Source organism: Arachis hypogaea, chromosome 13 (genome assembly GCF_003086295.3).
Source record: "Arachis hypogaea cultivar Tifrunner chromosome 13, arahy.Tifrunner.gnm2.J5K5, whole genome shotgun sequence".
NCBI classification, from domain to species: Eukaryota; Viridiplantae; Streptophyta; class Magnoliopsida; order Fabales; family Fabaceae; genus Arachis; species Arachis hypogaea.
In genome coordinates, this window is record NC_092048.1 from 119,684,053 (window position 1) to 119,756,141 (window position 72,089).

The 72,089-nt window shown below is 36.3% G+C and overlaps 4 protein-coding genes and 1 non-coding gene across 9 annotated transcripts; 1 reads left to right on the forward strand and 4 right to left on the reverse strand.

Moving 5' to 3' along the window:
• Positions 1-21,133: 21,133 nt before the first annotated feature.
• LOC112736002 (uncharacterized) lies at positions 21,134-22,088 on the forward strand. Its single transcript, XM_072210843.1, has 2 exons — positions 21,134-21,389; positions 21,934-22,088. The coding sequence occupies exons 1-2, from the start codon at positions 21,134-21,136 to the stop codon at positions 22,086-22,088; spliced, it is 411 nt and encodes a 136-aa protein (XP_072066944.1).
• A 12,804-nt stretch (positions 22,089-34,892) lies between these two features.
• Positions 34,893-36,139, reverse strand: LOC112732956 (uncharacterized). The gene is made up of 2 exons (XM_025781789.3): positions 35,812-36,139; positions 34,893-35,722 (listed from the first exon to the last, which is right to left on the reverse strand). The coding sequence occupies exons 1-2, from the start codon at positions 35,827-35,829 to the stop codon at positions 35,246-35,248; spliced, it is 495 nt and encodes a 164-aa protein (XP_025637574.1). The 5' UTR covers positions 35,830-36,139; the 3' UTR covers positions 34,893-35,245.
• On the reverse strand, positions 36,133-38,608 carry LOC112732955 (pentatricopeptide repeat-containing protein At5g61800-like). Its single transcript, XM_025781788.3, has one exon. It carries the CDS (start codon positions 38,454-38,456, stop codon positions 36,945-36,947), a length of 1,512 nt encoding a protein of 503 aa, XP_025637573.1. The 5' UTR covers positions 38,457-38,608; the 3' UTR covers positions 36,133-36,944.
• On the reverse strand, positions 38,535-38,616 carry TRNAS-AGA (transfer RNA serine (anticodon AGA)). Its single transcript has one exon. It is a non-coding gene; the product is annotated as a tRNA-Ser (tRNA).
• A 17,659-nt stretch (positions 38,617-56,275) lies between these two features.
• Positions 56,276-59,807, reverse strand: LOC112732958 (calcium-dependent mitochondrial ATP-magnesium/phosphate carrier protein 2). 5 transcript variants are annotated; one of them, XR_011869925.1, is made up of 6 exons: positions 59,485-59,807; positions 58,717-59,315; positions 57,229-58,011; positions 57,018-57,108; positions 56,454-56,871; positions 56,276-56,368 (listed from the first exon to the last, which is right to left on the reverse strand). XR_011869925.1 is itself a non-coding variant. In XM_025781793.3 (5 exons), the coding sequence occupies exons 2-5, from the start codon at positions 59,165-59,167 to the stop codon at positions 56,679-56,681; spliced, it is 1,518 nt and encodes a 505-aa protein (XP_025637578.1). In that variant the 5' UTR covers positions 59,168-59,315; positions 59,485-59,807; the 3' UTR covers positions 56,276-56,678. The 5 variants fall into 5 exon arrangements, 4 of the variants coding, with proteins under 4 accessions (XP_025637578.1, XP_072068491.1, XP_025637580.1 ...); XM_025781793.3 differs by having other exon boundaries at positions 56,276-56,871; XM_072212390.1 differs by having other exon boundaries at positions 56,276-56,871; positions 58,717-58,942; positions 59,485-59,747.
• Positions 59,808-72,089: the final 12,282 nt, after the last annotated feature.

Here is a 72,089-nt window from a genome sequence, read left to right on the forward strand (position 1 = left end):
CCCCCTTCTCTAAGCCTACCACAACCTTCAATTGGTATCAGAGCTAAGGTCTCAAGAATCAAGCTTAACCGCTTGGAGCAAAGATCCAATGGCAAACAATCTGGGCACAACCACAATTGCCTACACCCTCACTGAAGGCCAGTCAAACAACCGGCCACCTTTCTTTAACGGAAAGAACTATTCCTAGTGGAAAGAAAGGATAAGGATCTTATCCAATCCATTGACTACAACTTATGGAAGATCGTTGTGAGTGGTCCCAAGATCCCAACAAAAACAAGTGCTGATGGAGTGGTGACTCCGAAAGAAGAAGCTGAATGGAATGAAGATGATAAGAAGAAGATAGAGCTGAACGCTAAAGCAATCAACCTTCTTCACTGTGCTATCAGCTTTGAAGAGTACCGGAAGGTGTCTAGATGCAAGACAGCCAAAGAAATCTGGGAAAAACTCCAGGTTACACACGAAGGCACTAAACAAGTCAAAGAAACGAGGATTGATATGCTGCGAAAAGAGTATGAGATGTTTAGCATGAAGGATGGAGAAAGCATTGATGAAGCATTTGAGAGATTCTCAATCATAATCAACAACCTTGATGCTATGGGTACAAACTATGCAGAACAAACCTTGGTGAGAAAACTCCTTAGAAGCCTCACAAAAGAGTGGAAAAACACTGCCACTGTCCTAACCGAGAGTAACAACATAAGTCCCATAACCTATGATGAGCTGAGAGGAAAACTCCTTGCCTATGAAGCCACACACACAAACACAGACTCAAAGAAAAAGGGAATAGCCCTCAAGTCACAAATAGAACCGAAAGAGAGTGAGTCTAGTGATGGTATTTCAGATGACGAACTTTTGTTTTTTGCTAGGAGATTTAGAAGGATGATGAAGAACAAAGGCAAATACAAGGGATCAAGTTCAAAGGAGCACAAGATAGACTTGAGCAAAGTGACGTGCCATCATTGCAAGGAGGCTGGACACTTCAAGTCAAACTGTCCAAAGCTCAAAAAGGAGGACAAAGGCAAGAAGGAAAGGAAGAGAGTACTCATGGCAGCTTGGGAGGATCTTGAGAATGACTCAAATGAAGAAGAAGAATCTGAAGGAGATGACAAAGACTGTTTCATGGCTGGAAACAACAATCTTGATGAGGTAAATTATTATGATTTGACCATTGAGGACTTGCATGTTATTATTGATGATCTCACCTTAAACACCTCAAAACTGCTTGATAAATACAATGGATGCAGATCTGAAAGAGATGTGTTAAGAGCTGAAAATGAATTTTTAAAAGAAAAAGTGAAGGAAACTGAATGTGCTTTGGACATCATTGAAGAAAACAGATTTCTAAAATCTGAACTTGAAAAATTAAAAGGAAAGCACATTGTGGATCCTTCACATGAGTTAATTGCTGAAAACAAAAGATTAAATGATATGATTAAAATGTTGAATGGTGACTTAGCAAAATTTGCTCAAGGTTCTAGCAACTTGGACAAATTACTTGCAAGTCAAAGACCATTGTTTGAAAAATCTGGTTTAGGCTACATAGCCAAGGAAGATGTTGTTTCTAACACATCCTCTATAAAATTTGTGGCTTCTTCATCAAATACCAAATCCATACCAAACAAATCAGGTATCGGATATGTTTCAAAATGTGAAGAAAAATCTGATGAAGAATACACAAATGTAGCTGAGCCTTCACCAAGAACTGGTCCAAGTTCAAACCGGCCAGGTTTGGGTTATATTTCGAAAAATGAGGCTGCTTTCAAGAAACCAACTTTTCACAACAAAACCTCATTCTCGAAAGGCAAAAATATTCAAAAAAATTCTGGTGAAAATATTTTTGCAAAGAGGAATAACTTTACCAAAAATCAGTTTGTCAAAAGAAATGCATCTCCTCCAAGAACCAGAAAATTTCAAAAATTTAATCATTTCAAGCAATATAACTCACATCAGTTTCAGCAACACACACCAGAAAATCATTGTGCTAATTGCAAGAAATTTGGTCACTCATATGCACAATGCTTCATTGAAAAGAGAGTTGTAGGAAACAAAGTCTACAATGTTATTTGTGATTTCAATGCACTTGGGCAACCAAGATGGATTAACTTCAAAGGATCCAAATTAATTTGGATACCTAAGGCTACTTGAAACTCATCATGCAGATTTGCCTAGCATCCAAGAACAAAAAGGACATGTGGTACATGGATAGTGGATGTTCAAGGCACATGACTGGAAGGTCAACCTACTTCATCAAACTAAATAAGTATGATGGAGGTTTTGTGACCTTTGGAGATGATGGTAAAGGTAAAATCATTGCTGTTGGAAAAGTAGGTAATGAGCAATCTACTTTCATTGATGATGTACTTTTGGTTTGTGGTTTAAAGCACAATCTTTTAAGTATAAGTCAGCTGTGTGATTTGGGATATTTAGTTGTTTTCAAAAGGCTTGAATGCTGTGTTGTCAATGAAAAGACAAATGAAGTGATGTTTGTTGCCAAGCGTTTCAATAATATGTATGGACTTACTCTTGATGAACTAAAGAATCAAAATGTAGCTTGTCTTCACTCTAAAGAATCTGAAAAGTGGTTATGGCACAAGAGATTGGGCCATGCAAGTATGTTTCAAATAAACAAACTTGTAAAGAAAGAATTAGTAAGAGGTCTTCCTTTGATAAAGTTTGACAAAGACATCACTTGTGATGCTTGCCAAATGGGAAAACAAACAAAAAGTTCTTTTAAACCAAAGGAAGACATCTCTACTAAAAGACCACTTGAGTTGCTACACATTGATTTATTTGGTCCAACAAGAACTCAAAGCCTAGGTGGTAAACATTATGGTTTAGTAATTGTGGATGACTACACTAGGTTTGGTTGGGTTTTATTTCTTGCACACAAAAATGAAGCCTTTTCGGCCTTTGAACCTTTTTGCAAGAAAATTCAAAATGAAAAGGATTTGAAAATCTCTTCTATAAGGAGTGATCATGGAACTGAATTTGAAAATAATTTGTTTGAATCCTTTTGTGAGGAATTTGGAATATCTCACAACTTCTCTTGTTCAAGAACACCACAACAAAATGGTGTTGTGGAAAGAAGAAATAGAAGCATACAAGAGATGACAAGAGCTATGCTTTGTGAGAGCAATGTTCCAAAATTCCTTTGGGCTGAAGCGGTTAACACAGCTTGCCACATTTTAAATAGAACAATCATAAGGAAATTTTTGAAGAAAACCCCTTATGAACTTTGGAAAGGCTACCCACCTAACTTAGATTACTTGTCACATCTTTGGATGCAAATGTTTTGTTTTAAATAACAAAGAAAATTTGGGAAAATTTGATCCAAAGGCTTATGAGTGTTTGTTTGTAGGATATTCCACGACTAGTAAAGCATATAGGGTTTATCATCAAGATGCTAGAATTATTGAAGAATCCATACATGTTACATTCTGTGACACTAACTTGGTGCAAAGCATTTTGGAAGATGGTGATGCAGGAAATCAAGCTCAAAATGAGGATGAAACTGCTCAAAATCATGGAAAAGAAAATTCTGGACAATCTGAACCAGAAACAGCAAATGCTGAAAATTCAAGAGACAATTCCATTTTGTCTCATGAATCTGAAGGAAATTCTGCAGACAGCAGCACACAGAATCCCTTGGTAATTGAATCTGCCTCCAAGTCCACCAGACCTCGTGAATGGAGATTCTTGAAGAATTATCCTGAGGAATTTGTCATTGGAGACGTCTCTCATGGAGTGCAAACAAGGTCTTCCACTAGAAAGGCAAATGAAGGTTCAAACATTGCTCTTCTTTCACAAATAGAGCCTCAAAACGTCAAGGAAGCACTTAGTGACCCTTCTTGGGTTAAAGCTATGGAGGATGAGCTTCTTGAGTTTGAAAAGAACCAAGTGTGGACGTTGGTTCCAAGGCCAAGTGGAAAGAAAGTGACCGGCACCAAGTGGATATTCCGGAACAAGTTGGGAGAAGATGGTAGCATTGCAAGGAACAAGGCAAGGCTGGTGGCACAAGGATATGACCAAGAAGAAGGAATCGACTTTGATGAATCCTTTGCCCCGGTTGCCCGAATGGAAGCCATAAGACTTCTCTTAGCTTATGCTGCATTTTGTGATTTTAAATTATACCAAATGGATGTGAAATGTGCATTTTTGAATGGAGTGATAGATAGAGAAGTGTATGTGGAGCAGCCTCCTGGTTTTGAAAATAAAGAGCATTTTAATCATGTTTTCAAACTATCTAAAGCTTTCTATGGTTTAAGACAAGCTCCTAGAGCTTGGTATGAGAGACTTAGCTCTTTTCTTTTGAAAAATAATTTTCAAAGAGGCACCACTGACACAACTTTATTCATCAAGAACTCTAATGATTCTTTTATTCTAGTCCAAATATATGTTGATGACATTATTTTTGGATCAGCAAATGAATCCCTTTGTTCTGAATTTGGAAAACTCATGACAAGTGAATTTGACATGAGTATGATGGGTGAACTTAATTTCTTCCTTGGGCTGCAAATTAAACAAACTGAAAAAGGTATTTTCATTCATCAAGAGAAGTATGTCAAGGAATTAGTTAAGAAATTTGGTATGGAAAATGCCAAACCCATGGGAACTCCCATGCATCCTAATTCTAAATTAGATAAGGGAGAAACTGAGAAAGATGTTGATGAGACTAGGTATAGAGAAATGATTGGCTCTCTTATGTACTTAACTTCCTCTAGACCCGATATTGTGCAAAGCGTTGGATTGTGTTCTAGGTTCCAATCCAAACCAAAAGAGTCACATCTTTCTGCAGTTAAAAGGATCATTAGATATGTTCATGGGACATCCAATTTTGGTCTTTGGTATCCTAAGATTGATGATTTTTCTGCAGTTGGTTATTGTGATGCAGATTTTGCTGGTGATAGAGTTGATAGAAGGAGCACTTCTGGTTTATGTTGCTTCCTTGGGAAGTCCTTAAATGTATGGTCAAGTAAGAAGCAACCAACAGTGGCCCTTTCCACAGCAGAGGCTGAGTATATAGCTGCTTCTTCTTGTTGTTCTCAGCTTTTATGGTTAAAAACACAGCTTGCTGATTACAAATTAAAGGCTGAAAATATTCCCCTGCTGTGTGATAATATGAGTGCCATTAATATTTCTAAAAATCCAGTTTTGCACTCTAGGACTAAACATATTGAAGTGAAATTTCACTCAATAAGAGAACATGTCCAAAAGGGGGATATTAGCATTCAATTTGTTAAATCAGAGGAGCAATTGGCAGATATTTTTACAAAACCATTAGCTGAGGATAGATTCTGCATGCTTAGGACTTGTCTAGGAATTTTGAGTTATGATTCCTTGTTTGAAAAATACTGATGTATTTGCTGGAGCTTTTTGTCTCATAAACAGGTATGAGACAATTCTGGGCAGGTGATGAACGTTTCCCTCAAGTCAACGTGTTCTGGGCTTGTTTCAAATGAATCTCAATTTGGGCCAACCTCAATATTCAGATCAAGAGTGGTCCAAATGTGTTTCATTAATTTCTTATCACCTCAAGGCCCGAATATGAATGTTACAATCTTGTGTGTTAGTTTTTGATGACTTATGTGTTTCATGAAAGGTTTTCAATAAATGTTTTGTGGCCCAAAAGATTTTCAAGAGGATTTAATTTTGGCCCAAAAAGGTGTTTCAGGTTAATATTGTTGTTTTTAAAAAATTTTAAAATTAATTTTTAAAATCAAATAAAATCTTTCTTGAATGAGGTCATGTCTTTTCAAGTCTTTTCAAATGGTGATGCAGTTGCATGGTTTTGGAAACTTGCTTTTTGGGTACGGTTACCAACACTCCCTCTCTTCCCTCCATAACTCCTTCTCCATCACTTCGGTTTTCACCACTACCCTTACTACTCTCTCCTCTTCTTAAATTGAAACTAACCAAATGAGGAAGAAAACCATTGCTAAAAGGGCTCCTCGTGAGAAGGTTTTCAAGCTACCCACAAAGCCATCCACTCGCTCTCAAGACCGCACCTTTACCCCTTCTCCTTCTCCTCCTACCTCTCCTCATCGCTGTGACCCCATGGCTCGGACCAAAAACACTCCAAGGTTTCCTGCCTCTGCCAAGCCGACGCCACCACCAAAGGCCACACCTTCCAAGCCTGGCTCCTCAAAACCAAGTTCAGCAAAGCCTGGCTCCTCCAAAGGCAAACGTCAGGCGACTGAGGAACCCATACCCGAACCATCTCAACCAAAATCCAGGTCGGTTCCAATGCGCTCTCAACGAGGTAACACTCGAGTCCCTCTCCAGAATGTTAAAGAACCAGACATTGGACCTTTTGATCACAAAGCTCACTTTTTGACTTCTCATTCGAACTATAACCCTTATAGATTCAAATCTGCCATGAACAATGATTTTTATGAGAAGGTTATCCAGTATCGTACCCTATGTCCCTCTTTTCTCGCTGATTTGCCATCTTTGAAAAGAAAAGGTTTTCCTTTTGTTGATAACTTGATTTTTCTGGACTGGAATCACCTTTTTGATATCAAAAAACCTGTTTATCCATTGTTGGTCAAAGAGTTTTATGCAAACATGACTTATCATGAGGGCACTGCTCATTCGTATGTCAAGGGCCGAGATATCGTTTTAAACAATGAGACCGTCAGTGATGCTTTGAAGTATACTGATGTTGAGCCCTGTGCCTACACGTCAGTTAAGTGGGATGAAGGAGTTGGTGTTTCTTACAATGATGCCCTGGCTAGTATTTGTGAACATATCTCTTTAATAGATGGCATTACACCCACTCACAAAGCCCTAGGATATGAGCGTGCTCAACTGCACCGAATAGTCAATCATATTATTCTGCCTCAAAGCGGCTCATATCAAAGGGTTTCCTACACTGATACTCTTGTTTTATATGCCCTTCTCACCAAAACTGAAATTTCATTTGCATATTTGATGGTTAGATACATGTTTGACTCTGTTAGAAGTGAAAAGGACAAAGCTCTTCCTTATGGCATGTTTCTAACTTGTATTTTTGAGTATTTTGGTGTTGACTTGACCAATGAGAAATATGAAAATAGACATTCATATCTAAAGGGAGGTGGTTCAGTGAAACAGCAAAAAGGACCAACTCGATCTGAAAGAGTGGTTCTAGATGATGATGATGAAGAGTTCATTCCAGATGATTCTACTGCTCCGTCCACTGAGGGTACTTCCATTTCCACTGGGAAGAAATCCACTCTGCTGAATGTGGTCAGGGATGTTGCTCAAGAGTTTGTCTCTCAATCGAACCACTTGATTGAATTGAGCAAAGAGAAAAGGAAGCTGGCTAGCAAGCATGAGAACTTCCTGAAGAAGTCAAGGGATAGGGTGGCTGTACTGATGACCTTCATTGATAACCTTCAAAATGATGAAGATGCTGCCACTGATGTTGAAGAGGATGCTGTTTCGGAAGGGAATGGTTCTGATGCCTAGGATTTGTCTCATAAAAACTGCTGCTGCTCTCTTTTTGTCTCATGATTTCTGCTTCTTTTGCTACTTTTGAACTATCTCTTTTTGGATGACTGTAATAACTCTTACTATTGATACTCTTTAGACAGCTTAATTAGTACTTTGATCTGTGCTCTAACTCTTTTCTGCAGGATACAAGATTTTGTTTTTGTTGCTCTTATCCGCCCTTGATGACAAAAGGGGGAGTAAAATAGCAATAGGATAGGATAGTACTAGTACTTGTTACTTATTTTTGCTGCATTAATACTTGTTTTCACATGCTGAATCTGTTTGCTGATGGTAATAGCTTGATGTTGGGCTGATTATGTGATGTTGCTCATTTGATATCCCTTGTACAAGATATATTGTACATAACTCTTTATTGTGCTTCCTTTAAGTACAATGTGAAACAGGGACAAAGAGGAAAGCATAGATTCAGGGGGAGCAACATAAAATCAAAGGGAGTTTTCTAAACCTAACTCAAACTTACTTTCTTTTGATTATTGCTTAAATCATGTTTGTCATCAAGGGGGAGATTGTTGAGTTAAGAAATTAACTAAATTAATTAATGATGACAAACATTATTTTTGAGCAAAATAAATAATTAGTGTTGATTAATTTATATCTACCTATTAACTAATTGTTTATTGTTGCAGGCCAAATGTTAATAGCCCAAATGGAATAAAAGGCATTCAGCAAAGAATATTGGGCTGAAAGCAAAATAAAGAGCCCAAGCAAAAGCAAAGGAAGAAACCAAAGAAATTAAATCGGGCCATGCATACTAATATCCGATCCAAGCCCGAACTGATTTCAGAATTGAAATTCCCTCTCTCCTGCTTAACCAAAAGCAACGTTTCTCTTCCTTCTAATCAAGTCACATCAAGATTTCAGAAAAAGCAAGAAAGAGAAAGAGAAGAAAAGCTTCTTCCATAAGCCATTAACCAAAGAAGCAAGAGAGAGAGAGTTGAAGCTTGAAGCACAGAAGCTAAAACAGAAATCTCAAGCTAAATCAAGCTTAAGAAAGGTAATCCATCTCATCTTGCATGCATCAAGATCCTCATCCCTTCTTCCCAACTCTCTGCACTACCTGAAAATGGCTTTGAAGGAAAAGTTGTTTTCTGCCCCATTCTGCTGTGTATCTACGGACCTAATCAAAACTTGGGGACCAAGTTGCATCTCTATGGTTCAGATTTGGTTGACCAGTGAAAAACAATTTCGGTTACTTCTTCATGGCTTTCGGTCAAGTTGGAAAAGTCAGAAGCAAAGGTTCTACTTTGATGCTTGAGAAGAAAAAGTAAGCTTGTGGGTTGGTGAAGCTCAAGGCTCAAGGTGTTGACCTTGGAAGAAGAACTCAGCCACATGCAAGGAGATATAAGAAGTTTGCTGTTCATTCAGAAACCAAGGAGAGAAAACCAGTGAGTAGAGGTTTTGTTCTGAGAGATAGCTCTTTGAAGAAGTTCATCTAACTGGACAGTGCTTCCTAATCAAAGGTGCATTCCGCCAGTATGAAGAACTAAATCAGAGGCTTGCTAATCTGGTTTTTCGCATAGCACAGAGGCTGTTGATGAAGTCAATCTCCTTCATGTTTTACTGATTGTAATGTACTTTTCTAAGCTTATCTTTCTGTAATTTCTTGAGAGAAAAGGCATTGTGAGAAAGCTTGAGAAAAAGCCATGAGTGGAAAAAGGCTGAGAGATACACTTGAGAGAAAAGCCTAGAGTTATTTTCTGATTTCTTTAGGTTGATTAAGTGTCTTGTATCTAGTATCTGAATGGTATCCCTTTCTTAGTTGGGTTAGCACTAAGAGGTATAGTTAGGTATTAGCATAGCCAATGTCAAGTTAGGTTAGAACTTGAGTGTGAAAGGATTGGGTCAATCCTGTGTTATTGGTGTATGTAATACTGTTTACTATAGTGAAATTCTTCCACAGTTGTGGAGGAGACTGGATGTAGGTTGCATAGCACAAGGCAATCGAACCAGGATACATGCTGGTGTTAGCTTTTCTCTTCTCTGCTGTGTTCTGTTTTCTGATATTCATGAGACAAAAATAAATTGTCTCATAAATTTCCGCTGCTAAGTTAAAACAGAATCAGAATTGCAAATCTGTTTTAAAACGGTAACAACAGTAATTAAAAAGGAAGGCATAGATTCAACCCCCCATTCTCTAAGCCTACCACAACCTTCAGCAACCAAATAGGACAACAACCAAATAGTGAATAACAAAACCCGAGCTTCTAGCTTCCAACAACCAAAACAGTGAAGCACTTAACTGGATAATCAATCAATTGAGCTTAGCAACAGTTGAAAACCAAAAGCAATTAAATACCAACTCAATCAATTAATAGAATCAAAGATGAATATTGAAAACAGCTTAAGGTAAATTTCGGCAGCATTTCAGCAGTAAATTTTCCTATTTCACAATTTCAATCAATCAATTCAAATTTCATATGAATTCTTTGACAGTTAAAAACACAAAAAATCATAATGAATTCATAGGAAGGAAGTAAATAAGCCAATTCCAGCAAGAAAACATGAGGAAACAATTAAAACCAATCCAACCACCAAGAAGTAGAGCAGCACTCAGCAGAACAGCAATCAATGGCCCATCATACAGCACCCAAAACAGTAAAATGAACAAAGGTAATGGATTCAGGAAGCATTCTATTCATTGAAGTCAATAACCATTACACTTGCAAGCAGCAGGGGCACAGCAGTTTATCCATTAATTTAATAGAAAATCAATCAATCCAAACTAAACGATTTCAGCAACAGATTTATCAATAAAACTAATCTCAGTTCAGCAACCATCATCTACTCCAACACAAACAACAATAACTCAGCAGCATTTCCTTTCTCATTGAATTTAACAATCATTCAACAAGCAAGCAATGAGGGGGAAAAATCAACAGCAACCAACAGCAAGTATAGAGCAGTAATAATAACTTAATGTGAGAAATTATTCAACAACAAATGCACACACAAATACAAGGATTACTTAAATGACTCATCATGCTTATCCACATAAGTCTGCAGTAAAACCACTTACCGTTTCACTTAAGAGGCTTGTAACAATAGCTTTTTTATCAACTTCTTTCTCATTCTCCCTTTCAGGCTCGCTGTCAGTACTGGTAGGAGGTGGAAGTGCTGAAGCACCAAACATGGCTTCGTCATGAGCAGCTTGGATTTGTTCATCCCTTCTTGCCTTGATAAGAAAATGGATTCGATCTATGTTTAGTCTTCCATACATAGATGATGCATGTATGTTAACAAGGAACAAAACTGACTATTCATGAATATAAGAAGAGGAATATACCTCTATTTTAGAATACCGGAAACTCTGGCCAATTTGCTTGACCAAGAAAGCATCATCTTCAGCCACTGCAGATAAGTGGGCAAATACAATTAGTTCAATTAAGTTTCAGGCTTCAAGCCAAACCCCAAACCATTACTCATTATCATTTATAAGAAAAAATATCATTGGCATTCAATAATTAAAAGAATCACCATGACTAAGCAATGAAAAATTAAAATCAGTAAGTATTGGTGGTATTAACAAGCACACAACAACAGTACTCAACATTGGATCAATTAAAAATGAAGTTTACATTATCAGGATTCAGGTTCATATCACTTCATTTGATTAATTAATTATCAATTGGAAGTGGAGCCCTATTTTCATAAACAAGTTCAGAGTTTTCAGCAAACAACCGACTATCCAAGTGACTTATCTAAGTCTACAAAATAGATATGAACATGAAACTTGTACTAACTTAAAATAGACTGATAGATCTTTAAAATTCTTTTGAAATCAACTCAAAATTCTGTTTAAATTAAAAGTTATAGCGTTTGGAAGTTGGTGCTGCAGAACCAGAAAACCAGAAAAATCTGCAGCAACCACTAAAATTTCAAAAATCATATCTTCCAAACCACTTGGCCAAATTCCCTGAAATTTTTATGAAATATTCAATACACACTAAAGTTTTACAGAAAAATAGTTTCATCTAAAAATTAGGTCTGGACTACTCCCAAAAAGTCATTCGTTCTGCTGCCAATTATGCAGTTTTCTGCAAAAATTCTGCACAAAGTATTTCCAACAACCTCACATACCAATTCCTATATTCAAGTCTAGGATTCATCTAAAATCATATTTCTAACTTTCTTTTGACTAACCAAAGTTGCCCAATAACTCTTAATTCAATATATCACAATTTCATATCATAGGTGCAATGTAACCATATTATCACAGCATCCATTCTTCAGCATCTCATCTATAACAACATATCTCAAGTTCTGATTCATAAAATCAATTTCCAGCAGCCATAGCAACATTCCATACACAAAATCAACATCAACAAGTACTAGCAGCAAGTTTCAAAATACACAACATCATCAATAATCATTACATTAAATCATTACACCAACCACCAATTACAGCTATGATTCAACTCAATACTAACAATTATTCACACAAAGCAATCATAAACCATTTACAGTTACTCATTTAATTTTATTGGCATTCATAACTTAAAACATTTATTTTTAAAACAAATCCCCTACCTCAGTTAGTCGAAAACGACAAAATTAAGCATGACTTCAACTTCGTTCTAACCCGCAGCAGCAGCAATAGCCTTAAATCGGATCAGCAACGGCAATGCCAGTGAACAATTTACAGTGGTATTGACATAACCCTAACATATTAACATCTCAGCATTCTCAATCAACCATGAAAACAGAACGGTAACAATAAGGGTTTTGGAACAAGGACAACTTACTAAAACTTGAAAGGAAGAAACAACAGGGAGCAGCAGCAGTAATAGCTTTGTTTAAGCACAAGTAACCCCACAACCACCCATCACGGCAACAGCGACTTCGGCACACAAGAAGGACCAAAAACAGAGACAAGACTGAGTAACTAACGAAGACATTGGCTTCAGCAACAGCAGCGGCGACGACTCTCGCCAGTGACGGCGACAAGCTCTCGTAACGTTGACGGCGACTGGGTGCGGCGGCAGTGACAGGATCGGCTTCCCCTCTCTCTCATCTTCGCGCACTGTCTTTCTCTCTTCGAAGTTCGACGGCGGCTGGTCATCGGCGGAGCACAACAGCTCTTCTTCTCCCTGGCGGCGTCTCTGGCTCGCGACGTGCTCTCTCTCCCTCGACGGTGGCAGCAGCGACGACGTCTCCCTTTCTTTTCCCCCTTTCTCCTCTTCGCTCCCTCTCTTTCTTTCTTTCTTTCTTTTCGTTTGTTTTCAAAAGCAGCTGAGTATTGGGTTTTTGGGAAGGGATGGCGGTGGTGAATGGCAGTAAGATGGTGGGGTAAAAGGGTTAGGGTTTGTGTATAGAATTAGAAATTTTGGATTTAATTTGAGTAAAATATTTTTAATAAAATTAGAGTATAAATTATTAATATTTGAAAAACTAACTTAATCTCTAAACTTTAAAATATTATTTTTGATATAAAAATACTTATTGATTCTCAATAAATTACTCTAATTAAAAATACATGGTAATATTATTAACTTTCTTTATCTTAAAAAAATATTATTTAATCATAAATCTACAAATTAATTTTAATAAAATATTTTAATTAAAGTATTAGAGATAATATAATTAATTTTTTTTGTTTATAAAAATTAAAGTATTAAATTCTAAAATCTAAAATATTTAAACCAAATCATATAAAATTCTTATTATTTTACATTTGCTAAATTTTATAATTTAAATATAAAAAATAATTTAATAATTATAAAATCAGATAAAATCTTAAATTATTTTAAACTCAATTAATCAGAATTTGTTTAATTATCTTTAATAGAATAATTTCAGAGATTAAAATACTTAATGATAAATAAATCTAAATTAGCTCTTAATAAGATCTTCTAAAATTTTTATGTCTTATACACTATATAAAAAATTTTAATTTTTGAAATAAAATAAAATTATTTAAAAAAAAATATATACACAATTTTTTTTTACTCTTAAAGTGTTTAACACTTTGAAAAAAATTGTTATAAAATATACTTATATTTTGGGATAAATAATTAACTTGTTACAAATAATATTAAATTTTGTGACAAATTATTTTTTTGTTACAAAATAACTGGAGTTTTTGAAACAGAAAGTTGTTTTGTTACAAAACAATTGGAGTTTTTGAAATAAAAAATATTTTGTTACAAAATATTTTGAATTTTTGCAACTTATTTTTTTTGTTACAAAATATTATAATATTTTGTAACAAAACACCATCTCGTTACAAAAACTAACATAATTTGTAACAAAATACAGGTTGTTACAAAATATTATCATGTTTTGTAACAACTTGTAAGGTTGTTACAAAACATTATCCTTTTGTAACAATCACTAATTATTATTACAAAACACTATTTTTTTGTAACAATTTTAAATTTGATACAAATTTTTTGTTACAAATATTCCATTTTCTTGTAGTGCTTTGACTTTATATTATGTCATAAAAAATATCTTCATTTTCCTTTAGTGCAATATTAAGTTCACATTAATAAATAAGTTCAAATTATAGTTCAAAATCTGTCCCAAAGATCATAACCTTAAATTATTAAACTGTTGACGATCCAAGTTCGAATTGAGTAATGCTTTGTCTTGACTCATGTACAAATCTATAAATGAATCAAATTCATGCTGAAACTATATTATTTTATTCTATAAGACCAATCTAACAATAATGCATAAAAATAATGCCTGATTTGTTTGTGTTGAGGGTTATTCTTATGAAATTGTTGTTGAATTAGTCTTAAATTTTTTGAAAAATTAGCCGTCTAAGGTACATTTGATGGAAATCGAAAACTTTTGGGAGAAAATTGAAACAAAATAAAATTTAGGAGTATTTTTAAACTTTTATCAAACTTCAGGGACAAAAAATATACTTTACCCTTATTTAAATAACTGAACTCTAATATTAGGATTTGATTAGTTTAATCTCTAAAGAAATGTTCTAATTTAATACTAGTTATACTACACATAACATAACATATAAACGTCTTTAAAAAAAATATTTTTAGTGTCTTTATTAAAGTGGTCTCCAATTACAGATTGAGTTAATATTTTGTTAAAAATGCTCTTATTGAAAGTCGAACTCAAGACTTCCTACTTACTAAAGAAATGTTCTAACAAACTGAGCTACAAGAGCTGCTTGAAAAAATTACATTGACTACGATACTTGACCGCAGTAAATTAGACATAAAATTCCAACTTCAATTTTGTTGGGCGATTCTCTCATGGTCCAGGCTATCAGCAACATAAATATGCAAAAATGAACCCATCACAGCACAATTAAATAAAGTTTTAGAGTTTCTAACTAACTTAAGTTGATTTAGTTGTTAGTTCACTAATCCGTTTAAACAAGTATTGAAAATTCAAATTTTGTTTGCAATATCCATTAGGTAGCGACAAATTTTAATTTTGACAAATTAATCTTTGATTTTCCAAGTTGAAAAATACCGTAAGCAACCAAAAAATTTAAGAAATTTCTTTTCTTCTCATTACGATGCTAAATTTATGTAAAAAATGACAGTTTAAAAGTAATATACATTTCATTTTTTATATTTTTTTTAAGACCTTTCAATAAAAGTTCAATATAAATGTAGAGCATACAAAACCGTAAAATATGTTACAAGAAAAAAATAATAGTTACATAAATCTTTCTCATTTTCTTAATCTTTCAAGGGACAAAGATATACTTTTTGTATTAATCTTCAATTTGTTCTCTTTTCATTCTAAAACTTGATACATGTCTACTCTATTGATCCACCAGCACTGAATATGGACGATAACTTGCAAATCAATAAAAAACTTCGTACCATGCCACTAGTCAGTAGTTCCTCAATGATTTGCAATTTAGCTCTCAAAAGTTTTCCAAACTTTCACCTTCATCTCTGTCCTGGGTTTAAGATTCCAAAATCATTATCACTCTCCAATATGAGCATGCTCAATCAATTCTACTAGTCATACACTCTTCAGTTTAAATTATACATTAGTTAATCATTATCCAAAGATATAAAATTTTCAATATGATCTCTGCTGTAAAAAATGGTGCCTGGTGTATTTCATCAACAACAATTAATATGATAGTGTTAGTTTAAAAAAAATCAAATAAAAATAAAAAATTGAAACTTAAGTAATATATGCAGTTAAAAAAAATTAATGGTAATATAACTCTAAACCTTAATTTTAGATCTACTAGAAAGGCAAGTAGACAAACATAAAAGATTTTGTTTTGGACAATAACAATAGTAATAGTAGAAATCAAATTTTTGCTTTTGAACCTTTCCCAATCATTGCCTCCGATCAGAACATAGTTAAAAAATAAATTAATAAAAGAAAAATAAAGAACAAATTAAATAGCACTTCAAGGCTTAGTCACAGTATTATTACTCTCATTTAAGTGCATCTAGGTTCCAAGATTTAATAATGCAGCGGATTATTTCGATATATACTATTTAGTTATAGACAGTAAATTAATGAAGTATCTTTTCTAAAATTTAAATAGTAGAATATAAACTATGTAAATAATTTTATATTCGAACAAAAAGATACTTAAGACTTAACCTGAAGTGAATATTCATCCTGGTAATGTTTTAAACTTAATTAAGAATAAACAAAGGTTAACTGAGATCAAGATCAGGCAAATATATACGTTTAGGCTTCTTTGAAGGGATTTTAATACTGGTATATAATAAGTAAAATGTAGGATCAACAAAGTAAATAACTCAGAATTGAGGTTGGAAGTGATTACTGAATCCAAAAGGATTTGTGTAATAATGGGAAGTATAAGAAAGAATGATGCATGCCGTTCTAACCAAATCTCTAACTAATTAATTAATCATTTCTCACTCACAGAATCTATTGGCTAAGACTTCAATTGAATACAAGTCATAAAACTTTGGGCAGAAACATAATTCTATATGATCCTATGCAACATTCTAAGTAACATCTTTCCTCTTGGTAGCTCTGACAATCACAAACATAACTAAGGAGTTTGTTAAATTTGAAACACTCATAATGGGTTGTGGTGTTAAATAAGCAACTTAATTTGATTTACACAAAAAATAATCATAGTATTTTACTAATCAAACTATGTATGTGCCACCTTAATTAATTTTCTTGTTGACCAAACTGACACAAAACATTCTTGACTGTAATTCTCTTTTTTGTATGCTTACATCTCTGAATTGACTATGACCAATATGAATAACAAAATGCATGACATATCAACTTAGTTTCTTAGTTAGCATGAATATGCAAACAAAAACTGTACTCTAAATTGTTTTAACAAATTTAATGATTATGCACAATGCACAAAAGAAAAAGGAAACTTTAGGTAGATTAGAACTTCAACTAAAGAGAAAGGAATACAATACTTACCATTCCTTCAAATGCTTTCCGTACAGCAGAGTTGAGATCAACTTCTAATAAAATTGGAACTTTATCCTCCTCAAATTCAACTTCTGTCCACCTGTTGACACTGACAGCACCTGCACAAATTTAACTTATGGTTGTTTATACTTATTAAAAGTTATTTTAATTTAATTTACTAAATATAAATACTACAACAAATTCAACTTATGGTTGTTTATATTTATTAAAAATTATTTTTAATTTAATTTACTAAATATAAATACTACAATTTTTAAAAAATTATCTTTTAAAAATTAACTTTTATAATCTACTCTTGAAAAGTAAAAGTTTTAACTAAGTCTTTACTTAGGTAGACGATAGAACTAACCACTTCACTATTCTGTATTTTTCTTTTGTCTGGATATTATGCTGCCTGACTACCTGTGCACGTACTCCATACACACTAAAAAACTTATCCCGTCTTTATTTCAGGTCCATGGTTGCTGGATGGACTCGAATATGAGATGTCCAAAAATGAAAAGAAACCCAGTCCCCTAAGTAAGAGGGAAACAATACTCAAACTAGTCTTGCTAAGGCCTGTGCAAGTGTTACCTCTTGAAATAGTCACATTGTGGTTCAATTTCCAGCGATAGATGAGATTTAAACGTGTAGTATGTAGACTGCTAGTGGAATGTACGGCCCAAAAAATATCTCAAGAATCTTTGTCATTGACATGAGCCACATGATATTATGAAGCTTGGAGGTGATTCTGCATGTAACACGTCCAAACAATTCAAGCATGAATAGAGACAAAAATTAAATTATAGGCGTGGTTTATCTAGCTCTACCTTTTGCACTAGATGTAATATTGATCATGAACCCGTGGAAAATTGTCCTAGGGCCCAGGGACGGTTCTACGTACACGGGTGTGGGGCAAGCGCCCCCACTATAATTTAAAATTTTTTTAAGTAGTATATGATAATAATATTTATTTATCCTCATTAGATTATTAAATTTGACCCCACAATAATTTTTTATTCAACTTTTGGTACTTAATCGTCAATTTAAAAATTTTATATTAGAAATTCGTTAAAATAATCAATTCTCAAATTTAAACGAAATTAGTGTTCTTTTTTAAAAATCAACTTAAAAGAATATTATTTCTCTTCTTTTCAAATTAGCTTTAATTTTTGCAAAGCAACTGTATTAATTGAAAGAACTTTTTTAACTATAAATATCAATAAGAGTCGACTTCTAATTGTGTTAGGAAGTGAATTTTTAAATAATTATTTAGTAATATATATAAAAAGAAAGAAATTTTGATGGTAGTGTTAAGAGAAAAATTATTTAATTTTTTAAAATATAAAACCTAAAATAATAGAATTTTAAATTATATATTATTATTTAAATTACTATTTTATTATTGTAATTTATATATTAGATATTTTGAAGGCTAATCATATTTTACCATAATAAAATATAATCATAACAATAATCATGTTATATGTACATAAAAAATAATTATTTGTATAAAATATATATTAAAATATAAAATACATATTAAAAATAAGTTAAACAATACATATATTTATACACAGATATATAATGATTAATAGATAATTTAATATTTAATATTTTATATACACATATTATTTTTATTATAAAAATTATTATGATGTTATATAAATTTTGCCCCCACTTCCAAAATTTTCTGGATCCGTCACTACTAGGGCCTGTGAAAAGTCAAAAGCTATATGGAATGTTTTAAACTCTTCTATTATTGATAATATTGGCACGAGTTCCTTCTAGGATTGGTTTAGAAGGGGGTTTTGGTGAATATGAAAACATAGGTGCAATGACATTTTTAACTCAAATGACTCTTGGTCTGTTCACAAAGTTGCTGGCTAAGCAAGATATTTAGCTATGGAGTTAAAAAGGAATGTTGGTCAGAATTTGCTTTGCAGATCTCTCAATCAGCAGCTGTCCTAGGAACCTCCTTCGAGTAACTCTTTCAAAATTAATTATGATGTATTATTACTGATCGAACTCTAGTTGGTTTTGGTTGCATTATTAGAGATTCTAGCAAGGATTGGATCATAGATTGCTCTGGAGATCTTTCTAATTGGAGTGTCTTTCGTTGTGAATTATTTGCTATTTAAAGAGGATTTGTGTTGGCATGGGAGTATAGGATTAAGGAGATGGTTTGTGAGATGGATTTTCTAGATGTATTTTGTAGCTCTTCATCATCTATCTTCCAATTCCTAGTCTGGTAATGCTAATCTTATTATTAAGATTTAGGAGCTTCTCCTGAGACAGTGGAACGTTTGCTTTGATTAGGTGCTAAAAAAGGCAAACAAGACAGTAGATTGGCTAGCTAACTATGAAATTAGAAGTGCATCTGGTTATGTTATCTGGACTAATCTAGCAAAGGAGCTTTTGCATTATATTAGCTTAGAAGCTACGATAGTCCTCTAGTTTTTGTTTTCTTCCCTTTCGGAGTTTCTTGTCACAAAAAAAAAAAAAAAAACTAATGAATATTAAGTCGTATAGCTAACCTAATAAGATAACGCCTTTAATGCTTCGCAAAATAGACTTTTATATTTTTAAAAATAATTATATTTTTAATTAATTTTTGTATTTTATAAATAAAAAATTATGTATTTTTATTTATAGTTTTTAAAAGTTAATAATGATTTTAAAAATATTTAAAGGGATATTTTTAAATTTAATTTATATATCAAAATAAAAAATTTAAAATAATCTCATATATTAATAAATATAAATAAATATTATCATTTTTATTTTGATAATACAATATTTTTTATAAATTTATACCAACATACAATACAAAAATATCATATTAAAATAGCATTATTATTTTCCTAATAAATACTAAATTTATCGTCTTATTTATGTTTATTGTAGCCTATTTAAATTTAAACATTGTTTTATTAATTTGTGCTTATTAAAAACTTAATAATATAATCTATCGAACACGAGCGTTAAAGTTGCTTAGTTTTGATGAGTTATTTGGAAGCCGTAAAAATCAGGGCCCCATTTTATAAATTTTTGTTTTTGTCAGTGTTATGAAATGTTTAGTTTAAAAAAAAAAAAGAGTAAATAACTATTTTAACATTTAAAAAATTTTAATTTTAATAAAATGGACCTTAACATTTTTTTTTGACAAAATAATATTTCAAATATATATTTGGTATGACAAAATAACTTTAATATTCAGTCAACCATTAATTAACTCAGTCCACGGTTAATTTTTTATAAAATTACGAGTTAATAGTCAAAAACGTCTCTAAAAGATACATCGATCTCTATTTTCGTCCTCAAAAGATAAAATTAATCAAATTTGTCCCCCGAAGATATCCTACTTGGTCACGTTCGTCCTTCCATCATCTCCGTAGCTGAGTTGGCAAACAGCTACTAACGTGGGTCGTTAACTGCCAACGTGGCAGACAACCAAAACGACGCCGTTTTGGTAGAAGGCTCTCCTAGTCTTGAAACGTCGCCGTTCTTCTCTTCTTCTTCACAGTTTTTCTTCTTATTCTTCTTTGCATCATCTTCAATTCCCAAGCCTTGCAATTCATCAATGCAAGGTTCTTCTTCACCTTCCCCCAATTTAGCTCCTTCTCCAACCACAATTTCGTCCACAACCTCCTCCACTTCGCAGCTGCTACCACCAGAGACTTTCACCTCATCGCCGCGTTCTTCGCACCCTTTCTCGACGGCACATGCTCTGAACAGCTCGTTCTCCGGCTTGATCCCAATCACAGCATCGAAGGTTCCCTCGGCTGCGGCTGGCCATGGGTCGTTGACGCAATCTCCGGCGGTCTCGTCATCGTCATCGAAGAAAATCACGGCGGCGGACTTCACGGTAGCGGCTGCTTTGAGGAATGCAGTAACCCGTGTTGTTCTTTGGTTGACTCCATTGGAAAACCAGGTTCCAATTCCCAATTAGATTTTTTGTGATTTTTAAATTTTATGAAATGAAACCCTATTTGCTAAATTTCAGGGAGGAAGTTGTGCTATATTAGGCTCCGGAATGTGGCAGTGACTTGAAGCTCACTGTCTTTGGTCTAATGGCAGAAATTGTTGCATGAGAAGATTCAATTTGGGGTGATGAGACATTAATGACAAGAATTCCTGTAACTTCCACTCTTCCTCAGAAATAGCAGGAATTCCTGTTGAAATGTAATGGTGTATTGATTTGGATTGATTGAATGAGTAGATATTATTGTGTAGTAGTGTTTCAGCTCGGAGTTCAATTTTTTAACTTCACCTTTTGATGGCTAATGCTGCTATTGATACTGAATTTTCAGGAGAAGAACCTCCGGAATCGTTGTTTATGAAGGAATTGAAGAGGAGGGGCATGAATCCTACATCATTACTTGAGGATTACAAGCAGGGCAACTCTGGAGTTGACGAAGAGGTGGTTGTGAATGAACAAGATAGAGGTCTCCCGAGGAGAAATGTTGTCTCAACCGATGTAGAGAGGAGTCTGGAAAATCAGAGGGAGCGATCCATGGCGTTGAACAGTGAAGGTATTGAGGTTGATTCATTGTTAACATTTATCGTTCTTCAATACCATATTAAATATATATATCTGAGATTTTGCTGCAATGATTTCATTGTTTGCCAGTAGTTAGTTTATATTTGTCGGTCATGTGTTCCATTGTTTGCACTGCACCAAGGGTGTCTCATTTTTTAAAGAAAATAGTATTTCAATTTTTTTGTTGGGACATTTTTAATGAGTAACAATAAACAAGAGAACAAATTATGAATAGGGGAAGAGGAATACAGAAACTCGTTTATAACTTTAACTTGGAGGAGCATTTTTCTTGGGATTCAGATCGTTGATCCTCATAACCGTCACATTCTTTTCAGCTCTTTACTTGGTAAGATCTTTTCCTTTCAACTTCTGGATGACTCTTTTATGCAGCTATTTGCATGTTATTAATGCATATATTATCTTGGCCATTATGATTTTTCTTTCAGCCATTGACTGGTTAGTTATGACATGTTGGTCTTACACTAACCTATAATTTTGTAATATTGAATGCTGATGCATATAATCTTTTAGAGTAGGATTTGATGGTTTGGTGTGTACTGTGTTGCAGTATTTTGGACCAACTTTTGTCCATGATGCAAGTAAGATGTCACTATCACCTCCCCAGTATGTGGATCCTTATGCACTCTTAGAAGATGAAAGGATATCTCAGATAGCACCTCAGCTAAAATAAAAAGTAGCATTTTACATATTTAGGTTAGGAATCCCGTTACAGATATCAAGTTTCTGTGTACTTTAGCCTTTACTGATTAGTTTCTTTGTAAAATATCACCCTGGAACTTGTTACTTCTTGTGTATTGTGCATTCATCGTTGACTCCATTTTTTACAGTTACATTTTTCTTTTTGCATATATGAATAATATATGATATATAAATTTGAAATTTAAATGAAAGCTCATCAGGTGAAGCATTGCTAAATATTCTTTAATTTTCCTTGAAATGTCCGGAACCTGACAAACAATGAAGGGTTGACTAATTTCTAGAGATTTAATATGGTGTCTTAAGTAGGAATTTCTCTCAACATTACTTTTTGGACAAGCATATGAATAGTGCTCTTAAGAGGATCCTATTAAGGACTAGTTTGACTAATTTTTAAAATTTGAGGAATGAAAATGATTTATGACTGAACTTTCAAGGATTATTTTGATTATAAAAAACTTTTTTACATGTCAAGTAACACGTGGCATGCCACGTGTCACTGACCTGCCACGTGGCGTGCCATGTGTCACTGATCTGCCACGTGGCGTGACACATCATCATGCCGCGTGGCACTTAACGTGACACGTCATCGTCCAACTGACGAAAGGACTAACGTGACCAAGTCGTGTATCTTTCGATGACGATTTTGATTAATTTTATCTTTCGAGGACCGAAATGGAGATCGGGGTATCTTTCAGGGACGATTTTGACTATTAACTCTATTTATCTTATATTCTCTCTCTTCTATGTCACCACTTCATCATATCTTCATTGCAGTAGTTCCCATCAACAATCCATACCAGTTAAACTCTGCTACTCTCTCTGCTGCAATGCCATTTTCTCAACTTCTAACCTTTTGTACACAATTTCCAAGCACCTTAAGCACAGAATTTGTCCCAGTTTAAATTTTTGCTATCAAATCCATTTTCTCTTTTTCTCCTACTGCCATACTATGGCCTTTTCTTCCTTTTCTATGGCCAACCACAACCATCACAAGAAGACCTGAACTTCATCCCGCCAACAAATAAATATAATTTTTTTCTTGATAACCAAACGATTAAAGCAAATCTATAATAACAATTATGAATTAGCAGGTCCATAAATAGAACACAATACACTCCAATCTTTATTTCTCATAATCCAAAAAAATGACAAAGAAGCATTTGAAATTTGAAGAGAGACCCACAAAAAAAATCTTAAAAGGGTATGAGAGAGGTAAAGAATATACCTTGACACCAATAGTAGGGTGAATAAAAGAACTATCAAAAATAACGACGTGGGTTAGTGAGTGTTAGTCCTCTGTCTCAAAATATCATATTGAATTAGTGAGTGTTAGTCCTTAGCAGTGGTAGTTAATTTGTGCATTGTTATTTTTGATAAGGGTGAGAATAAAGTTGATGGTGGAAGTTGGGAAAATAGTGTGTTGATAGAGAAGAGAGGAGAGAGAAGAATAATATATTTATAATTTCATAACAAAAAGTGAGGACAATATAGTAATTTTATAACAATTTAATGATTGCTTAGATAAATTAATTGTTAATTATACTCTAGTATCACTTTGTCAAACGGAATATATATTTAGGGGATCATTTTATTAAAAAAATATGTTAAGATTTGTTTTGTCAAAATTAGAAATTTTCACGTATAAAAAATAATTATTTACTAAAAAAACAAAAAAGAATTACAAGGCTGGCCGTGTGTAAGAATGTCAATGGGGCAGGGGTAGAGTAGGGGTGGCAATATATACCCTACCTGCGGGTACCCAACCCGACTCCACCCGGTTGGGTAGGGTTGCCAATCCGATCCGCAGCGGGTAGGGTAGGGTGCGGGTAGGATTTTTGTGCGGGTTGAGCCTCAATCCTACCTGACCAACCCGCACCCTATATATGTATATGTTATATACTTATATAAAAATATATTTTAAGTGGATGCTGAACTAAAAACTTCTCACTAAATACAAAAGATCCTTAGTCATTAAAAGAAGATCATTAATTGATAATTTAATAAATTTTTTTTTACATAAAAGTCAGTTCTATTTTAAATTATCATCAAGTTATATAATAACGTTATATTTTTTTTGTAACCCGCGGGTAGGGTCGGGTACCCGCGGGTTAAGAGTGGGTAGGGTTAGGGTTGAGATATTCTCAACCCGCGGGTAAGGTAGGGTTGAGTTTATATAAAAATCTCAACCCGCGGGTAGGGTTAGGGTTGACTCCAAACCCTACCCTACCCTACCCATTGCCACCCCTAGGGTAGAGGTCGGGGATGTCTCTTGCACCTTGTCTCCGGATCCCAAAATTTTTTCGATATCTTTGCCCAATTATTTCTCATCATTTTTTTTATTTTCTGTAGTTTTTATGAAAATTTTCATTTCCCAATTTTTTTATATGATGAATTATATGATGTAAAAAGAAGAGAGTTTCTAACTTTCTATATCTATAGGTATATGTGTCGACTGATTAGAGAGCTTGACAAGTATTTAGAGGAGAAGTAAGGGACCTTGTTTTTTCTACAAGTGGTCAATTCAAAATTTTGACTGACTAATTATACTTATTAGAATTAAATTTAATAATATTGACAATTGGACCTCACCACAAAAGTTATTTTTTCTATTGATATTTAACAACTACAAAAAAAAGGTCAATTTATATATTTTATTTTATTTGAACTTTAAATCATCTTAATCTTTTAATAAATTAGCTTATTATTATTATTATTATTTTTAATTCATATTTATTATAAATTTATTATTGTTATTATTATTATAATAAATTTTGTTAGATCCAAATAAAAGACATTCATCATATATATTCTAAGCCAAACTATAATTTTAATGTATTTGATGTTTTTAGACATGTCAAAAATATTACTCACATATTACATAATTAGTCATACTTTCTTTTTTTATATATATATTATGAGTGTTCCGAGAGTCACTTGAAATTAGATTGTTTTTGGGTCTAGACATGAGGTTCAGACATCTTCTGATGTAGCGTCCGACTTGTGTTGGGCCGAAGTGCCGCGGTCCGAGTTTCTCGTAATGAGGTAAGGGGTGGTATCTGCAAAGGACTCTAATGCTTAAGTTAACAAGGGTTTAAGTAGGTTTTTAGTAGATTGGATCTTGAAAATACCTATGGTTCTGTCAGTGTATTTATAATAGTAAAAAGATAACCACATTTAGAGTAGTTCCACCATTGATAGTGGATGACCATTCCCTTTATCTTGAGAATTTGTTGAGATTTCCCCTCTAGATAAAGTAGAGAGATAGTAAGAAATATTTTAGGAGGTAGTTACTTATTCAAATAAGTAGGATTGAACTACCTTTATCGTTATTGAACTACCTTTATCGTTCTCGACCTCTATAAGGTCAGATAAGTAGATGAAGCCACCTTTTTGGGTGGACTTTTATGCTTATGGGCTTGCCTTTATGTTTTTAGGCCAGGGTATGAATAGTGCCCCTGCTTGTATTCGAGCTTTTATGAGTTCAGGCTCGAGCATTTGCGGCTTCAGTTTCCTTCGTCGGGTATACCGTCCCTGCAAAAAATATAGATTTTGTCCTCCTTTCTAAACACTTGTCAAGCTTTTCAATCAGCCAACACATATCTATAGGTGTAGAAGCTTTCCTCTTTCTACACCATAAAACTCACCTTTTCATATTCTTATAAAATTTCTTAATAAAAATTTTTTTAAAAATTAAAATAATAAAGTACATTAAAATAATATACAAATACATTTTGTCTAAATTCTAAAATAATAAATAAATTAAAATTTAATATCTAAATATAAATAAAAAATACATAATATAAAAAATAAACTAAATTTTAATACAAAATACATACATAATAGATAAAATTACTAAAATACCTATAATAATCTCTAAAATATTAAGGATAATTAAGTAAACTCATTATTTAAGAATCATAAGAGATAGAGCTAGATTCTCATTTGGTATTCGCAATTATTTCGGAGGAATTTCTCTCCTATTCCTATCACAGAAAAAGAGTAAAGTTCCAACTCGATCCTTGTCCAAAAAAATGGTACCCCTCAATCTTTGTCCCTGCTTTCCGTGAGACATGGCGGTCCTTATGTCATCTCCAATGTCAAGACCTAACGGAATTTGCGTATGTGGCAGTTAACATTGATGACGTGGCCGTTAGATGCTGTGCTGGCTAATTGGAGGTTGGACAGGGATCAATTTGTCTCTTTTTTGGGTGGCCAAAATGTTACCATTTTGCTAAACATATATGGTTACAGGAAATGATTCTCATCACCTAAACCCTTCCACTCTTTTCTTGGTACATCCCTTCTATGAACCCTAGAAAATAATGGCGGAGAGCGGTGAGCATTTGTCACTCTCAAATCGGCAAAGTGGAAGAGATGCATCTGACTCTGAAAGTTGGAGTCAGAATTCTGGCGCGACTTTGGGAGAAAGGAAGAAGAAGTGGGTTACCCCAGAATGTAACTGCGGTACTGATGCTATTCTTTTTATGTCTGAAATGGAATTAAACCCGGGTAGACTATTCTTTGGCTGCCCATGCTTCAAGGTAGTTTTTCTTTCCCATTTATTTAGATTTTGATCGAAAGGTTACAATATTTCTCCCAAGAGTAACAATCTTCCTCCCATGTTGCAAACTTCAGCACCTCATTGCAAATATTTTTCATGGCTTGACGAGTATGTTTCATCGTTTAATGAGGATGCCAACAAAAATCTTCATTTTGGTAGGCTGATGCAAAATAAAATTTATTTTGAAGGCCATAATAATGTTATTCATAACAAAGTGAAGGAGTTTGATGAAAGATTGGCTGGGTTAAAAGCTAAGTTATACAAATCTAAGGTGAATTTAATTCAAAGTAGATGCAATGGTATTGAATGTATTGTTATGACATTTGTTGCAGGAGTTGTAATTGCAAAAGTTTCCAAGGACTTTTGGTTAGGAAAGAGCAAAATTTTGGTTGTTTTATTTTGTAGAAATATGATTATGGTTGTAAGGATTGTAATAATGTGAAACAGAAAAACATAATATATGCATCAATGAAGATGAAAATTTATAGTTTGAAACATGACTGTGTTTAATTATTTAAATATACAGTTGCTAGACTTGGTATAATTAGTATAGACAATGACCAAACTATAAAATGGTAATATAAAGCAACAAGAGAAATTCAACAGAGTCAATTAAGGTAATAAGATCTTGACACATATTTATAGAAAATGATGTATCATTTCAGCTGTTGCAACCTAATATAATGACACAGAGTCAATATTGATAGTTTCAAAAGGCCACAATTTTGCCAAAGAGAACAATTCTAACAATAGCATGCATGAAAAATGATCTCAACAAAATACTGAAGATGAAGTCAAGTTTCTTTAAGGCTCCAAATAGTCACAATAGTAACTTCCAAAATATGCATATCCAAGTAAACTAAAAACAAAACAAATTCATAAGGTTCCTAACTAAGTCAACAAAACACAAACAACTATTTCAAAATCATCATTTCAATTTTCCTTAGGTGGCCTCACTCTTGGAGTGGCGATGAACTTCAAGATTTTTGAGGCAGTCCCAAAATTTGATGTGGCAATTGTCTCTGCGGATACAGTATTGTTCGCAGAGGTATTCTTGGGACGAGGAGCCTAAACCCTTGAGTTGGAAGTGTTGGAGCCATAGATGTGAACAGTGGTCCTTGTATTGGTGTGAATATGCATGTAGGTCTAAAAATCTGTTGTTTTTCTCGCACATTTAGCATTGGATTCATCTGCATGTTATCTATCACAGGTTGGTCCAAAAAGTAACAAAATTCAACATTATTAAAAATTATAGTAAATGTATTTGCGGTTTTGGGTTAACATGTAAATGTATTTAGGGATGAATAGTATACATCCTCCATATTAGGTGCAAATTGTGAAAGAGGTATTTTCTCACTTTGGTATGTGCCAATTTGCCCTTCTTTCGGGTGCACAAAATTACTGTAGGTGCCTCACGTTGATAGGCCATGATTATACCTGCCAACTGTCACACATTGCAGGTGCACGTTTGTTGCTGTAGGTTGACTCCAACCTTGTGACTTTTACAGTAGACTTCAAAAAGTAACCTGTCATTGTCACCAGCCCACACAACTCTCCACTTTTGACTTTTTGGCTTGGTGAAATCATCCAATCTTCTTTGCTGCACTGGTGCCAACTTTTCGACATGATTGTCTAATTTTTTCTTATGTGTTGCCATCTTTCGCATCAGATAACATCTCAACTCTTCACACATTGTCAGTATGGGCTTTCCTCGAGATGCAACGATCTTCGCGTTTCACACTTCGCACATATTATTGAGATATTATCCATTTTGGGGCCATGAATGAAGAACGTTTTCGTCAAACACCAGGATCAAACCTTCCCATATACTCCCATGCTTCAACACTAACTTTCTTTAACTTCTCCATAGATGCCTTAAATTCAATTTGAGTAGTGCACCCTGTACATTTTCATACTAACTACTTGGTCTGCTGGTCTTTAAAATGTTTAATAAAATTTTTCTATATGTGTAACACATAATTCCTGTGATGAGCCAGAAGTATAACCTCTTTCAATGCTAATGCCAACCCCTTTTTCAACACAACAATACAAGAAAATTAAACAATCAGATTTTAATAAGCTGTAAAACAGTTATACAAATATAAACGTAAATTAATTTACCGAAGTCACATTTTGTTGATTTGAAATGAAGTTCCAACTTCTTTCAGTGCAGTCCCCTAATCTTCTTGAAGTAGTGTCAAAAATCACTTCCATGTTTCTTTACATTCATTTGGTACCACAACATATGCAATAACATAAAAATAGTTATTGCCATCTTGTCCAATTGCACTAAGGAGTTGTCCACCATAATAGCCCTTAAGAAAGCAACCATCCAATCTGATTAGAGGCCTAAACCCGTCTTTAAATCCTTTTTTGCACGCATCTATGCTGATATAAAACTTATCAAACAATAGGAGAGACTCAGGCTGAGGAGTTACTTCCATCAAAGCAGTTGACCCTAGGTTACTCCTATGTAACTCCATGAGATAATCGCGAATTCTTCCATACTGTGCTTGCTCATTGCCAATTACTTCCTCCCTTCCTGTCTTTAGAACCCTACTAATCATTTTTTCACTCAACTGAATATTATAGTCTTCAATTATGTACTCCATGGCCTGCTTAGATTTCAAATCTGGCTGGGTAATTAACCTTTTAACTAACTTTGAAATAACCCATGACCTATCAACAAGGTTACTACAGAAGTCCCTCCCACAGTTATGCTCACCAAAGAGAGTTTTTACTTGAAAACAACCATCATGGCTGTTCCATGATGTCAAGATTAACCAAGGACAATTTGAATTTGCACATGCTACTCTTACCCTTTGCTTATCATTCTTTTAAGTACATGATATCCTTACCCTCATATACGAAGTAGTCTTTCAAAGTATTTTTGAAATTCTCCATGGAAACAAATGTCTGACCAACCTTGAATTCAACTTCACCATACTCAGTCTCCTCATTAAATGCATCATACGCAATCCTACCCTCATCTTCAAATGACATTGGGCTATTAAATGTCTCACTTTAATATTCATAAGGTTTCTCATAATCAGAGTCCAATTCCTCACTAACTTAATCAATATTCAGATTCTTAACACATTTCTCCCCAAACCTACTACTAATTCCCTTATTGCCACCACCTACAGACCCATTATTCTCGTCATTATGCAGTCCATCCTTAAGAATATGCTTTCTTCTCACTCCAGTGTACTTTTTAGAAGCCCTTCTCTTTGAACCATTCGGCCCAACCCTATCATCATTAACTGGGTTAGATTTGTGAACTCCTTTTGGGCCCTGATCAGTCTTCTTCTTAGGTGAAGCCTTCTTCTTCCTCTTATTAAATTTTTTTCTCTCTGGTTTACTATCTTCACTGCTGGTAGAATCTTCAAACCCAGGAGGAGGAGACTTGTAAGTCTCATCCTCTGCACTCTCTTATCCATCATCTGAGGATGAGGATGATAAATCACTCAGCACAACTTCAACCTCCAGAACATCATCAACAACCTCAGGAATACTAATTGGATGATCAAAGTATAAGTAAGATTCATCAGTCTCCTTGTTTTTGCTGATGTTATCCCTCATTTGATTTATCTCAGCATCACCCTTGAGAAGATGCAACCCAGTTTTTATATCAGGTGCAGTCATGTCAAGCCAATACATGCTTTTATACTCTCTATATCCCAACTCCTTAAATAAATTCTCCAAATCAAAGAAGTTAATGAAATCTAAATTCATGAGTAGATATCTATGCACCTTTTCATTAACTTAATTTAATATCCCATCTGAGTTCCTCTTAAAAGAACCTCCATAATTAAACACAGGAACTATCATCTCATCCATCTACATTAAGATTAATTATAACAAAAAATAAGATATGTGAAAAAATCTAATTATCACAACCATTTTAGTCAAAACAACATAATTATTCAAAGTTCCATTCAATCATGCAGAGTTCAGCTCAGTTCAATGATGCAACAATGGAGAACAATGAAAAAAAATTCATGCCAATCCTTCAATTCACCCTAATCTTGTGCAAAACTCTTTGCATTAACTAAGGACAAAATAAACAGATACAAAATGCAGCTTCCCTAAATGAAAAAGAAAATTAGACAACTTCCATGTCTGCAACATCGGAAAAAACAAGCACAACAGTTCAAATTCAAAAAATTTTTTAATACCCTAACCCCATTGTTTACCTTTGCAGTTTCCACCTTCAACTTCTATCGACGCCGTTAACGAGTCCGTTACTGACGCCATCAGACCCCTTTTCTCGCGTCTTGTCAGCAGTACAGTCAGAGATCCACTCAGGAACACCACCACGTGCACCGTCCCAAAGTCGTCTTTTGGAGGGAGAAGAGGAAAAGATTCTAGGGTTTTCTGTAAATAGAGGTTAGGAATTCAGGGATATATAGAAAGCCAATACGCACACTCAACAAGCCATTTTCTCCATTTATAAAACAACAACGTTTCGGTCAAAAAATAAGGACAAATCGATCCCTGTCTAAATTTCAATTGCCATTATGGCACTAAACAGACAGATCCTCGACACATCATCAACGTTAACTACCACATATGCAATTTCGTTAGGTCTTGACGCTGAAAATGACAGAAGGACCGCGATGTCTCACGGCAAGCAGGGACAAGGACCGGGGGTACTATTTGTTTAGACAAGGATCGCTATGTCCTTTAAAAAAATAGACAAGGACTGGGTTAGAACTTTACTCCACAAATATTCGTTTTCAAACCCACATTGGAATCAATATTCACAAAAATCCCGCACCTTGCCACCCCTAGTCATGTGACAATGGGTAAAGAGTAAGAGATGACAAATATATACATTTGTAAGGACCCTTGTAGTATCATGAGACTAGACAATTCCAGACGTACATATTCCACAAGCGGAAGACGTTTTTTTTTTATGAAAATAAGAATAATGTTATGCTCTAGTATTTTAATTTTTTGGTATTTTTTAGAATTTTAATTTTTTGATATTTTTTAGAATAGTTGAAGGAACTAAAATCAGAAAGTCTAATTTTTTTACTTCAAATTTTTTTATTTTTTAAAAATAAAAATCGAAGAGTTCAATTTCAAAAAATAAAGAGTCTAATTTCTATACCCAAAAATCAAAGAATTTGATTTCTATACCTCCTACAAATTCAAGAATCCAATTTATGCACTCTAATAAAACGGTATCACATTCGATATTAACAACTTAGCAGTCTATACTCCGAAAAAACACCGTTACTAACCCAATAAAAAATAAAAAATGACAAAGGACATTTGAATATATATAAAAAGTTGAGTAAACTACCATTTGTACCCACGAAAGTTGAAAATGCTAACATATCTACCCATAAAAAAAAATTACCATTTGTACCCATGAAATATGGGTTTCGCACAACAAAATTATCCAAACACTAAAAAATTACTTAAAATCCCTAAATTACCCTTATCTTCACCACCACACCACCTCATTCACCTAATCACCTTTCTAACCCTAACCCTCTTCACCTTGCCACCACCCTTCTTTTCCTTTCTAATCTCAAATCCCACCATCCCCCCTTCACCCACCACCACCCCTCAAGCTCTTCACTCAATGGTGGCTCCCGCTACCTCCCGCAACCGTCACCGAAATCCTTGCCCTTGTTCACGGATTTACCGACGAATCCAGATGGTTCCTCCAGCTCACTGCCATCTACTTCGCCAAGGCTGGATTCGCCACCTGTGCCATTGACCATCAGGGCCACGGCTTCTCCGACGGCCTCATCGCCCACATCCCTTACATCAACCCCGTCGTCGACGACTGCATCGCCTTCTTCGACGAATTCCGCTCTCGCTTCGATCCTTCTCTTCCTTCCTTCCTCTACTCCGAATCCCTCGGCGGCACAATCGCGCTATTAATCACTCTCTGCTGCCGCGACTCGCCGAAAAATGTCTCATCCACGAACCGAGCGCGAGCTCTGATTATGGTGTCGTCCTCTTCAGGGGTGAAGGCCTGATGCTCCACCTGCGGGGAGACACCATCGAAAAATGCAAAAAATGGGTTGGTTCATGAACCTGTAATGAAGAACAAAGCAAAAGGAAATCAGGGAAGAGGTAGATATAACAACGGCAGGGATCAGGCAACGACGGTGGTGGTTCTACGACGTAGAAAGAGGTGAAGAAGATTGGCTATGGCGGCGATAAGGTAGCGTGAAGAGGAGGGTCTCTGACGCAGTAGGCTCTGGTTCGAGGCCGATGATGATGGTGGCGAGGAGAAGCTGGCGCGGTGCTCCTGGGTTCGGCGTAGGTCTGCGACGTTGCTGGCGGAGAAGGGGGTGAACAGTGATGAGGAGGGTGATACGGTGGTATGTGGTTGATGTTGGAATTGGGTGGTTGAGAAAAATGAGAGAGAGAGAAAAAGAGAGAGAGAGAGAGAGAGGAGGGAGGAGATGATAGTGGTGGAGAGAAGGGTAGTTTAGAAATTTTATTTAATTTTTTAGGGTTTGAATAATTTTGCTTGCAAAAACTATTTTTTATGGGTACAAATAATAATTCTTTTTCTATGGGCAGATATGTCAGCGTTTTCAACTTTCGTTGGTACAAATAGTAGTTTACTCTAAAAAATTAAAAACTATTAAAAAACTAGACCAGTTTCTTTATGCTGTGAGGTGTGAACTAATGATGTGTTTGTTTGAGGTGAAAATGAGAGAAAAGAAAAAGAAGAAAAAGAAATTGGAAGGAAAATATTTATTTTTCCTTATTTGGTTGAGGAAAGAAATGGGAGAGGAAAGAAAATGGGATAGAAAAATATTGGTAGGACCCACCAATTTTCTTTCTCTCCAACAATAGAGAGAAAATGGAGAGAAAACTAATTCTCTCTCTACTTCTAATATTACTCCTTTATTTTTTTAATATATTTTATAATATAAGGATAAAATTATCTTTTTATACCATTTCTTTCCTTCTTATTTTCCTTTCATCCAAACACATCTAAAGAAAATAAAAATTCATTCAATTTCTTTCTTTTTCTTTCTTTCCTTTCTATTTCTTTTCTCTCTATTTCTTTCCTTCCAACCAAACATAGCCTAAGAGAAGCTTGTAATACAAAAATAGTAAAAAGTTCTTATAGTTTTAGTTAAAATTTAATTTTTATCTCTAACGTTTAAAACATTTTTATCTCAAATATATATTCTATTTTATTTTATTTTTGTCTACTACTAGAATCAAAATTTTTCTCTTAAAAAAGTATATTATTATTATTATTATTATTATTATTATTATTATATCAATTTTACTCTCAACTACTATCACCGATCACCATCACTAAAATCATTAGTTAGAAAATCATAATAGAACTAATATTTTTATAAAAAAAAATTAATTTTGATAATAAAATAAAACAAACAAATAAGTAGTTCAGAATAAAAGAAAAAAAAATAAAAAATGTATAAAACGTTGAAATTAAAACTTTAACTAATAATAGTTTATAGACTTCCTCTCCTTTCATGTTATCTCCCCAAAAATTTCATTAGTTATTAATGTTTTTTATTATTTTAATTTCTAAATTTTTCCCAAAAGTTATCTAAAAATTATTCCAAACAAATTGATCGTTTTATTATTCTAAGAATGTTTATATTCTCTGAAAACGTAAAAGTTTATGTTAAAAATTTTATTACAAAAATAATTCTTAAAACTTTGTTACAAATGTAATCTAATTTAAAATTCGTTAGAAAACAATTTTTTCCGTTAGGTTTAAACCAAGACGAGGGTTTTGTTCCTTCTTTACTAGTGATTTTTTGCTGCCCAATGAAGTACGACAGCTGGACATTGTTTTAGCATCAAAGTAAACTCGCACTTCACTTAATTTCCTGGAATTATTGTTTTAGCATCCGTTCCGTTGAAAATTGTATTTTATGACGTGAACAACAAAGTTGGCCAACGTCAAGCCCTGCAGTTTAGGATCAACCACCACCTAATGTAAACTAGTTCGGTGCAAAATCATGCGAATCGAGGAGCAAATGATCGATACAATTACGCGTTCCCAAGACTGGAGGTTCATTCAGAGAGGAGCGTAAATCATTAGTTTTCAAACCCAAACCACTATTTCACAATTCACACCCATTTTGATATATTAATCTCTATATTCTTGGGAGCTACTCAAATGAAGATGCAAAAAACATCTTTTTATAAAGATGCTTTGTATAAAAGTGTGATTTATTGATTTGGCCACACTTCAAATAAAAACAACACTTTTATAACATATCAAAATCTAACCCTACACTCCATCATCTAAGGGTCAAAAAGAAAAATCATCACATGAAGACAATTATAATATCTTCATGGGAGTACCCACCTATATTCTTTACCCACCTATATTCTTTTCCCATTAAGCATACACCACAATATAACATGGAATTTAACACACGTGTTACAACTCAATAGGGACAAGACAGTGCTATGGGAAGTTCTTCAAGAAGCTCGACATGGACACTAGGAAATATTTACAACTTTACCTTGCATTATTTGTATGAACTATAAAGCAACATAAAAAGGAAATAGCAAAACCAAAGGCTACATGTTGATGATCATGTATGAGCTGGATCAACACCAACAGACTTGAGAGTTTCAATACGAGGCTTATAAGCATAAGCATCTCTGCGGATAGAATCAGGAATGAGTTCCTTATCAGGGTAGCTACGATCCTGCACGTGAGCCACTTTCCTGAAGAAGGAGCTCTTGAAGAAGTGGTCAGATTCCTCAGCAACGTGCTCAGGCTCCACCACCTCAGGGAGTGTCTCCCTCCTCTGCTTCTTCACACGCACCGTTGGAGAATTCCTCAGCTGTTGCCATGCTGTGTGCAGGCCTAGCCCTGTTGACAACGCTATCATCCCTATCGCCACATACACCGGAACGAAGTCCCCTTTTGGTGTCTTCCTATGCTGTTGCTTGTGGATGTATCCATAATCAGCCGAAGGAGCATGTGCCTTCATCTTCGGCACTGTTGACCTTGTGCTATATGCAGCCCCGCTTGCTCCTCTTAACAGTGCTATCCATTGACCCATCTGCACCGACCATGGAACACTAGAAATGCGTTAGATATAAATACAAACGACAATTCAGTTCAATTCCCTTAAAAGAGAAAAGACTATACCGTAGGCCTGAAAGCCATGATTGCTGATCGAATTGCGCTCAGAACTGAAAAGTAGTGGTAGTTGTATTGTTACTCCAAGGAAGTAATCCTTTGCTTGGTGCCCTTCTCTATAAGCGGTTCCCTAGTGCCTTGCTTATATTTTCTGAGGCTGTAGGCGGTAGAGAAAGCAACTTTACTTGCTGTCAGCATAGAGCGAAGCTTCCGGAGCCACGTAGCAGAATGTGGAGTCCTTGGTACACGTGTCACTCTCTGTAATAAACACGTTATCAATAGAAGCCTCCGGAATTGCCACGCACTGTTTTGTGGAAATAATAACTAATAAACAAAGAAATAATCACTGTTATTGAGGTGTGATGTAAGTTAATCGGTTAATCCAGTCATCCAGTGACAGACTACTAGATACCAACCATCTTGGTTTCGGTTATATATTTAAAAAGAAAAGAAAGAAAATTCTAGAAAATAATTTCCTAAAGTTGTTCTATAAGCTCTCCAGCCGATTACAGAGCTGACAGTTTCACATTCACACTATCATATGCTTTATGTTTGGGAATCTTGGGAAAAAAAAATTGCAAAGATGTAAAACTCTGCTGTACAGCTTGTACTCAATGCTTCTATGAAATGGGATCATATTGGGCTCTACAAATCCACTATTGGGCTGCCACTGCTATCATACTCATTTTTTTTGGGTTCGTTTTTTTCTTTCTCGGGTAAGGTAGCATTATCAGTTTATCCCAGTATCACCACATCGCTTCTATTTTCCAGCGAATATTCGGTCACCGGCGGCGGAAATGTACCGAGAGTCGGCCCCTGGCTCCCAGCAGCAGACTTCCAACAACCTCGTCTCATTTCAAAACCCTGATGCGTTCCCTTTACTACGGTTCCCACCTTCTCCCATGGTCGTTCAAGAAGGCGATTAGCTTCCCCTCCCAGCATCTCCCCCAATCCAAAACTCTATTGGCTTCATCCCTTTCTAATCTGCATTTCTCTTCGTTTTGTTTTCGTTCTGTGTGCAAAGCTATACGAAACGGAAAAGTTCAGAGTTGATGGTACATGATCAAAACTTTGTTCAGAAATGCGGAAGACCAGAGAGTGTGCCTTATTCATGCACTCCTTTGATGTCAGTGTTGAGTGTTCTAGTTTACGTCATCCAATCTGACTGAACTGAGGCCATTAATCTTCTTGGCCCTCCTGTTGGCACCGAATGATCGCCTAATTTTAGCTAAATCATCCCATTGCTCTGTATGAGCATAAATATTAGCCATTACAGAATAAACCCCGCCATCCTCAGGCTTTATCTTCATGATTTGCTGTGCTGCTTTTTTTGCAACCTCAACGTTTCCATGGATCCTACACCCACCCAGCAACCCACCCCACGCAAACACATCTCCACCACTTGGCATCCCTTTTATCATCTCAACAGCCTCTTCAAGCAACCCTGCTCTCCCCAACATATCAGCCATGCACCCATAATGCTTGTGCTCTCTACCAACCCCATACACACTTTCCATGTCATTGAAAAGCTTTCTTGCTTCATCAACCAGACCTGCATGGCTGCACCCCACCAAAACACCCAGGAAGGTGATCCCATCAGGCTTAACTCCTGCAGCAATCATCCTAGAGAAATAATCCAGCAAAGTTAAACCTTTACCATGAATTGCAAGCCCAATAAGCATGGCATTCCACGTGAACACATCTTTATCATTGCATGACTCGAACGCATCCCTTGCCTTCTCAAGACAGCCACACTTTGCATACAGGTCCACCAACCCAGTGGCCAGATACGAATCAATCCGAATCCCATTCCTTGTAATGTAATCATGCACTATCCTACCCTGTTCCAACTCTCCCGTTTGAGCACAAGCCGAGAGAACATTTACCAGAGCTATATTATCTGGCCTAATCCCCAATCCAATCATCTCATTAAACAAATCAATGGCTTCATAACACAGCTTCGCGTTGCTATAACCGGCAATCATGGTGCCCCAAGAAACAGAATCTCGTTCTGGCATTTCGTCAAACAGTTCCCGCGCGCGCGTAGTCTCACCAATTTTAACGAACCCATGAACCATGGCATTATAAGAGACAACATCCCTGTGAGAACTCTCGTTGAACAGCTTGTGGGCATCGTGGACGCGGCGATGGAGGGAGTAAACGCATATGAGGGCGTTGAGGGAGAAAGGATTGGCAAGAAAGCCGAATTTGAAGGCCTGGGAGTGTAGCGAGAGGGCGATGGAGATGGAAGAAGAAGAAGGGAGGAGGGAACATGCCTTGAACGCAAAAGGGAAGGTGTGGAAGTCAGGGGCGAGGGAGAGGCGGCGGAGGGTGATGAAGTTGTAGAGGGCGGAGGAAGGGGAGGAGAGGAGGGTGTGGATTCTGATAAGGTTGTTGTAAGAGAATGTGTTGGGGTTTGCGATGGAGTGGAAAAGGGAGAGTGCGTAGGTTAACGAAGAAATGGAATGGGAACAAGTGTTGGCGTTGGCGATTAAGTTTGTGAGCGTGACGAGGATGTTGTTGAGGATGGTTACGGGGTTTAGGGGCAATGCTCCGGTGGTGATGGTGTAGGCGTGGACTTGCTGGAGTTGTCTTATGTTTCTGCATTGCTTGATCATGGCTAATGCTGTTGTATTCATGTTTGGTTTCGTCATTCATGGGATTGGGAGGAAAAGTGAAGATACATTGCAATTGGATGTAAAAACAACAAAAACAACATTGCAATGAAAAAACGTGAACGGCAGGATTCGAACCTGCGCGGGCAGAGCCCACATGATTTCTAGTCATGCCCGATAACCACTCCGGCACGTCCACCTCTTTAACATTTTTTATCAAGTTATACCTTAATTTATCTTTTTTGTTCTTACCAGTCTCTGTCTAATTCTCATTACTAAATGATATAATAACTAAACTTTATTTTGTATCATTATTCATGAAAGTATCAAATTGTCGGGTAATTATGAATATGTTATTACATCAAAAGTTCTAATTATACCAGGGAAAATCTTGCTGAATTACCTGTTTGATTTTTGTGTAATGGTAAATAAATCTTTGATTTAGAATTTTTTTTTAGACTGCGCTTAATTTTTGGATGAGGAGTGTTAAAGGGCAGGTTTTATAATTTATAGTAATTAATTAGTTTTTATTAGTATTAGTATTTTTAATGGTGTGAAATTATATTTAATAGTGTGGGATTTTTTTTACTGGTTAAGTGTTGGTCATTTTAATAAAAGTGTTGTTTCTTAAATTTTTTTTCTTGAAATTGGACTGACAGAATCAGAAACTAAAATTTCAGTTTTGTCGATATTTTTAGAAAGTGGGGATACACAAGATTAAAATCTTTACAGATGGAAATTAAAATTTTTTTAATATTTATTTTTAAAAATACTCTCATTTAAATTTTTAAATTTTAAATTTACTCCTCAATTTACATATTTAGTTTAAGGAACCACTCAAATAAAGACGTCTAAAACATCTTTTTTAGTAATTAAAATTTAATACATATAATCGATTAAATTGTGTTAGAGTAAAGTATCGTTTTTGTCTCCAACGTTTGGGGTAAGTCCTATTTGTGTCCCTAACGTTTAAATCGTCCTATTTGTATCCTTAACGTTTACAAAAGTGATTCAATGTTATCCTACTATCAATTATACTAATAAATTAGATTATATTTTTCAATTATTCTCACTTGCATGTATTCATTCTCAATTAGATCTCACTTGGATGTGGTCGATTTTAATATTATACCCACTATTTATGTTTAGATTCAATTATGTCCTTATAAAAGTGAATTATGTAAATGTTGTAGGAATTAGTTTCAACATTTGATGAGCTATTTTTCGAAGTAGATCATCGATTCTATCCCAGACATTTGTATTCTAACTTCAAGAAGAGATTTTTAAAACTCAAAGTAAAGCGCTCATGATGTGTAATTGACGGTAGGATAACATTGAATCACTTTTACAAACGTTAGGGATACAAATAGGACGATTTAAACGTTAGGAACACAAATAGGATTTACCCCAAACGTTGAGGACAAAAATGATACTTTACTCATCGTGTTATTTTTGTCAAAATTAGACCAGACAAATTAATTTGACTAAAAATATGGTGAATCAAATCTTGAATTGATCTAAACTAATATGATTTTTTATAAAAAATGACTGCAATACCCTTATTAAAAAAAACTAAAATACTTATATTATATATATTAATTTTGAGAATCTTAAATTCTAGTTTTTTACTTTTCTGCCGTCATAAGGTTAAGATTTAGAGTTTTTAATATATATATAGGGGTACTTTAGTTATTTTTTATAATAGAGATATTGTAGTTATTTTTTATGAAAAAATATTTGTTTCGTGGCTTACCTAGAACCGGATGGTGGTTGGGCTGATTTGTGAGGCCCAAGCGCTAGAGGAGGGTGGTCTCCGACTTGATTTATGTCTGGGAGCCGCCGTCCGAGTTGTGTATGTGAAAGAATGGGGGGTGGTACCTGCAAAGACACTCCGATGCCTAAGTTAGTAAGGGGGTAAGCAGGCTTAGAGTATTGGACCTAGGTTTACCTGAGTGAAACAGTGTATTTATAGAGAGGATCCAATAACCACCATTGAGGTAGTTCCACTTCTAATGGTGGATATCCGTCCCTTTATGTTAGGGTTGTTGAGATCTCTCTTCTAGAAGTGGGTGAGAGATTTAAGGAGGCAGTTACTCACTTGGATAAGTGTTGACTGCATAGTTGGCGTGGACTCCGAGTTCTTAGTGAAGGTCGGATAGTAAGTGAAGGCCATCCTTTTGGATTGGGCCTCTTGTCTTGATTTAGGCCTGGCTTAGATTATGGGTCAGGGTATGAACAGTGCCCCTACTCGAGTCCGATCTGTTAGCTATGAGTTGGATTCGAGTATCAATCGAACTCGGGGATGCTATAAGTCGATTTCTTCTTTCATGTCGGAAAACCGATGTGGTTTTGAGTTTTTGAAACCGACGTGATTTTGAATTTTCAATCGTCGCATCTAATCAAACGTTGCGCCCATTTGGCTTCTGCATTTACATGTGGGCGGGCAGTTACATTGGTAACGGTGCGTTCTTTTAATGACCAAACCGTTTTTACGATTATGCCCTTAGTGCATTATAAATACTTTTCCCTCTTCTTTCTCTGCTTTCTTTCGTTTGCTCTCTGATAACTGTGTCGCTCCTTTCCTCGCTCACAAGATCCTCAAGCTTTCTCTTCTTTCATTGCAGTGTTTGTCCTTCTATCTTTTTCTTCACAAAAGGTTAGTTCTTTGTATCTCCTTTTTGCTTTTTTACTTAATATGCTACATGTTTTGAGAGCGAGATTCTTAGGTGTAGTGTTTTTACTGTTCGTAGTTAGGAACATTTTCGAAACTTTGTATTTTCCCTTTTGCGAGGATTTCTTTTGCATCTCCTTTGTTATGGCTGCTTTTTGCTTTTGCCTTTTGTTTGAAAAGTACTTCTTCGTTATGGGCTGGTTTTTTTATGACTTCTTCTTTCTGCGCAATGTAGGTATTATCAATTTCTCATATATTTTTTCCTTTTTACACAATGTCTTTCCAAATTCCTGAGGCCCTTTTGAGATGGGTGGATACCTCCGTCCTTTCTGAGAACCCTTTAGTGGAAACCGTCTTCATAACTGAACTCAAGAAGCACCATAGGGTCTGTAACCTTGAGGTTGACGAACCCAAATATGAGTTGGTAGCCCCTAATCCTGAGGACCGAGTTTGTTGTGGGAGGAATGACGATATTGATCCCTATTTTATTTTCATGTATGACTGTCTTTTTACCTGTTTAAGGGTTACCTTGTCTTTTTTTGACTTTGAAGTGGAGGTTCTATCCCACTGTAGGGTAGCTCCTTCCCAACTACACCCCAGTTCCTGGGGTTTTATGAAAATTTATCAGCTTGTCAGCCGAGAGCTTGACCTCCCGATCTCTGTAAAGATTTTTTTCTATCTTTTCCATTTGACCAAGCCTTTCAGTAAGCAGAACAAACAACAATGGGTGTCTTTCCAAGCCATTCAAGGGAGAAAAGTCTTTTCCATCTTTGATGAGTCCTTCGACGACTCTAAAAATTTCTTTTTTAAAGTCCAAGCCGTTGAAGGCCACCACCTTTCTTCTTGGATGAGAATAATGATCCCCGCTTTCCTTTGTACTGGGTAGAAGCCTCTCCTGTAGAGAAATATAGTTTAGCGGACTTGGATGGGGGTAGAGGAGGCTGTTGTTGAGTTCTTTCGAGAGGCTTGGGGATGGGCTCCAAACCTGGACACCAAGAAATTTATTCTTCGATCTCCGAGTTCTGTCAGGACCGAGCTAGGTAGTCTTTTATTTCTCGCTTTTATAGTCACACTTGACTTCTTCGACTTGTGTTGATTTGTTCCCGACTTGTGCGCTAATGAATTTTGTTTTTCTTTTCAAAAATAGTGAAGAGCGGATCGAGAGCGGCTTACCAGAAGGTTCAGAAGGCGAAAAGGAATGCTCGTGCCCGAGCTGCTGCACAGCAGATCGGGGCTTTTACTACTACTCCTCCTTTTCATGGGCTTGGTCAAGGGACCTCTTCCTCTCGGCCAATCTTGGTAACTCCTGTTCCTACTCCTCCTCCTCCTCCTCCTCTTGTTCTGTCCTCTTCGGAACCCAAGAAGAAAAAACGCAAGACCATGGAAACCGGCTCCTCTTTTGTTGGGGATGCCGGTTTCGATGGTCCGAAGTTTACTAAGAAACACATCCTTCCATTCAGCCAGATTGCTATGGATGATGCTGCTATCCGAAATCATCTTAATATTTTGATCCAAGGGAAAATTCAAACCGCTGGAATTTGCACATCCCTTCTTGATATATTTGACAAAACTCCTTTGAGTACTACCCAAAAATCTTTGGAGGATCTCCAAGGGAGGATTGCCATGTATCAGGAGGATGAGAGGAGGCTGCAAGAGGAGAACAATAAGCTGAAGGAAGAGCTTTCGCAGGCCCGGGAGTGGGAGAGGAAGCTGATGGGCCAGTGTTCCATGGCGGAGGGTTTGAAGGAGAAGGCCGAACAGAATTACGTTCGCCTTTTTACAGATAAAATTGAATTGAAGGAGGAGCTGGACAAACTTAGGGAGGGGTACTAGGACCTGGAGGAGTCTGTGGTTGAGGGGACTGAAGTGTTGTTTGAGGTGTTGAAGCAGCAAGTTAGGATTTTGGCCCCCGACTTGGATCTGTCGCCTTTACACCCTGACAAAGTTATTGTTGATGGTGCCATAGTCTCCTCTCCACGCCCTGTTACGGATTCCGAGTTGAAGACGGCGGGATAGCGCATTATTGAATCTCCTCCTCGTGAGGTTGATATGTCGTCTTCTTCTGCCGCTCCCGAGGTGATTCCAGCTCCTAACGCTGAAGAGATTCCTCTGACCCCTCTGACTTCAGCGGCCGAAGCTCCGACCTCTCTTCCCGGTGATGATTCCAATCCTCTTCTTGGTCCTCAGTGATTTGAAGCTATTAAGGCCCGGCTTGTGGGTCCTTTTTATAAACTCTTTTTATATTTGTTTGTTAATATATGTATTTATGGCTCCTGACATTTGATCCTTCTCCATAGGGTCTTAACAACAATTTCTTCGTTTCTGGCCTGTTTTGGATAAGGCCTTTTAACAAAGTAGTTTATTTTTATCATGCATGTTTTTCTTGCTGCTTGATTAGACTTAGCTCACTTTAAATTTTCTTAAAAACTTTTTGAGAGAGCTCGTACGTTTTCTAAGGGTAAGCACTTTTATTGCTTTGTAAAGTTTTTCGAGAGAAACTTGCTTTGAATAATTTCGGCAAAGGTTTTTCTTTTGTAGAAAACTTTTGTTTTCGATCCTTGGGCCGAAAGCTGTGAAGTCTTTTTAAGTTCTGAGAAAAACTTTTGCTAAGTAATCTTCTTCTTTGACCTTATACATTCAATTTTACTTTTCTTATTGAATCGTTTACATAACTTAGGTTATTCTTGCGATGCATTTTATTCTATTCGGGCTTTCTGACTTGTAAGTCATTAGCTATAATATGTTCGAGCTTGTTACGATCGACTTCTATAACATCTTTACACTGCTGGCTTGTACCTCGTCACTTTATCTTGCCGACCGTGTAGGTCGGTCAATGGATTCTTGCATTTTTTTGAGCTTAAGTCAGTGCGTATCGTAGTAATGATAAATGAAAATTCTAAAGAGAAAGATAAGAGGATAACGTAAAGAAAGATATTATTACTGAATATAATATGGATCTTTAAGGGTGCTTTTGCTACTAAGGGTTTGGAATTTCTACCTCTTAGCCCTCGCTGTGATGCCTCGTTAAAACCCCCTCCAGGAAAACCCTTTTCTGGGAAAAAAATCATGGAGTCGGGAAAAAGAGTACATCAGGGGGTGAGGTTCGCTTCTAGCTATAATATCTTTTCATATTACAAGCGTGCCACGATCTGGGAAGCTCTAATCTCCCTAGATCGGACACCTTATAGTACCCTTTTCCTAGGACCTCGATTATCTTGTAGGGTCCCTTCCAATTTGCAGCGAGCTTTCCTTCACCCGACTTGTTTGTGCCGATATCATTTCTAATCAGAGCCAAGTCGTCTGAGGCAAAGCTTCTCCGAATGACCTTTTTGTTGTATCTGTTCGTCATCCTTTGCTTCAACGCTGCTTCTCTTATTTGGGCTTGTTCTCGGACTTCGGGGAGCAACTCGAGTTCTTCTTTGTGGGCTTGCATGTTTTCGATCTCATCATAAAATCTCACCCTTGGGCTTTGCTCGCCGATCTCTATAGGGATCATGGATTCTATGCCATAGGCGAGACGAAAGGGTGTCTCTCTAGTAGTAGAATGAGGTGTAGTTCGGTAGGCCCACAATACTTGGGGGAGCTCTTCAGCCCAAGCTCCCTTTGCTTCTTGAAGTCTTTTCTTAAGCCCTGCTAATATAACTTTGTTAGCAGCTTTGGCTTGCCCATTTGCTTGGGGATGTTGTACCGATGTGAATTAGTGTTTTATCTTCATGCTGGCCACCGAGTTCCTGAAGGTAGAGTCGGTAAATTGGTGGGTACCATTATCTGTGGTAATGGAGTGTGGGACTCCAAACCTAGTAATTGTAACGACCCAGCTTCTAGCACATCATGACCAATGCTAGCCGCTAGGCGCTACTACACGGCTTTTCCTCAAGACTCTAGACCTTATATTAAATATATACATATGAGTCTATAGCGCTAATCGAGATCACGTGTCAAATATATAGATATAAGGAAATAGATAATAGTTAAATAGATAATATATACATGAGGCATAGAAAATACAGAAAACATAGTAATATCATGCATATATGCCCGAAGGCTCATTTAGTACATCATAATTCACACCGGGTCATGTCGTTGCTTATTCATGAAAATATTTACAGACTCCATATTTATACTAACAGGCCTCGACTCATAAGAGTCACCCTAGTCTGGGACCTATTCTAACTTGTTTATATAGGTATTTACAAAAGCACCTAGCCCTCTAAAAGTCTATACAAAGCGAGGGCAAAGACAACAACTACTACTACTACTATTATAACTACTGCTGGTCATCAATCCCTGGTAGCTGAAGAAACACGGAAGTACTGTGTCGAAGTAAGAGAAGTCGCTCTGACCCTCGGGTAATGCTACTGCTACTTGCTAGTCCCAAGGCTGGAAACGCAAAGAAGATCTCGCCAGTTTGCATCTGCGGAATGGGAAAGTAAGGGGTGAGAACCTAAGGTTCCCAGCAGGGTACTACACAAATTCTATGGGGTTCTGCAGCCTAAGTCTAAGACTTCGCGTAGTTAGGTCGATAAGTCACACAAACAAGTACAAGTACAAGTATATAGCAGAATAGTAAACAAACACAAAGTACAGGAAGCAGAGATAAAATACAATTACAGGTACAAGTAAGCAACCACAAACATAGATAATGCAGCAACCAAGTATGATTCATGTCTAGTCCTATGCATGCCATGAGCTCATGCGTCGGTTGACTACCCGCAACCCGACGTTACCTAGGAACTAGTCCTAGATATGGTTTTCCAATTGCGTCCGTTCGTGTATACGTGTCGATGTGGTTAAGCATACCACCATCCCGTGACAACAGGCAATCGTTGCATAGCTTGACGCCATAATATACGCACAAAGAGGAAACATAGTTTTAGCAATCAGTGGGTAAATACCCGCCTCCAAACAACCTTTAGTGCCTTGGGGTTTACAGTTCTTTTTTCGCAGCACATCTCAATAAACTTTATCTCTAAGGGACTTCTCTGTGCTTCTTTTTAAATAAAATTTGTGCCCGGTCCTTTCTTAAAATATCTCAGCCTTGTCACATTTTACCATTTTGTTCTTGAAATTTTTGTACATTTCCAATTTTACCCTTTTATACATAACTTCGTTTTTCTAGTTTTCTTTAGGCTTTTATTGACACTTTCACCACTAGTGTACTTCACCATTTTATCCTCATCTTTTTCCTAATAGACCTTCTTACCCTTCATTAAATTAATTAGTAATTTTTAATTTTGATTTTATGCCTAAAATTACTTATATGTCTCTAAGTACTCTAGTTTATCGTTTAACATGATTTAGCGTCAAAATGTTACCGGATTAATCCTAATATTTTTCTATGACCAAATTATCCATAATACTTTTAATTAATGTCAATTCTACTCTTAGGGACCTAAAAGATCATTTCACCTTTTATTAATTTATTTACTTATTCTAGTTACCACTTTTTACAGTTATACTTCTAACTTTTACTAAAACTTTTATTTAGACCCGAAACTTTATTATAATTATAATTTTGACTCAACTAATTTATATAATTGCTATCTTACCCCTAATGATACTCTGTTCAGAATTTTATTTATTTTTCGTTTAAATTACATTTTTAACTCTCTTTTTACCCAAAAATGACCATAACACCCTTTTTACTTTTACACCTTTGTTCCATAGGATTAAAAACAATTTTTATAACCTCCTTTTAACCCTTATACATGTGACTTTCATAATCATTTAGTGGCTGGATTTTCAGGGGTGCAGTTTTTCATTTTTATCCACTTTTAGTGATTTTTAAGGCTTGAAACTTAAACCCCAAGTGCTCCATTAATTTTTTACTGTCCCATACATTTTCCAGAGGCAAATAAGCTTCAAATATTACTCAAATAATAGTCCAAAATAGAAAAGTATCACTGAATTTTCAGAATTAAGAATCAAGCACAAAATCACCACAAAGTGGCTCATATAAACACCGAAAACAAGCACAAATATACTCTAACTAATCATAACCCTTACCTCTTATGTAATTCAGTTAGTAAATCTTTCTCACACTAGAAAACATGCATACAAGGGCAGAAACACAGCTGGTGGTGGTGTGTTTCGTTTTTGGGCCTAAAGTGTCGCAAAACGTCAAAATTCAACCACAATGAGCTCGAAACTCCTTAACTCCTTAGGCGTGCTCCTTGGGTGCTTCAAGAGGAGTTCTCTATACATAGAGGAGAGCAAGAATTCATCATTGTTACTGGTTATTTTTAAATGAAAAATAAAAGGAGAAAGAACAAGAGTTTACCTAGCCGAATTCGGTATAAACGCAAAGATTGGCGAAAACGGACAAGAGTTTGTGCTTGTATGGTTTGATTCCTTGAGGAACACTTGAAGAATAGTGTATGAATGGTGAGATAAGAGGCTGAAAATGCAGGTATTGTGTGTAGAATCTTCTCTCTTTCTTTCTCAAGAATTTGGTCAAAAGAGTGTAAAAATGTGTAAAGTGTTTTGTGAAGTTTGTGGCAAATGCTTCCTTAAATAAAAAACCAAAGTCTTAGTGAATTTATGATGGTAAAAGGGGCTGGAATTTTCGTGGTCAAGGGCTGACCTTCAATGAATAAGGGGCGTGAAAACGAGGAAGTTTGGCCAGCGCTTACGTGTTGAGCTTATCCACGGTTAACCGCAATTAGTTACTCGAGGTTAAAAGCATAGCAGAGAGGGGTGAAAAGTTGAGATAGTCTCATCCCAGAGGCTGAGAAGGAGATACAAGTTACTTGGATGCCAAGTAAGAAGATTTGTGGTCTCTATGAGTCATTTGCGGAATACTAGTCAGAAATTCAGTTCAGGTAACTTTTACCGTGCTATAAAATAATTAATGGCTAATATTTATTCTTAAAGGAGTAAATCATGAATGGATGGCTAATATAATTTTTGAGGCACATTTAGTTGGGTAAAAATTATTTTGATCACTGATTCCGAGGTTTTCGATTACTAGAGTTTTTCTTGACGCATACAAAACCGTCACTAAAAGTGAATTCCCATCTCAAAAAGTCTCTAATGAGAAAAATAAACCAATGGGAAGCTAATATTTATTAATTATTAGTCAAACTTGACTTAGGGAGATTAATTACCCTCAAAAAGTCAATTTTGAGCATATTAATGGCCTTTTTCTTAATTTTTTCTTCTTCTTTTTTTTGTACCATTGGGCCATCCTCACTATTTCTTATTAGGCCCTGGTTCAAAATTTTGTAAAATAAAATTAAAATAGCCAAAAAAGTCTGTTTACTGAAAATCGGGTTCTTACAGTAATGATATTCTTAAAAAGAAACTTTCGACTTCTCTGTGCTGTGAAGGTGGCTAAAGGCTCTGCTTCAATCCACTTCGTGAAATAATCTACTCCCACTATGATGTATTTAACTTGTCCAGGTGCTTAAGAAAAAGGTCCGAGTAGGTCCAGTCCCCATTTTGTAAAAGGCCATGGAGAAGTTATACTAATTAGCTCTTTTGGGGGAGCAACATGGAAGTTGGCATGCATCTGGCATGGTTGACACTTCTTTACAAAGTTGGTGACATCTTTTTGTAAGGTTGGCCAGAAGAATCCAGCTCGAATAACCTTTCTGGCTAGAGATTTTTCCCTGAGATGATTCCCACAGATACCACTGTGCACTTCGTCCAGCACTTCTTCTGTCTAAGAAGTCGGGACGCACTTTGGTAATGGTGTAGATATTCCTCTTCTGTAGAGGACACTTTTCACTAATATGTAGTTCTGCGCTTCCCTCCGAATCTTCTTGGCCTCTTTTTGTTCCCCCGGTAAGATGTTGAATTTAAATATTCAATCAGAGGAGTCATCCACCCAAGATTTAATCCGGAAACTTCTAAGACGTCTAGCTTGATGTCTACCTTGGTGATTGAAGGTTATTGGAGAGTTTCTTGGATCAGGCTCCTATTATTTCCACCAGGCTTAGTACTTGCCAACTTGGAGAGGGCATCTGCTCTGCTATTGAGATCCCGAGTTATATGCCTGACCTCGGTTTCAGGAAATCGCCCAAGATACTCCATAGTTTTTTTTAAGTACCTTTTTTTGTTTGGGTCTTTAGCCTGGTATTCTCCATTAATCTGAGAAGTCACGACTTGAGAGTCACTTAAAATGATTACTTTGGTTGCTCTGACTTTTTTAGCTAACTTCAGTCCAACAATCATGGCTTCATATTCTGCTTGATTATTGGAGGCTGGAAACTCAAACTTTAAGGAGACTTTTATTTGAGTTCCTTCTTGACTAGCCAGTATTATGCATGCACCACTTCTGACTTTGTTGGAAGAACCATCCACATACAGCTCCTAGGTTGTGGAGGTCTCCTCTTGATCTCCTGCATATTCGGTCACAAAGTCAGTGAGGCATTGGCCTTTGATGGCTGTCCGAGTTTCGTACCTCAAGTCGAACTTGGATAGCTCTATAGCCCGTTGAACCATTCTTCCTGCAACATCTGTTTTCTGAAGAATTTGCTTTATGGGCTGGTTCGTCCGAACTTTTATGGTGTGAGATTGAAAATAATGTTGAAGCCTTCTAGATGCTACTATCAAGGCATATGCAAACTTTTCAAGTTTTTGATACTTTAGTTAAGGGCCTTGCAACACCTTGCTTGTGAAGTAGACAGGATGCTGTCCGACCTCGTCTTCTCGTATCAAAGCTGACATCACAGCCTTCTCTGCGACAGCTAAGTATAACACGAGTTCTTCACCCGCTTTGGCTAGGTAAGAATTAGAGGTTGGCTCAGGTACCTTTTGAACTCTTAGAATGCCTTCTCGTATTCAGGGGTCCATTCGAACTGGCATCATTTTCTTAGTAGGAAAAAAAGTGGCAAGGATCTTAATACAGATCCTACTAGAAACCTGAATAAAGCTGCAAGTTAGCCATTCAGCTCCTGAACTTCTTTTAAGCAGGTCGGGCTCTTCATTTCCAGGACCGCTCTACACTTGTCGGGGTTAGCTTCAATCCCCCTTTGTGTTAGCATGAATCCTAGGAATTTTTCGGCCTCCATTGCAAAGGTGCACTTGTCGGGATTTAATCTCATCCTGTGTGCTCTTATGGTGTCAAAGACATTCGATAGGTCGTCTAGGAGGCTGTTGTCGTCCTTGGTTTTCACTAGCATGTCGTCTACATATACCTCCATTAACTCTCCCAAATGAGGTGCAAACACCTTGTTCATCAGCCTTTGATAAGTGGCCCCTGCATTTTTTACTCCAAATAGCATGACCACATAGCAATAATTTGCTCTTGGCGTGATGAGTGATGTCTTCTCTTAGTCTGGCTTGTACATCGGGATTTGGTTATACCCCGAGTAAGTGTCCATGAATGACAAGTATTGGTACCCCGAGCTGGAGTCCACTGGGGTATCAATATTTGGTAGAGGATAAGGGTCTTTTGGACACACCTTGTTAAGGTCCGTGTAGTCGACACACATCCTCCATTTGACATTCTGTTTCTTAACCAGCACCACGTTTGCCAACCAGGCTGGGTACTTAACTTCTCTGATAAAGCCTGGTTCCAGTAGGACTTGTACTTGTCCTTCGACCACTTGAGCCCTCTTTGGTCCTAGCTTCCGCCTTCTTTGCTAGACAGGTCGAGATCCCGGATGAACAGTCAGTCTATGTGACATGAGCTCAGGATCTATCCCAGACATGTCGGAAGCTTTCCAGGCAAAGAGATCAGGATTTTCCTACAGAAGCTGTACAAGCTTCTGCTTTAGATCTGTTGCTAAATTAGCTCCTATGTTGATATTTTTTCCGACCTCTTGCCCGATTAGTGCTTCTTCGGTCCTTCCTCCGGGCTGTGGTCGTAGCTCTTTTTAAACTCGGACTCCTCCGAGCTCGATGGTGTTGACTTCTTTGCCTTTACCTCTCAGGTTAAGGCTTTCATTGTAACACTTTCTTGCCAAGTTCTGATCTCCTCTGATGGTAGCGATCCCTTCTGGTGTTGGGAACTTCATGCAGAGATGGGGGGTAGACACCACTGCTCAAAGCCGATTTAGAGTTGTTCTGCCTATTAAGGCATTATAGGCAGAAGCTACATCAACGATGATGAAGTCAATGCTTAAAGTTTTAGACTTCGTCCTCTTCCCAAAAGTAGTGTGCAGGGAGATAAAGCCTAGCGGCTTGATGGGAGGGTCTCCTAATCCAAAGAGAGTGTCAAGGTAGGCCCTTAACTTTTTCTCGTCCAATCCCAACTTATCAAATGCTGGTTTGAACAGGATGTCCACCGAATTCCCTTGGTCTACCAGAGTTCTATGCAGATGAGCGTTAGCAAGAATCATTATGATTACTACTAGGTCGTCGTGCCCAGGTACAATACCTTGTCCGTCCTCTTGGGTAAAACAAATGGTTGGAAGGTCGGGTCCTTCATTCCCGACTTGGTAAACTTCTTTCAAGTGCCTTTTTCGAGATGACTTGGTCACCCCTCCTCCTGCAAAGCCTCATGATACCATACGTATGTGTCGTTTGGAGGGTTTGTGGGGTGGACTTCTTCGTCCGTGACCTTCATCATCTCTTTTTCTCTTCCCATGATTGTCTGACCTTTCCATGAGATATATGTCTAACCGACCTTCTCTAACCAGTTTTTCTATCACATTTTTCAGGTTGTAGCAATCATTAGTGGAGTGTCCATACAACTTATGGTACTCACAATATTCATTGCGGCTTCCTCCCTTTTTGTTCTTGATTGGTCGCGGGGGAGGTAGCTTTTCAGTATGACAGATTTTCCTGTAAACGTCTACCAGGAAAACTCGTAGGGGAGTGTAGGAATGATATCTTCTGGGCCTTTCGAACCCGATTTCTTCCTCTTTTTTTTGGGCTCCCTCTCCTTTTCTTTTGGTTGGTTGGGATGCCCTAGTCGCCAGTTAGGCTCTCGTAACCTGGCGTTTTCTTCCATATTGATGTACTTTTCAGCTCGTTCTTGTGTATCGCTCAAGGAAGTCGGGTGTCTCTTTGAGATGGACTAGGAGAAGGGTCCTTCTCGGAGTCCATTAACGAGACCTATTATTACTGCTTCAGTAGGTAAATCTTGGATTTTTAAGCACGCTTCATTGAACCTTTCCATGTAGCCTCTTAGGGGTTCTCCAACCTCCTATTTTACTCTTAGCAGGCTGGGAGCGTGCTTGACTTTGTCTTTTTGAATTGAAAATCGCGCTAGGAACTTGCGCGAGAGATCATCGAAGCTGGTTACCAATCTTGGGGAAGGCCATCGAACCACTTCATGGCCGCCTTTGTTAGAGTTGTCGGAAAAGCCTTACAGCGAGTGGCGTCCGACGCGTCGGCTAAGTACATTCGACTCTTGAAATTACTGAGGTAGTGCTTCGGGTCAGTTGTCCCGTCATACAGGTCCATGTCGGGTCTCTTAAAGTTTCTGGAAACTTTAGCCCTCATGATTTCTTCGATGTTTGGGTCCTCTTCCCCTAACGGGGTGTCTTCTCGATCTCTGCGGAAATCCTTATTTCGGAGATTGGATTCCAGCTTTGAGAGCTTTTCCTCAAGCTCTCTTCGTCGCTCGACTTCTCTCCTTAAGCTTCCTTCCGCTTCACGCTGTCGTTCCAGCTCCTGTTCGAGCTGCTCTAATCGATCTTGGTGACCATGTAATAGTCCCATTAGGTCAGCAGAGTGAGGCTGCCCATCTTTTCCGAGCTGATGAACTTCAGAGAAGATCCTTTTTTATCCCTGGGTATTGGAGGGGCCTTCACCATGCTGTCCCTCCGTTCCTTGTAGGGATATTATTGCTCTATCGTTGTTGACCGCATCCTAATGCTCTTGTTCAGACTCCGATGCGGTGTGTCCATCTTCTTGTTGGTCGTCTGCCATTGTGGGTTGATCTTCCAGGTCCCCGACAACAGCGCCAATGTTCTGTGGCTTACCTAGAACCGGATGGTGGTTGGGCTGATTTCTGAGGTCCAAGCGCTAGAGGAGGGTGGTCTCCGACTTGATTTATGTCTGGGAGCCACCGTCTGAGTTGTGTATGTAAAAGAATGGGGGTGGTACCTGCAAAGACACTCTGATGTCTAAGTTAGCAAGGGGGTAAGCAGGCTTAGAATATTGGACCTAGGTTTACCTGAGTGAGACAGTGTATTTATAGAGAGGATCCAATAACCACCGTTGAGGTAGTTCCACTTCTGATGGTGGATAACCGTCCCTTTATCTTAAGGTTGTTGAGATCTCTCTTCTAGAAGTGGGTGAGAGATTTAAGGAGGCAGTTACTTACTTGGATAAGTGTTGACTGTATAGTTGGCGTGGATTCCGAATTCTTAGTGGAAGTCGGATAGTAAGTGAAGACCATCCTTTTAGATTGGACCTCTTGTCTTAATTTGGGTTTGGCTTACATTTTGGGGCAGGGTATGAACAATATTAATTTTAGACCGATTCAAAATTTAATTTATTAATTTTTTGGCTAAAATGATTTGTCTGGTCAAATTTTAATAAAAATAATATAGTTTAATCGGTTATATGTGTTAAATTTTAATTATTAAAAAATATGTTTAAAAAAAATGTTTTTAATATCTTTATATGAGTGACTCACTTATCTTAAATATATATGATACTGATATATAATTCAATTTAGTATATTTCACACTAAATACAATACAAAAATTTAATTTAACTTAATTTCTATTTTCTAATTTCAGTCCAAGCCTTCCTTCCAAACACAACTTTAGATTGAAGAATCATACATTACTTATCACAGAAGATAGCACACATAGTTTGTACTTTGTTGGGTTAACCAAAGTATTGCTACTTGCTAATAAAATTTTAAAGGAAAATGTAGTGAAGACATCGCCAAAGTGTTCGTCCAAAAAAAAAAAAAAAAAAAACATCACCAAAGTGGCAGTGTGTTTTCTATATATAGTGGAGACAAGCAAAGCCTAGTCATGGCACTTGGTGGAGGCTTTCTTCATTTGTTCCAATATCATATAATAACCTATAATAATCAGAAAAGCAAAGCATTTGCGGTAAGCACAAGAGAGAAGCAAAACAAAACAAAGCTTTAAAGTTAAAAAGCATACCAACAAGGAGTCAAGGAGATGGAGCTGACCACATAAGGTATATTATTATGTTTATGATGAATAGTACCCTTAATTGCTATTCCTCTCTTAGTAATCATGATAGAATGTGAGATTCCAGTAATAGAAGTCAAATTAATCTTTTAATCCTTATGCTAGTTGTCGTACTCTTGAAGAAAAGTTTAGTATTGGCAATGCTTTCTTAAGAAATGTATGATGAATTTATTTTGCATCGTATATTAAACTCATCCATAACTCTGCGATTTTCACTTTAAGTACAACCATACACAATTTAAATATCATGCACTAACTTGAAGATTTTACCAATCCCACTAATAAAGAATTAGTGCAAATTGGGAAGTTTAGAAAGCATTTGGTCCTACCAATTGGACGGTGCCAACCCATTGTTCCCCATATATAAAAGGCCTAGTGCATATCTACCCCCATCTTCTATCTTTACACTTGTCAACTTCCTTGTTTTATAATAACTGCTTTTAACAACCTTTTTATTACTATACCATTTTGCAAATTAATTATTATGAATTTATATATAAATATAGATATTATTTAATTAATTTTTAATATGTATTTTATATTTGAATATATATTTTATAAAAATCATTGATTTTTTGTACATAGATAATGACGTTCCTTTTTTTCAACCTTTGTTTTCTCAACCTTATCTAGTCTACACATGGAGTAACGTGGCTCAATGGCCTCTCTTTCTCCCACCCTCGATAAAAATGTTGTTGAGAATTTGTCCAAAGCAGAAGAACAATAATATTCTTAAATTATCAGTGATAAGCATCAAGGACCTTGAGAGGAAAATTAAATGTGATTCTTTCTATTTTATAATCATGTATTGCTGCTGATCTGTTATCTTTTGTCTGCTTTTTTTCATGCCCCAAAATTCTGGAAGCCTAAGCTATAGAATGCATATAAATGCATGAATATGAGAGACATCCATTGCCCTTCTTCATTCCAAGTGCAATCTAGTCCACAAAGCTAATAGCTACAACCCTCAAGGATATGGAGAAAGAAGAAAATGAAGAAGATGAAGATGGATAACTGGAGCAGTTTCAGTTTGACCATGATGCTACTCTCTTTTTGAAGAGAGAAGTATGAACAAGGCAAGTCATAGGATGATGCTAAGGGAAGGCAAAGCCTTTCTTCCGGATTCAACTCATGAAGCTGCTGCACCACTCTGCTGCAGTTTCACCCTACAATCAATGTTTGAAATGTTGATTGGTATGGGGCTTTTATTTGGTGTTTTATGTTTCTCTTTTCTCCCCATTCTTTAAACTCTAATCACTTTGCATATGCTTGCTTGACTTAGAAGCCACATCTGTTCACGTGTGTGTCAAAGAAGGCAAGCAGCAGAAACAATAGGAGGTAGTGAATGATTTTATGAATAGGGATTGTGGTATTTGCCTTTGTTTTTGTTGTAAGCCATCAATAAAAGATGTAATCTATTTCTTGGGTTCATTATCCATGCTTATCTGTTTTTATCTGTCGTGGCATGCCCATGATTAAGTTTGTTATTTTATTTTATTTTCTAATGGTTCCATATTTTGTAACGTAATTTAGGCCCAGGGTATGCCAAATAGAACAAGGTTTTTAAACTTAAAATTTTACCTAAATGCATAGTTTTTAATAACTTGTAAGTAAGCATGGTTCATATTATGTATCACTAATCTGTAAGTCCATGTAAATCCGAACATAATGATACTATACAGCTGACCACGCTCCCAATATGATGTGATGGGGAAAACAATAATTAACTCATTATGCAGGGCGCACCAAATACTTACACAAACTAAAAGCCAACAATGAGGGGTAGATATTAGACAATTCAGATAGTGACACTGGGAAATAAAAATGTTCAGTTAGTGTTTCGTTATGGCATTATAAAGTGCGGTCATAAGTGCTTCTTTTTTATATTATTCTTGGTTCACCAGACCGGAATCCCAAACTCATATTTATTTAGAGGTTTGAAGTCTAAGCTATTATTTGCATGAAATCTAAGAATGTTAAGTGTTAGTAGTCTCTATCTTTGTATCCTTTTTTCAACAAATGAAGTTGCACTTACAGTTGCATAACCAAATACATTACAATGGAAACGAATCTGACCAATCAAATATTCACTGGCAAGACCATAAGAACTCCTCAGATGAAAGGATAAACATATCTTCATTTTTTACCGTGGGAAAATGTATTCTGGGCAAAGTATAGTAGAAAAATGTCATTGTTACATTTCCTCTGATCTGAAAAAAGAATAATTTGATAACTTTATCTAATCATATACCACAGTAAACTATATGATAAGAATAAAAGATCATATTGCCATACCTCATATAAGGCAACAAACAAAGCCTTAGTTCAGATAAGCATGGGGAAAAACTTTCTGACTACAAAATCGTGTTTTAATATTATCCTCACAAGAATGGCTATATATGTAATAATGCCTAAGGATTAGTGTATATCTCTTATCAATTTCGTCACCATCAACCATCTAAAGGTTCCCTATAATACTTTGATATTAGCTCAATTGTCTAGGCAATATAACTAACAACTCTACTCAAGATCCAGACTCTTCTTCATACTTTCATAAACCATATAAGTAATGCTTGCAGCAGGCACAACTTTGAGGAGATTTGGAATAAGTCCCTTGTAGAAGCCTCGGAAGCCTTCATCCTTGAGGGTTTTCCAAAATACATCAGACATTCCCTTGTATGCTGTGGAACTGTTGGAACGTTGTGCCTGCAGTCTGAGATGCATGATCATGTAATGTCAGCAAGGAGCATACAAAGAAAAAATGAAAACAATAAATCTTGTTTTCTATTTTATTTCCTGCTTTCAGTTTTTCTTCACAAAGTTATAAAAACGAACAACAACAAAAATGAAAACTGATACCTCGTACGAATAACCTGCAAGGGATAGACACAAGTAGCCCCAAGAGCTCCTGAAATTGTCCCACATCCCAGTTGTACTAGAGGACCAGGCTCTATGAAAGGGAAAAGACAATAAAAAGCTTTAAATTATCATTTAAATAGTTACATCTGGTATATAGAACAAAGCATAATAATTTGCAAGTTCAGAAGTTAATGCAGCTGTAATATCATACCACTATCAACAAGAATATATCTCTTGGATATCTCTTTCAAGGTGTCATAAGCAGTGAGATCAATGCCCGCATAAGGAATCATCCCAAGAAGGGATGGAACAAGACCTCTGTAGAAAGCCCGAGGTCCCTCTTGAACCCAAATATCCCTTGTAAGTGTTCCCAGCTTCGGAACCCTTCCGCCTTCAGAAGCACAAGTCTGCAACCTAGTTTTGACAAGATCCATGGGATAGATAGCCATCTGTGCAATTGCACCGGCAGTACCACCTGCCAGAAGTCTTCCAGCTGTACCAATATCTGACTTGTTCTCGTTGCCGTTACTTATTACATTTTTCAGCATCTCATAAGCATAGAACTTGATGGCACTTTCTGGTGCTACCTTCACAACATTCAATCCATTACCTCTGAAAAACCCTAGCCAACCATCTTGTTTCCATATCTTCATTATTGCAGGCATAATTGAAGCACGTCCAGTCTCAATTTGTAAGACCACCTTCAGGCGATCAAGAGGAGCAGTTGCTGTGCGAGAAGCAGCTCCCGCTATCCCCCCAGCAATGAAATATTTGCTCCTATGCACGTGCTTGCTAATGCCTTCGGGAATGACTGCTTGTTCTCCAATGTCAACAAGGCAAACCCTTTCCCAATGCTGGTATATGTTTTCGATGGTAGCTTCATGAGGATAAAGTAGAAGAAAGTCTCTCCATTCTTCAAAAGTGATAATCCCATTATTATCCTTATCGACATGCTCCACAAAGCGAGCAAGCTCCTCCTCATCCAGTTCAATACCTGCAACATGGAAGCTGCGTAGGCTTATGATAAACACTACGAGAGAACAATAGAACAAAAGGGTGGTAAATGCTCCCACAAAAGGCACAAAGGAATGCCACCCTGGAAACTTGTAAAAATTATAAAGACCTAGTAGATTCTCCAATGGAAAAAGTGAACCAGTCTCCATTAATCCCAAGCACTATTCAAACCTAAAATTATTGCCAAATTTCTTCATTAGAAATATTGTATAACCAACACAGGATTACGCTCTAAAATAAGACAAATTCATAAGGGTTCACCAGCGAAGATATTTACACTTCCCACATGCCCGGTCAAGTGAGTGATCCATTCCCTCAGAATCTCAACCATTTTCCTACATTAATCCTTGTGAGAAATAACCCCCCCCCCCCCCCCCCCCCCAAAAACAAAAAACAAAATAAAGAAAAACTCCTTGTCAGTTGTCACAATCGCATAATCCACCTATCCAATTACAGCAACTCTAAACTTCCAGTACTAAACAAGCTTTCAAAGACAGTGCAGAGTTTAATTTAGTGTCATGAAAATGTCAACTTGCATTGGCCCAGACCCAGAAAAGGAAAACGGTAACCAACAGTAGGCAACAACAAGAACACACTTAATTACATCACTAGCAAAAGTACTAATAAGGAGAGAGCATAAGAAACTTAAGTAAGAAAATCAAAATGAGAGGCTAAGAATAAGTACCAGCCTTAACAAGTGCATCCCAGAGCTCTTCAGGGAGAATGCAGCCATTGTGCTCAACATCAATGGCCTGGAAAATTCGATAAAGCTCCAACTCCTTGTCATCCATGTAACGCCTGAAATCATGGTAATCGATCCTTCCATCCTTATCAGCATCGCAAACCTTGAAGAGGTCCTTGGCGTACTTGTACTCCGGCGGTATCTGAAGTGCCGACAAACCCGCCTCAATCTGCGCATAATCCAAGTAACCATTGTTAGCGCCATCGAAGAAATTGAAGAGGCTCCGAATCCGAAGATCCCTCTCTTCCTTCGTCTCGCGCAGTGCCAGAAGCACGTGATCCATTGATACCGGACCCTGTTTCTTTGCCGGGTTGGAACCGCCGTGAGCCGCCGTGGATTTCGCCTTCGGAAAACCCACGTGCTCCATGTCTATGGCTTGTCCTGCCCCAGACATGACCTTTTTTCTGATTTTCTTTTTTCGGGTTGAATTTTTCAAGACCGATGGGAGACCCAATTGAGCATTTGAGTTTGGAAGTGGAGAAAGATTCCAACTTTGGGTTCAGATCTGAAGTAGAACTTTGTTGGGTTTGATGGGTCAAAATCTGGTAGTCGTAAAAGACCAACCGAAAGAGAAATAAGGGATTTGAATTGAATAGAAAGGTCAAACGATATAAAGAATAAAAAATAATTAAAAAAGAAGAAGAAGCTAATAGTGAAGAAGAAGAAGAAGAAGAAGAAGAAGGAGGAGGAGGAGGAGAAAACGGAAGGTACCTGATGAATGAAATTGAAGCTGAATTTGGCGATGACGGTTTCAAGTTATGCATCGAAGACTAATATCGTCGTCGTCATCAATTTTTTATTATGTACGTGGTGGTTTGTGTGTGTGAAATAAGGAGAATGCGTTATGCGTTGGTAACTAAGGAATTAATATTTTGAAATGAAATCAGAATAATTAAAAAGGAAGTGTGGCGTTTAGGAGTGAGTTGTCCGATAAGGAAATAAAGCCAAGTTGAATTTGTGAAATAAATAATTGTAATATGATATATGATATATCATATATGGGTCTTTGATAATGGGGTTGGGGGTTGATGATGGAGCTAGCTAGAGAGAATGAGAGGGGGATATTGTTGGATATTCCTCTCCAACTATCTGGACTACTATTTTCTCCCAAATCTTTTTCAACTTTTAGCTATTACTTTTTTTTAACTACAATTCCCTTTCTTATCTTTTCTTTAATTATTATTTTTTTTGGTAAGTTTCTTTAATTACTTATCTTTTTTTATTTTAACTATCTTCACACTATTGATGGTTTAGGCTTAGGCTTAGATATTTTTGTATATATATCACTTTATGACTTATGAGTGGGATTTTTTTCGTTTATAAAATAAAATAATTAATTACTTTTTTAGAAAAAAAAATTTTTAATTTTATTTTTAAGGATACGATTATTTTTTTGGGGATTAGAGCAAGTTCGCCGCACTCCGGTTGAGTTCAGAAATAAAAGTAGGTCTATTAAAGAGAAAGATCAGGTAGCTACAATTTCTCTGTTTACTTTCTTTCTCACTATTAACATTGTCGCTACGATGTCAGGAAATCCATTATTATCCATTCATTACGATGGTGAAATAGTGGATGATGAAGAAGGTTCAATTGTCTTTAGATTGGGTCAACCGATAATTATCTATATGACAGCGGAAGTCAACAGTTTAACAGTTTTGAAGAATGTAATATTGCATTCCGTTGAATAGCAGAAATCTAAAAGGGTGAAAAAAATTTACTACAAATATCCGACCGAGTTAGATGACAATTTGTTTTATAAAAGGTATATTATAGTTGTGTTGTCTTTGTCTCTGTTACTACTATATTTATCAAACCATCGTTGTGAGCGATATTTCTATTGTTTTGAATTAGGTACCGGTTGCACGACGACGAGGACGTACGGCTTATAAGGTCGTGGCACAACCGATGGACCAATATTCATCTGTTGGAATTATACGTGTTTCTTGTTGACTTTGGTGGCCGAGGATCATCTGCAGATACTGTCGATGATAGTCCGACGGGTGGAGTTGTAAGACGAACTATCAGAAGGACGATGGTGGATCTAAATATGCCACTCGAGGGTAGTCAGGAGGGATCTAATGTTGAAGTTCGTAATGTTGACTTAATGGATGACGGGCTTGAAAGTCATGATGGTTCTGCCATCAGAGATCCGATGATGGAGCAGTATGAAGTCAACCCCGATGATGGAGACGACGTTGACGAAGAACCACCCGAAATCCTTGATGATGGTGAGGAGAAAGAGGAGATGAACTACTACGGTGACACACAGATCGCTTTGACACAGCCTGCCATTTCTCGACCATATGATCGGCCGGATCATTTCACGAGGTTGAATCTCAATGCAATGACTTCGGATTGGTCGTTTACCCAAGGAGGTCCTAAAGAAGACCCAAGCAACGAGTTTGAGGTTGGGCAACAATTTGGGAACAAGAAAGAAATCATGTTGGCAGTTAAGCAGTACAGCATAAGGAGGGTTGCGGAGTACAAAATAGTAGAGAGTGACCATTGGAGGTACCGTCTGGTGCGCAAGATCCGAGGCGCCTACCAAAACGGAAAAACAAAATTAATGAAAAAAAAAGGTACCATGAAGAAATATAATAGCAAGTTCAATTTTAATTCAATACAATAAAATAAAATAAAAAGTTAAAAAATCATACCACTCGATCAAGCCTCTCGACAAGGTGCTCAGCGTGATCCAATCTATACATCTCATGTTCATAACCCAATAACTGCTGCTCTATCGAAACACAATCTACTAAAATAAAATCACATACTAGATTACTAAAAAAATAAACTAAATGAAAAATAGCTTATAATCCTACTAATTTTAAGTTTACCTTATTTAACTGACGTCGTCATGTAACTAATTAATTTATAACTAACTCAACTCTAAATTTTATTGCTCACGCTTCTTTCTTATCTAAGTTAACCTAATTAATTATTCCACTGATTACCTTCTAATCCACAACGCAAGCTAATAACTCTGACTAAATTAACTAATAATATACTTTCTTATATTCATTAACATGTTTATAGCCAATAAACAGTAACTAAACTAAAAAATGGTGACATAAAATAAGCTACCTAACATAACAACACTTAAAAGTATGTCTAACTAACTAACATGTAAACAGTAAGTCTGTTATTCTAACCAACAAACAATCTATGCCTAACAATTTCATCTAACATGTAAACAGTAAATCAAATAATTCTAATTAAGATAAAAAAAATAGATTATTAGTTACTAACCTGGAACTGAGAAAATCGCCCACACGTCGAAAAGACAGAAAGGAGTAACATAAAAAAATTTGGAAGGGAGAATAAAGAAGGAAAGGGACAAACTAAAATAGTCCCACCAGTTTATATAGTCTGCCGAACTCATCATAGAGTTCGCGCGGGGGTGCGGCGAACTTGCTCTAATTTCCAAAAAAAAAAAATCATATCCATGAAAATATAGCTGGAAAATCTTTTTTGGAAAAATAATTAATTATTTTATTTTATAAACGAAAAAAATCCCTTATGAGTGAGTAGCGAGATATGTTGGGATTAATAAAAGATTTAATAAAGCTAGTCGTTCAAAAATTTTTTGAAACAAATCACCAATATAGTCATTGCGCACTTCTTTTTTCTCTTTCGTTATCTTTTTTCTGTGGCCTATTTTTTTTTTGTAATGTCGTTGTTACTGTTACTACCATTGTCGTTATCGTCGTCTTTGTCATTATCATTGTTATCATCGTCGTTCTTGCTACTACCACCTTTTTTTTATCTTTTTTTTGTTCTCATTCTCCTTCATTATGATTATCATCATTATCACCATCTTCTTTTTCTTCTTCTTTTATATATGTTTAACAAAGATATTGGATACAAAATTCTAATACAAAGCACACAAATTTAGGTGTACAATACAAAAAAAAGTGATGCATAGCAAAAAAATTGTTGTGCTATATTAAATAAATTTTTATACTATGTACAAAAATTTCTATGCTATATCTATAATTTTATGTATTATGTGTAATGTAAATCCCAAAACTTTTGAAAAGTCTTATTATGATCAAATCTCAAATCATACGGTTATTTATAGCCTTAATTTCGAAAATCATTTTATTAAAGATAATTAAGGCAAGTTTTGGTTTATGGGTTTTGAGATAAGTTATGATTATTATCCAATTTCACAATTATTGGATTATTTTCTATATTCAGAGTATGAAGTTGGTAGTTGTGAAATAATAAGGATTTCTATATGATTTGAATTAAATAACTAATATTTTTAATATTAATACTGCTACTTTTGAAAATAAAGGATTTAATTATATTACTCCTAATTATTTGATTTGGATATTTTATTGAAAATAATTTGTGAAATTGGTGAGCAAATAGTATTTTCTATACATAATTAGTGTTGGATTTAAATTGGGTTTCAATTACTATATTACCCTTACTTTTATTTGAAATTACAAAAGTAACCCTAATCCTAATTTTTGAAAATGAAACCCTAACCCTGAAAACCCTAACCCGGCACGTTTCCCCCACAACCCAACATCTGCAGCCTCTCTTTCCCAATCAACGCGCACAGCTTCCCTCACCCAGCAGCAAGCAATACACTTCCCCCCTTTTCTCCAACAGAATGCAACACATATACAAAACTATGAAAGAAATATGAAACAGAAGGGGGAGTGGGGTGAGGAATCCACGGAGAAGGAAGGAAGAGGGGAAGGGGGAGAGCGTCGCCGCCGCGCCGCCACCGGCTCGTCTAGCTGCCGCCGTCATCCTCGCAGGCATGAAGGAAGCCCCTTGCTGCCATTGCTACCCGTGAAGCCGCCGCCGTCGCGGGTCAGAACCCAGGCAAGAGAGAAGGTCGCGATGGAGGAAGGAACCGGGCCCTTCAGCCGCTGCCTGTGAAGCCTGGGTCACCATTCTGCCTCGCCATCACCACTGAAGCTGCACCCAGCCCAGCCGCGCCGCCGTCCCTGCGCCGTCGCAGAGCAGATCTGAGGCGAGGGAGAGGACCGCGATGGGGGAAAGAGTCACGCCACCCAGTCGCTGGCCTGCTCGCCGCCAGCGTCGCCGGTGTTGTCGCGAGGAAAAGAGAGAGAGCCCCGCCGGAGGAGAACCGTTGCGGAGGTGTCCCTGCCACTGCGCCCAGCTGCTGTTGGGAGCCTTGTCGCCGCTCATGGGGGTGCGCCGGTAAGCCTCTGCCGCTGGAAAACACCACTGTCGTCACCGGAAGGCTTTGTCGGTAAGGATTTTTAAGCTGGTTCTCCTTTTCTATTGAGCTTCTTGGAATTTCATTGTCGCTACATGTTGTTCAGGTCCCTGCTGCCGCTTGAGGTGGCTGCCGGGCTGCCGCCGAACCGGTTCAGAGACCGTCGCTATTCGGTTCAGCCATTCTCCCTCGGTCTTGGTAAGCGTTTTGGTTCGAGGAGCCTTTTGTCGCTGTTCTGATAATTTCGGCTAAGGCGTTGTAGCGTTATTTGTCACAGGGTTGTATATCGATGCTTGCGTGTCGTGCTCGGAGTTCGCGGCTGCTTCGTTTCGCTAGTTCAGTAAGTATTTATGTTTCGGAAAGCCTCGAGTTAGTATTCTGTGGTGTTTAGTTAATGAATATGAGTTTTGATAACGTGGGGTCGAGTCCTGATCACTATGTGTTGCGATTAGAGTCGTGGCTGCTGAGAAAGCAAGTGGAACTGAGTTGTTGGTTGCCGTCAATTCGGGTTGAGGCGGAAAGGACTCAGTGAGGTGTTTGGGCTATAGTTTCGCGTGTCGAGGTAGGGGCGCTTTCTAAAAACTATAGTTTATTATTGGAATTATTACATATGGGTACTGATGTGAGATATAGTGTATTTGGTGATTGTATCTGCCTTATGTATTATTTGATTGCCTCGAATGACTATGGATGTTGGTTTGGCTGAATTGTTGTGTGGCTTGTGAAATGTAATGTTTGAAGTTGATTCTTTAAAGATTTGAAATGATTTTAATCCGTTGAGGATTGGTTTAAATTGAGTCAATTATTTTGATGATGTGAAAGATAGAATACTCTTGAAATTCAGCCTGGGTTGCTTTAATTGATTTGGTTTTGATAAATGATTTATTGCTGAACCGATTCTTTAAAGCTTTAGAAATGAGTTAAATCGGTTGATATTGAGTTGATTTTTGAAATGGTTTCCTTGAGATATGCCACTGAGGCGACTGTTGGATTTAGCTTGCTTTTGAATTGATTTCTGGTTTTGAGCTGTTGAAAAGGAATGAGAAACGGTTTAGTTGGGACCCGAACCGGATGGCAAGAGTCCAAGCTTTAGGGGAGGTGCTGCCGAAATTTCTATAAAAAAATCTGAGTCTTTATTTAAATGTTGTCTGGCAAATGATGAGTTAAAGACTTCTACTATTTTATTTGAATTATCAAGAAAAGGATGATTCATGCTTTCGAAATGAGTTAGTAAAGAGGAAATTGTGATTTAGTCTTGCTTCTTAAGAAAGGCATTGTATCTCTTTCAGGAGAAAGTTATTTAGATGAAACTTGTGTTTTAAAGCTGTTTGAATGTTAAAAGGGTTTATGCCTTTGAATTTGACTTGGGGATTTCAATTAAAGAAGTTTTAATGATTTTGAAAGGACCTGAATGTCTATTGACAAGTTTCATTTTGAAATGTTTTGAGAAAGGTTTTAAGTACTCTTTGAATTCTGAATTCTTGCAAGACTAAGGCAATTTTGAACAGTTGAAATGCTTTAGAATTTATCATGGGGGTTGAAGTTGGTTTTGCCTAAGTAAAGGAAACGGCTTTGAAAGAAGTAAATGATTACGTGACTCGGTTTGGCTTAGATCTTATTTTATTACTCAAATCGGAAAGCCAAGGTTTTAATGATTTTAAATGAATTTGGCGAAATGAGTTATGCTATTCTCCCCTAAGGACTTGGGACTCTGCCGAGAAACTTTTGTTACAAAGATCCCATTGTTGGATGGGTGATTTTGAATGTTTCAAAAGGAATCTTTAACTTTCCATGGTTTTGGAAGTTTTGGAAAGAGGAAGCCGAGAGTGGCTTGTTTTAAAAAGGGAATTTTTCTTGAGTAAAAGTGGCTTATGAGCCTGAGATAATTTGAGAAATGAGATCTTTAAAGCCAAGGCTGAAAAGAGTTGAAACTTGATTTCAAAGTGAAATGAATTGAGAAAATGATTTATGGCTTAAATGCCGATTTCATGAATTTGATGATTTTGAATGTGGAAGTGCTGTTTTGTTGAGAGTCGGAATGGCTGTGTATGATTATACATATTGATTGGTTCTGGATTGAACCATGAGCTGGAATGGCTGTGTATGATATGAATATTGGCTGGTTCTGGACTGAACCGTGAGCCGGATAGCTGAGATGGATGTTGATCCATGGATGAGATTGAATGCATGTATATGCTGAATCATTGATAAATGTGAATGTTGCACTTCCACTATCGGAGATGAGAGTTTCCCTGGGAGGAAGCAGTGGCTAGCCACCACGTGCTCCAGGTTGAGACTCGAAGCTCTTTTGACCCTATGTCGTAAGTGTGGCCGGGCACTGTGAAAGGCCCGGATGAGCTCGCCCCCGTGAATATACACCAGTGAGGGTGTTGGATATGGATCATGATTATGATCAAGTTTATATTGAGTATAACTCGAGTTGGGGATGCGCGACAGAGGGACAGTCCAATGGTTAGCTACCAGGACATGTCGGGTTGGCTCTATAACCGACAGATGATATCATCAGCCACTAGGGACAGGCATGCATCATATGCATCTATGTGACATTGTTTGGGTGTGCATATTATACTTGGTTTGCCTATGTGAATAATTGCTAATTGTTCTACTTGCAATAACTGTTTGTTTGTGCTTGCATCTTCCTATTTGTGTTTGCTACTGGGACTCTGTTGGACTGTGGTGATTGGTTGATGGTTGGATTGTTTGGGCCTAGGGCCGTGGTTGAAATGAGATGAACCGATGGTTGCTTTCGGTTTTGTGTTTCTGGTTTGGAATAAAATATGAAAGGCTGTTTTGGTTCAGCATAGATAAACTGTTTTGAAAGGCTTTTGAGTTTTTGAGAATTGAACGGTTCTTCTTTCAGAAAAGATTTTTAGACTTTACTTTTACTGTAAACCGTTGTTTTTGAAAAGGAGGCATAAGACGGTTATTAATCACTAGTACGGTTTATCTTCACGTATCCTATTACAGTAATTCCCAAAAACCCTCTACTGAGAACCCTTTCGAGGATGATGTTCTCACCCCCCTACATTTTTCCCCTTTCAGGATATGGGCGCAGAAGTTACGAAGAGCTTATTTAATTGTTGTTGTGATGCTCTGTATTGTTTTAGTTATGGCCTATTGTACCCTCGCCTTTATCTTGATATAATCTGTAAAAGGGATAGGAATTGTGTTGGTTAATGTCTGTAATATTATATATGTATATATATATGGATGTATTCTTTATGAGTTTCTGTAAGTTGTATGGTATGTATGGATGTACGCTGTATAGCGAAAGTATTTTTGGGAACAGTATTGCAATTTAAAGTTTTAAACAGGCTCATATTTTAGTATTAAATAATATAAGTGTCGTTGTAATGTCCGAACTATCAGAGTCGCGCAGCCGGAAGCGTGAGTTTTGGTAGTTAGGGTGTTACATGTAAAATTTTCTATGTGTAAAAATTGATGTATTCTATAATAAAATTTAGGTATTCTATCATAAAATTTTTATACTAAAAAAGTATAAAAATAAAATATCACATAATAAACGCGGGTGCGATATTTTTTTCTCTACACTCATACTGACTTGATTTTTAAAATCTCTTACACATGTAATATGGCGATGAAAAGTTACATATTTTCATCAAGTTTAAAGTGGTAAATTTTTTTTAAATAGTTTTAAATTTAAATTTTAGATAAAAATAAATTAGTGTAAACAAAAATATCTTTTTTTTTTAATTTTAAATACTCCAATTAAATTATATATCTAATAAAAATAGAATAGGATTATAAGATATGAGAACATATGATAAAAAAATAATAAAATATATTCTATTTGACAGACAGAAAATGCATATAGTTGTACTAAAACAAATTGATAAACCTATAATAAATTAATAATAGTTAGCAAAATAAGTTGGGAAAACAATTTTAAAAAAATATTGAATGTATTTAGAGAAAGAACTTAACTAAAACGTGAAAGAATCAAGTTTTTTAGATTTAAATTTTGATACGTAATCATATTAAAATTAAAAAAAAAAATTATCAATTATATATATATTCTACACAATTTAATAAATTTATCCAACAAATTGAATACTTATGAATTATTATAATAACAGAAAATATAGGAAGAATTTTTTTTTTATAAATAATTTCAACTCATTTTAAATTTTTTTTTCTTAACCTACATTTATTAAAAAAATTGACGTCAATTTTAAATTTATATTATTTTCAATTTTCGTTGCTCATCTTTACAAAATAAGATGTATGGTACTTTTTATTAATTAAATATTATTCTTTATTTATTATATTTTATTTTAATAATTTAAATTTAAAATTTATAATTTATGATATTTTATTTTAGATTTTTATTTCTTTTATTTTTATTTTTAATAGTAAGTTATTAATTAGAGAGTGATACACTTTTTACTTTTTTGTTTATTCAAATAGTATTAGTATTTGTCAAATTTTATCATCTTCAATTCTCTATTTTATAGTATTTACAAATCTAGTGACTATAAAAAATGTATTTTCATATTAAAGAAAAAGACGAAAAAAATAAATACAATAAAGATCATATAAAAGACAGAAGACATCGAAAAATACAACAAGAAAATAAATGCAATAAAGATCATATAAAAGATAGAAGGTATCAAAACATACAACTAAAAAATACAATGAAAAAGACGAGAAAGACAAAAACGACAACACGATATCTCGCTTCACTCTTTTAGCTTTTTTCGTTACATCTGATATGTTTTTTTTTTTACTACTTTTTATATGATTTTTTTATTTTTAATTTGTATGTTGTCTGAATTTAAATTTTGAATGTTTCACAATATTTTTTAATGTTTCTTTTTAGGAAAATTTTAAATTTTTGTCCTGTTTTAATTCTCGAATGTTCATTTAAATAGTTAGTTTTTGTTTAGATGACATGTTGATGTTACGAAGAATAGAAAAACTCACTTTTTCTATCAGTCACGAATCATGTTGTTCAACAAAACTTACACCGACACTTTGATACTAAATTGAAAAGTGTTTAAGTATGTTTACTGTAATCCTACTTAGCCTTTTTTGGTTGATCCCTTCTTTTATATAATCTAGTATCATTATCGAGATAACAACTAATGTATTTAGTAAGATAATAGTTTGGTTAGTTAATAAGTTTCATACTTGGTTGTTATGTATAAATCATAAAGCTTTATTTAGTTATTCCTTTTATAAAGGGATGTATTAATATATTTTTTTTGTCATAGGTCAGGTCCACAAAGTGACAAAAACAGACCTGACCTGGAGATAGCCTATTTCCAATATACTCTATCTGCAACCTGGTTCACCATCCACTCCGGAGATACTGTACATAGCTCCATTGTTGCCGGTAGAGCAATCTGACTCCACCATGTCACCATCGTCTCGAATGTTTGTTGCTTCGTCAATTCCATCGAGTTCGCCTAAAGAGTCGCTGCCATCTCCTTTTGCAACCTCCAAAAAATACAGCCTCTAGATTCAGTTCACCAGGTTTCCTCCTTCGATCTCCATGAATGCGTTGCAACGGAGTCCCCTGAACCGCACATCACCAGGATGCTGTCATGCTCACCTCCATCAATGACTCCCTACATCGATACTCATCGTCATCACCCTCTCGAGCAGTTGATTCTTGTCTGGCTGGGAGACGGTATCCTCTGCCAGCAACCCCCTCCGCCGATACCAAATTCATTCATTGCACTTCTAATTGCTGGTTGCTTGGATGATCGGAGGATGTTGCTCCTTTCCTCTCCTACCCCCGGCTCAATGTCCTCATTCTGTCATCTTGTGTGTGTCGTTGAGTTCAGCTGAACCCTTTTCGCTTTCGTTCTTGTGATTCTTGGTACTTCTAGAGGTAGTTGCAAGCTCTGTCCTGAGATCAATCTCCTAGTCAGTGACGCTTTCGCTGCTGAGTGAGCAAGCTTATTACCTTCTCTTGGCACCCATGTGAACTCACATCCATCAATTTCTTCAGCCCTTTCTTTGTTGTCTATCAATATGTGCTCAATTTTTTCTAGCTTACCATTTGATTTTTAGGGTTTGAATTAAGTTTAAATGATCTTATTTGACATCTCTAAATTTCTTGCTAAAACTATGGCATTCCTAATTGCAATTGCTTCTGTTGTTAAGCTAGAAATCACTTTGATCTAGCAAAGAATTGTTTCCTGTAGTAAGTTCTTCCACACCCACGATGACCCTTTTTTATTTTTTGCCTCCCAGAAGTTTGTATTGGAAAAATATAATGCTTTTAGTATCTTTACCCATAGTACATTCGGATTCTTCATTTTTCTCTAAGCCTGTTTTGCGAAGTAGGCCAGATTTTGACATTGAAAATTCTTGAACCCAAGTCGTCCTTGCCATTTTGCTACTACTTATTTTGTAGATGTTTTATTGGATCTACATTTAACAAAGCATCAATCTATTTCTAATACTACACAGGTCCAAACACAAAAAGATATTATATATGAATAATTAGTATGAACAACTTGATAATTTCCTATATGTACTAGCTTCTTATCTTTTACTCTTCTAGAATATTTCAGTTACAATGACTCACCATTTGTGAGATGCTTTTTCATGTGATTTTATCTTTTGATGGATTTGTTTAGATTCTTTTAGATTTTATTGTGCTGAGTTGTTGTATCTTTTGCCTTTTAAACATGTGTGTGTGTGTATGTTTGTGTGTGTATTGCTTATGATTGTGGTTGAATAATAACACACAATAGCAAACTACAAAAATTTCTTTGTTTTTTATTTTGTTCTTATGGTATCAGAGCTCATCAAGAACTCTACTGATATCCATCATGGTAAAAACCTCTAATCCAAATAATCATTGCTTATGATTGTGGTTGAATAATAATAACACACAATAGCAAATTATAGAAAATTCTTTGTCTTTTATTTTCTTCTTATGGTGTCAAAGCTCATCCATAACTCTGCTGATATCCATCATGAAAAAAACCTCTAATCCAAATAATCATTGCTTATGATTGTGGTTGAATAATAATACACAATAGCAAATTACAAAAACTTCTCCGTCTTTTATTTTCTTCTTATGGTATCAGAGCTCATCCAGAACTCTGCTGATATCCATCATGGTAAAAATCTCTAATCCAAATAATCAAACACCATCTACACCCACAGGCACCCTAGCACAATTTATCACCTTTGATGTCACCCAAAATTCTTCAAGTCCCTTCTATATTCATCCCAATGAAAGTCCTACCACTATCTTAGTTATCCCAGTTCTTAGTGGTAACAATTATCAGTCTTTTTCTAGAGGTTTTCAGTTAGCCATCATCACTAAAACCAAACTCTTGTTTCTCATTGGTTCAATTCCTAAGCCTGATGTTATTGACCCCTTACATTCTTAATAGGAAAGATGCAATACTCTTATTCTCTCATGGCTTCAACATTTTTTTGTCAAATTTCATTGCTCAAATTGTCATTTTCTTCAATAATGCTGATGCTGTGTAGTCCGATTTACACGGGCAATTTTTACAATGTGACATGCTTTGTGTTGCTGAGTTCCAAGAGGATATTTATGCTCTCAAATAGGGTTCTTTATCTGTCACATATTTTTTTACCTTACTTAAATCTCTTTCGGCTTAGCTAAGCAATTATCACCCTCTCCCTTGATGTTCTTGACCTATACAGAACTACAATGATCAAGATTTTATTATTCAATTTTAAAAGACTTGGATGAACGCTTCAACATTCTTCGGTCTCAAATTTTGCTTCTTGACCCTTTTTCATATTTCAATTATGTGTTTTCTTTGGTGCTACAGCATGAACGACAGTTTCAGGTTGCTATTGGCATCCTCAATGATCTTGGTGCTTTGATTAATATTACACCCACACAAGCTGGTCATCGTCCTTCTTTAGGACGAGGACGCAGTGGTTGTAGCTCTTTCAATGGCGGATGCAGCAATCTCGACATGTTGGGCAGTTATTGTAGTCACTCCAGTCACACAGTCAACGTGTGTTATGGAAAGCACGACTATCCTCTGGGGCATCCGCGCTACTCGAGTCATCCTCGTTTTCACAACCGTGGTAGCACTGTCAACAACATCGCCATCACTTCTCCTTC

What these genes read in the sequence shown, in the direction of transcription:
- LOC112736002 (XM_072210843.1), top strand. Translation starts at nt 21,134, where the DNA reads ATGGCTAATGCTGCTATTGATACTGAATTTTCAGGAGAAGAACCTCCG. An exon ending in CATGGCGTTGAACAGTGAAG is followed by an intron (nt 21,390 to 21,933) that starts GTATTGAGGTTG and finishes CTTTTAGAGTAG; the next exon opens with GATTTGATGGTTTGGTGTGT.
- LOC112732955 (XM_025781788.3), bottom strand. Translation starts at nt 38,456, where the DNA reads ATGACGAAACCAAACATGAATACAACAGCATTAGCCATGATCAAGCAA.
- LOC112732958 (XM_025781793.3), bottom strand. Translation starts at nt 59,167, where the DNA reads ATGTCTGGGGCAGGACAAGCCATAGACATGGAGCACGTGGGTTTTCCG. An exon ending in GGATGCACTTGTTAAGGCTG is followed by an intron (nt 58,012 to 58,716) that starts GTACTTATTCTT and finishes TCCATGTTGCAG; the next exon opens with GTATTGAACTGGATGAGGAG. An exon ending in ATATATTCTTGTTGATAGTG is followed by an intron (nt 57,109 to 57,228) that starts GTATGATATTAC and finishes TCCCTTTCATAG; the next exon opens with AGCCTGGTCCTCTAGTACAA.